Source organism: Balaenoptera borealis (genome assembly GCF_965194805.1).
Source record: "Balaenoptera borealis genome assembly, chromosome: 10".
Classification (NCBI taxonomy): Eukaryota; Metazoa; Chordata; class Mammalia; order Artiodactyla; family Balaenopteridae; genus Balaenoptera; species Balaenoptera borealis.
Window position 1 is genome coordinate 25,911,452 of NC_138874.1, and position 72,089 is coordinate 25,983,540.

The window sequence follows — 72,089 nt, forward strand, 5'->3', positions numbered from 1 at the left end:
GATCACCGTCAGTATGGGAACTGCCACCATGAGCACTGTCACCATGGACACTGCCACCATGAGCACTGTCACCGTGAGCACTGTCACCATGATCATTGTCACCAGGAGCATTGTCATCATGGGAAGTGTCACCATGAGTACTGTCACCATGGGCACTGTCACCATGGGCACTCTCAACATGGGCACTCTCACCATGGGCACTCTTGACCATGGACACTGTCACCATGGGCACTGTCACCATGGTAACTCTTACCATGAACACTGTCACCATGGGAAATGTCACTATGGGCACTGTCAGCATGGGCACTGTTACCATGGACACAGTCAACATGAGCACTATCATCATGGGCAGTGCCACCATGAGGAATTTCACCATGGCAACTCCAACCATGTACACCGCCAGCATGAGCACAGTCACCATGGGCAGTGTCACCGTGAGCACTATCACCATGGGCACTTTCAACATGGGCACTGTCACCATGCGAACTGTCACCATGAACACTATCACTATGAGCACTATCACCATGAGCACTCTCCCAAAGGGCACTGTCACCGTGAGCTCTGTCACCATGAGCACTGTCACTGTGGGCAATGTCACCATGAGCACTGTCACCGTGGGCACTCTCACCATGGGAACTGTCACCATGAGCACTATCACCGTGAGCACTAACACCATTTGCAGTGTCACCGTGAGCAATATCACCATGGGAAATGTCAGAGTGAGCACTATTACCATGGGCACTATCACCATGAGCACTCTCACCATGAGCACTGTCACCGTGGGCACTGTCACCATGTGCACTGTCACCATGGGCAGTGTCACCATGAGCACTGTCACCCTGGGCTCTGTCATCATGGACACTGTCATCTTAGGAACTGCCACCACGGACACTGCCACCATGAGCACTGTAACCATTGGCACTGCCACAGTGAGCACTCTCACCATGAGCACTCTCACCATGGGAAATGTCACCATGAGCACGGTCACCAGGGACACTGTCACCATGGGCACTATCCACCAGGGCACTGTCACCGTGAGCACTATCACTGTGAGCACTATCACCGTGAAAAGTATCACCAAGGGCACTGTCACCATGAGCACTGTCATCGTGGGCACTGTCACCATGAGCACTGTCATCATGGGCACTGTCACCATGGGAACTCTCACCATTAGCACTGTCACTGTGGGCACTATCACCGTGAGCACTATCACAATGGACCCTGTCACCATAGGCACTGTCTCCATGGACACTGTCACTATGAACACTATCATCATGGGCAGTGCCACCATAAGGAATTTCACCATAGAAACTCCAACCATGGACAATGCCAGCATGAGCACATTCACTATGGGCAGTGACACCATGAGCACTGCCACCATGGGCACTTTCAACATGGGCACTGTCACCATGCGAACCGTCACCATGATCACTATTACCATGAGCACTATCACCAAGGGCACTGTCAGCGTGAGCACTATTACCGTGAGCACTATCACCGTGAGCACGGTCACCATGAGCATTTTCACCGTGGGCACTGTCACCATGAGCATAGTCACCATGAGCATTGTCACCATGGGAACTCTCACCATGAGCACTGTCACCATGGGAAATGTCACCATGGGCACTGTCACCATAGGCACTGTCACCATGGACACTCTCAGCATGAGCACTATCATCATGTGCATTACCACCATAAAGAATTTCACCATGGGATCTCCAACCATGTACACCCCAGCATGAGCACATTCACCATGGGCAGTGTCACCATGAGCACTATCACCATGAGCACTATCACCATGAGCATTATCACCAAGGGAACTGTCACCATGGACACTGTCAAGGTGAGCACTGTGACCGTTGGAATTCTCACCATGAGCATTGTCACCGTGGGCACAGTCACCATGAGCACTGTCACCATGGGCACTGTCACCATGGAAAATGTCACCTTGGAAACTGTCACCATGGGCACTGTAACCATGGACACTGTCACCAGGAGCACTATCACCATGGACACTGTTTCCATGAGCTTTGTCCCCAAGTACACTGTCAACATTGGAACTGTCATCATGGGCACTGTCACCATGGGCACTGTCACCATGATCACCGTCAATATGGGAACTGCCACCATGAGCACTGTCACCATGGACACTGCCACCATGAGCACTGTCACCGTGAGCACTGTCACCATGATCATTGTCACCAGGAGCATTGTCATCATGGGAAGTGTCACCATGAGTACTGTCACCATGGGCACTGTCACCATGGGCACTCTCAACATGGGCACTCTCACCATGGGCACTCTTGACCATGGACACTGTCACCATGGGCACTGTGAACATGAGCACTGTCACCATGGTAACTCTTACCATGAACACTGTCACCATGGGAAATGTCACTATGGGCACTGTCAGCATGGGCACTGTTACCATGGACACAGTCAACATGAGCACTATCATCATGGGCAGTGCCACCATGAGGAATTTCACCATGGCAACTCCAACCATGTACACCGCCAGCATGAGCACAGTCACCATGGGCAGTGTCACCGTGAGCACTATCACCATGGGCACTTTCAACATGGGCACTGTCACCATGCGAACTGTCACCATGAACACTATCACTATGAGCACTATCACCATGAGCACTCTCACAAAGGGCACTGTCACCGTGAGCTCTGTCACCATGAGCACTGTCACTGTGGGCAATGTCACCATGAGCACTGTCACCGTGGGCACTCTCACCATGGGAACTGTCACCATGAGCACTATCACCGTGAGCACTAACACCATTTGCAGTGTCACCGTGAGCAATATCACCATGGGAAATGTCAGAGTGAGCACTATTACCATGGGCACTATCACCATGAGCACTCTCACCATGAGCACTGTCACCGTGGGCACTGTCACCATGTGCACTGTCACCATGGGCAGTGTCACCATGAGCACTGTCACCCTGGGCTCTGTCATCATGGACACTGTCATCTTAGGAACTGCCACCACGGACACTGCCACCATGAGCACTGTAACCATTGGCACTGCCACAGTGAGCACTCTCACCATGAGCACTCTCACCATGGGAAATGTCACCATGAGCACGGTCACCAGGGACACTGTCACCATGGGCACTATCCACCAGGGCACTGTCACCGTGAGCACTATCACTGTGAGCACTATCACCGTGAGAAGTATCACCAAGGGCACTGTCACCATGAGCACTGTCATCGTGGGCACTGTCACCATGAGCACTGTCATCATGGGCACTGTCACCATGGGAACTCTCACCATTAGCACTGTCACTGTGGGCACTATCACCGTGAGCACTATCACAATGGACCCTGTCACCATAGGCACTGTCACCATGGACACTGTCACTATGAACACTATCATCATGGGCAGTGCCACCATAAGGAATTTCACCATAGAAACTCCAACCATGGACAATGCCAGCATGAGCACATTCACTATGGGCAGTGACACCATGAGCACTGCCACCATGGGCACTTTCAACATGGGCACTGTCACCATGCGAACCGTCACCATGATCACTATTACCATGAGCACTATCACCAAGGGCACTGTCAGCGTGAGCACTATTACCGTGAGCACTATCACCGTGAGCACGGTCACCATGAGCATTTTCACCGTGGGCACTGTCACTATGAGCATAGTCACCATGAGCATTGTCACCATGGGAACTCTCACCATGAGCACTGTCACCATGGGAAATGTCACCATGGGCACTGTCACCATAGGCACTGTCACCATGGACACTCTCAGCATGAGCACTATCATCATGTGCATTACCACCATAAAGAATTTCACCATGGGATCTCCAACCATGTACACTGCCAGCATGAGCACATTCACCATGGGCAGTGTCACCATGAGCACTATCACCATGAGCACTATCACCATGAGCATTATCACCAAGGGAACTGTCACCATGGACACTGTCAAGGTGAGCACTGTCACCGTTGGAATTCTCACCATGAGCATTGTCACCGTGGGCACAGTCAACATGAGCACTGTCACCTTGGACACTGTCACCATGGGCACTCTCACCATGGGCACTGTCACCATGGACACTGTCACCATGGGCACTGTCAAGATGAGCACTGTCACCGTGAGCACTGTCACCATGAGCACTGTCACCATGGGCACTGTCACCATGAGCACTGTCATCATCGGCACTGTCACCATGGGAACTGTCACCAGGGGAACTGTCACCATGAGCACTATCATCGTGAGGACTATAACCATGGGCACTGTCACCGTGAACACTGTCACCATTAGAACTGTCACTGTGGGCACTATCACCGTGAGCACTATCACGATGGGCACTGTCACCATAGGCACTGTCACCATGGACACTGTCACCATGAACACTATCATCATGGGCAGTGCCACCATGAGGAATTTCACCATGGGAACTCCAACCATGTACATCGGCAGGTTTAGAACAGTCACCATGGGCTGTGTCACCATGAGCACTGTCACCATGGGCACTATCACCATGCGAACTCTCACCATGAGCACTGTCACCGTGGGCAATGTCACCATGAGCACTGTCACCGTGGGCACTGTCACCATGGGAACTGTCACCATGAGCACTATCACCGTGAGGACTATAACCATGGGCACTGTCACTGTGAGCAATATCACCATGAACACTGTCACCATGGGAAATGTGACCGTGGGCACTGTCACCGTGTGCACTGTCAACATAAGCACTGTCACCATGGGAAATGTCATCATGGGCATTGTCACCATGGGCAGTGTCACCATGAGCCCTGTCACCGTGGGCCATGTCACCATGAGCACTGTCACCGTGGGCACTGTCACCATGGGAACTGTCACCATGAGCACTATCACCGTGAGGACTATAACCATGGGCACTGTCACCGTGAGCAATATCACGATGAACACTGTCACCATAGGAAATGTCACCGTGGGCACGGTCATCGTCTGCACTGTCAACATAAGCACTGTCACCATGGGAAATGTCACCATGGGCCCTGTCACCATGGGCAGTGTCACCATGAGCACTGTCACCATGGGAACTCTCACGATGGTCACTGTCACCATGAGCACTATCATCATGGGCAGTGCCACCATGAGGAATTTCACCATGGGAATTCCAAACATGTACACCGCCAGAATGAGCACAGTCACCATGGGCAGTGTCACCATGAGCAATGTCACCATGGGCACTTTCAACATGGGCACTGTCACCATGGACACTGTCATCATGAGCTCTGTTACCATGGGAAATGTCACCATGGGCACTGTCACCATAGGCACTGTCACCATGATCTCTGTCACCATGAGCACTATCACCATTAGCACTATCACCATGGGCACTATCACCAAGGGCGCTGTCACCAAGAGAACTATCACTGTGAGCACTGTCACCATGAGCACTGTCACCGTGAGCACTGTCACCATGAGCACTGTCACCATGGGCACTGTAACCATGGGAATTGTCACCATGAGCACTATCACTGTGAGCACTATCAACATGGGCAGTGTCACCGTGAGCACTGTCACCATGAGCACTGTCATCATGAGCACTGTCACCATGTGAATTGTCACCATGAGCACTTTCACCATGAGCACTATCACCATGAGCAGTATCACCAAGGGAACTGTCACCGTGAGCACTATCACCATGAGCACTATCACCATGGGCACTGTCACCATGGACACTGTCACCATGGGCACTGTCAAGATGAGCACTGTCACCATGGGAAATATCACCATGGGCACTGTCACGATGGGCACTGTCACCATGGGCACTGTCACCATGGACACTGTCACCATGAGCACTATCGTCATGGGCAGTGCCACCATAAGGAATTTCACCATGGGAACTCCAACCATATACACCACCAGCATGAGCACAGTCACCATGGGCAGTGTCACCATGAGCACTGTCACCATGGGCACTTTCAACATACACAGTGTCACCATGCGAACTGTCACCATGAGCACTATCACCGTGAGCACTATCACCATGGGCAGTGTCACCGTGAGCAATATCACCATGGGCACAGTTACCGTGAGCACTATTACAATGGGTACTATCACCAAGGGCACTGTCACCGTGAGCACTGTCACCATGAGCACTGTCACCATGGGCACTGTCACCATGAGCACTGTCATCATCGGCACTGTCACCATGGGAACTGTCACCATGGGAACTGTCACCATGAGCACTATCATCGTGAGGACTATAACCATGGGCACTGTCACCGTGAGCCCTGTCACCATTAGAACTGTCACTGTGGGCACTATCACCGTGAGCACTATCACAATGTGCACTGTCACCATAGGCACTGTCACCATGGACACTGTCACCATGAACACTATCATCATGGGCAGTGCCACCATGAGGAATTTCACCATGGGAACTCCAACCATGTACATCGGCAGGTTTAGAACAGTCACCATGGGCTGTGTCACCATGAGCACTGTCACCATGGGCACTATCACCATGCGAACTCTCACCATGAGCACTGTCACCGTGGGCAATGTCACCATGAGCACTGTCACCGTGGGCACTGTCACCATGGGAACTCTCACCATGAGCACTATCACCGTGAGCACTATCACCATGGGCAGTCTCACCATGAGCAATATCACCATGGGCATTATCACCGTGAGCAATGTCATCGTGTGCGCTGTCCCCATGAGCACTGTCACCATGAGCACTGTCACCATGGGCACTGTCACCATGGAAAATGTCACCTTGGAAACTGTCACCATGGGCACTGTAACCATGGACACTGTCACCAGGAGCACTATCACCATGGACACTGTTTCCATGAGCTTTGTCCCCAAGTACACTGTCAACATTGGAACTGTCATCATGGGCACTGTCACCATGGGCACTGTCACCATGATCACCGTCAATATGGGAACTGCCACCATGAGCACTGTCACCATGGACACTGCCACCATGAGCACTGTCACCGTGAGCACTGTCACCATGATCATTGTCACCAGGAGCATTGTCATCATGGGAAGTGTCACCATGAGTACTGTCACCATGGGCACTGTCACCATGGGCACTCTCAACATGGGCACTCTCACCATGGGCACTCTTGACCATGGACACTGTCACCATGGGCACTGTCACCATGGTAACTCTTACCATGAACACTGTCACCATGGGAAATGTCACTATGGGCACTGTCAGCATGGGCACTGTTACCATGGACACAGTCAACATGAGCACTATCATCATGGGCAGTGCCACCATGAGGAATTTCACCATGGCAACTCCAACCATGTACACCGCCAGCATGAGCACAGTCACCATGGGCAGTGTCACCGTGAGCACTATCACCATGGGCACTTTCAACATGGGCACTGTCACCATGCGAACTGTCACCATGAACACTATCACTATGAGCACTATCACCATGAGCACTCTCCCAAAGGGCACTGTCACCGTGAGCTCTGTCACCATGAGCACTGTCACTGTGGGCAATGTCACCATGAGCACTGTCACCGTGGGCACTCTCACCATGGGAACTGTCACCATGAGCACTATCACCGTGAGCACTAACACCATTTGCAGTGTCACCGTGAGCAATATCACCATGGGAAATGTCAGAGTGAGCACTATTACCATGGGCACTATCACCATGAGCACTCTCACCATGAGCACTGTCACCGTGGGCACTGTCACCATGTGCACTGTCACCATGGGCAGTGTCACCATGAGCACTGTCACCCTGGGCTCTGTCATCATGGACACTGTCATCTTAGGAACTGCCACCACGGACACTGCCACCATGAGCACTGTAACCATTGGCACTGCCACAGTGAGCACTCTCACCATGAGCACTCTCACCATGGGAAATGTCACCATGAGCACGGTCACCAGGGACACTGTCACCATGGGCACTATCCACCAGGGCACTGTCACCGTGAGCACTATCACTGTGAGCACTATCACCGTGAGAAGTATCACCAAGGGCACTGTCACCATGAGCACTCTCATCGTGGGCACAGTCACCATGAGCACTGTCACCATGGGCACTGTCACCATGGAAAATGTCACCTTGGAAACTGTCACCATGGGCACTGTAACCATGGACACTGTCACCAGGAGCACTATCACCATGGACACTGTTTCCATGAGCTTTGTCCCCAAGTACACTGTCAACATTGGAACTGTCATCATGGGCACTGTCACCATGGGCACTGTCACCATGATCACCGTCAATATGGGAACTGCCACCATGAGCACTGTCACCATGGACACTGCCACCATGAGCACTGTCACCGTGAGCACTGTCACCATGATCATTGTCACCAGGAGCATTGTCATCATGGGAAGTGTCACCATGAGTACTGTCACCATGGGCACTGTCACCATGGGCACTCTCAACATGGGCACTCTCACCATGGGCACTCTTGACCATGGACACTGTCACCATGGGCACTGTGAACATGAGCACTGTCACCATGGTAACTCTTACCATGAACACTGTCACCATGGGAAATGTCACTATGGGCACTGTCAGCATGGGCACTGTTACCATGGACACAGTCAACATGAGCACTATCATCATGGGCAGTGCCACCATGAGGAATTTCACCATGGCAACTCCAACCATGTACACCGCCAGCATGAGCACAGTCACCATGGGCAGTGTCACCGTGAGCACTATCACCATGGGCACTTTCAACATGGGCACTGTCACCATGCGAACTGTCACCATGAACACTATCACTATGAGCACTATCACCATGAGCACTCTCACAAAGGGCACTGTCACCGTGAGCTCTGTCACCATGAGCACTGTCACTGTGGGCAATGTCACCATGAGCACTGTCACCGTGGGCACTCTCACCATGGGAACTGTCACCATGAGCACTATCACCGTGAGCACTAACACCATTTGCAGTGTCACCGTGAGCAATATCACCATGGGAAATGTCAGAGTGAGCACTATTACCATGGGCACTATCACCATGAGCACTCTCACCATGAGCACTGTCACCGTGGGCACTGTCACCATGTGCACTGTCACCATGGGCAGTGTCACCATGAGCACTGTCACCCTGGGCTCTGTCATCATGGACACTGTCATCTTAGGAACTGCCACCACGGACACTGCCACCATGAGCACTGTAACCATTGGCACTGCCACAGTGAGCACTCTCACCATGAGCACTCTCACCATGGGAAATGTCACCATGAGCACGGTCACCAGGGACACTGTCACCATGGGCACTATCCACCAGGGCACTGTCACCGTGAGCACTATCACTGTGAGCACTATCACCGTGAGAAGTATCACCAAGGGCACTGTCACCATGAGCACTCTCATCGTGGGCACTGTCACCATGAGCACTGTCATCATGGGCACTGTCACCATGGGAACTCTCACCATTAGCACTGTCACTGTGGGCACTATCACCGTGAGCACTATCACAATGGACCCTGTCACCATAGGCACTGTCACCATGGACACTGTCACTATGAACACTATCATCATGGGCAGTGCCACCATAAGGAATTTCACCATAGAAACTCCAACCATGGACAATGCCAGCATGAGCACATTCACTATGGGCAGTGACACCATGAGCACTGCCACCATGGGCACTTTCAACATGGGCACTGTCACCATGCGAACCGTCACCATGATCACTATTACCATGAGCACTATCACCAAGGGCACTGTCAGCGTGAGCACTATTACCGTGAGCACTATCACCGTGAGCACGGTCACCATGAGCATTTTCACCGTGGGCACTGTCACCATGAGCATAGTCACCATGAGCATTGTCACCATGGGAACTCTCACCATGAGCATTGTCACAATGTGAAATGTCACCATGGGCACTGTCACCATAGGCACTGTCACCATGGACACTCTCAGGATGAGCACTATCATCATGTGCATTACCACCATAAAGAATTTCACCATGGGATCTCCAACCATGTACACCGCCAGCATGAGCACATTCACCATGGGCAGTGTCACCATGAGCACTATCACCATGAGCACTATCACCATGAGCATTATCACCAAGGGAACTGTCACCATGGACACTGTCAAGGTGAGCACTGTCACCGTTGGAATTCTCACCATGAGCATTGTCACCGTGGGCACAGTCACCATGAGCACTGTCACCATGGGCACTGTCACCATGGAAAATGTCACCTTGGAAACTGTCACCATGGGCACTGTAACCATGGACACTGTCACCAGGAGCACTATCACTGTGAGCACTATCAACATGGGCAGTGTCACCATGAGCACTGTCATCATGAGCACTGTCACCATGTGAATTGTCACCATGAGCACTTTCACCATGAGCACTATCACCATGAGCAGTATCACCAAGGGAACTGTCACTGTGAGCACTATCACCATGAGCACTATCACCATGGGCACTGTCACCATGGACACTGTCACCATGGGCACTGTCAAGATGAGCACTGTCACCATGGGAACTCTCACCATAAGCACTGTCACCATGGGAAATGTCACCATGGGCACTGTCACCATGGGCACTGTCACCATGGACACTGTCACCATGAGCACTATCGTCATGGGCAGTGCCACCATAAGGAATTTCACCATGGGAACTCCAACCATGTACACCACCAGCATGAGCACAGTCATCATGGGCAGTGTCACCATGAGCACTGTCACCATGGGCACTTTCAACATACACAGTGTCACCATGCGAACTGTCACCATGAGCACTATCACCGTGAGCACTATCACCATGGGCAGTGTCACCGTGAGCAATATCACCAAGGGCACAGTTACCGTGAGCACTATTACAATGGGTACTATCACCAAGGGCATTGTCACCGTGAGCACTGTCACCATGAGCACTGTCACCATGGGCACTGTCACCATGAGCACTGTCATCATCAGCACTGTCACCATGGGAACTGTCACCATGGGAACTGTCACCATGAGCACTATCATCGTGAGGACTATAACCATGGTCACTGTCACCGTGAGCCCTGTCACCATTAGAACTGTCACTGTGGGCACTATCACCGTGAGCACTATCACAATGGGCACTGTCACCATAGGCACTGTCACCATGGACACTGTCACCATGAACACTATCATCATGGGCAGTGCCACCATGAGGAATTTCACCATGGGAACTCCAACCATGTACATCGGCAGGTTTAGAACAGTCACCATGGGCTGTGTCACCATGAGCACTGTCACCATGGGCACTATCACCATGCGAACTCTCACCATGAGCACTGTCACCGTGGGCAATGTCACCATGAGCACTGTCACCGTGGGCACTGTCACCATGGGAACTCTCACCATGAGCACTATCACCGTGAGCACTATCACCATGGGCTGTCTCACCATGAGCAATATCACCATGGGCATTATCACCGTGAGCACTGTCACCGTGTGCACTGTCCCCATGAGCACTGTCACCATGAGGACTATCACCATGGGAACTGTCAACATGGGAACGGTCACCATGGGCACTGTCCATATGAGCACTGTCACCATGGGAACTCTCACCATGAGCACTGTCACCATGGCCAATGTCACCATGGTCACTGTCACCGTAAGCACTGTCACCAAGGGAAATGTCACCATGGGCACTCTCACCATTTTCACTGTCACCGTGGGCACTGTCACCATAAGCACTGTCACCATGAGCACTGTTCAACATGAGCACTGTCACCGAGAGCACTGCCACTGTGGGCACTATCACCGTGAGCACTGTCACCATGGGCACTGTCACCATGGGCACTGTCACCATGAGCACTGTCACCATGGACACTGTCACCATGAGCATTGTCACCATGAGCATTGTCACCGTGGGCACAGTCACCATGTGCACTGTCACCATGGGCACTGTCACCATGGAAAATGTCACCTTGGAAACTGTCACCATGGGCACTGTAACCATGGACACTGTCACCAGGAGCACTATCACCATGGACACTGTTTCCATGAGCTTTGTCCCCAAGTACACTGTCAACATTGGAACTGTCATCATGGGCACTGTCACCATGGGCACTGTCACCATGATCACCGTCAATATGGGAACTGCCACCATGAGCACTGTCACCATGGACACTGCCACCATGAGCACTGTCACCGTGAGCACTGTCACCATGATCATTGTCACCAGGAGCATTGTCATCATGGGAAGTGTCACCATGAGTACTGTCACCATGGGCACTGTCACCATGGGCACTCTCAACATGGGCACTCTCACCATGGGCACTCTTGACCATGGACACTGTCACCATGGGCACTGTGAACATGAGCACTGTCAGCATGGTAACTCTTACCATGAACACTGTCACCATGGGAAATGTCACTATGGGCACTGTCAGCATGGGCACTGTTACCATGGACACAGTCAACATGAGCACTATCATCATGGGCAGTGCCACCATGAGGAATTTCACCATGGCAACTCCAACCATGTACACCGCCAGCATGAGCACAGTCACCATGGGCAGTGTCACCGTGAGCACTATCACCATGGGCACTTTCAACATGGGCACTGTCACCATGCGAACTGTCACCATGAACACTATCACTATGAGCACTATCACCATGAGCACTCTCCCAAAGGGCACTGTCACCGTGAGCTCTGTCACCATGAGCACTGTCACTGTGGGCAATGTCACCATGAGCACTGTCACCGTGGGCACTCTCACCATGGGAACTGTCACCATGAGCACTATCACCGTGAGCACTAACACCATTTGCAGTGTCACCGTGAGCAATATCACCATGGGAAATGTCAGAGTGAGCACTATTACCATGGGCACTATCACCATGAGCACTCTCACCATGAGCACTGTCACCGTGGGCACTGTCACCATGTGCACTGTCACCATGGGCAGTGTCACCATGAGCACTGTCACCCTGGGCTCTGTCATCATGGACACTGTCATCTTAGGAACTGCCACCACGGACACTGCCACCATGAGCACTGTAACCATTGGCACTGCCACAGTGAGCACTCTCACCATGAGCACTCTCACCATGGGAAATGTCACCATGAGCACGGTCACCAGGGACACTGTCACCATGGGCACTATCCATCAGGGCACTGTCACCGTGAGCACTATCACTGTGAGCACTATCACCGTGAGAAGTATCACCAAGGGCACTGTCACCATGAGCACTGTCATCGTGGGCACTGTCACCATGAGCACTGTCATCATGGGCACTGTCACCATGGGAACTCTCACCATTAGCACTGTCACTGTGGGCACTATCACCGTGAGCACTATCACAATGGACCCTGTCACCATAGGCACTGTCACCATGGACACTGTCACTATGAACACTATCATCATGGGCAGTGCCACCATAAGGAATTTCACCATAGAAACTCCAACCATGGACAATGCCAGCATGAGCACATTGACTATGGGCAGTGACACCATGAGCACTGCCACCATGGGCACTTTCAACATGGGCACTGTCACCATGCGAACCGTCACCATGATCACTATTACCATGAGCACTATCACCAAGGGCACTGTCAGCGTGAGCACTATTACCGTGAGCACTATCACCGTGAGCACGGTCACCATGAGCATTTTCACCGTGGGCACTGTCACCATGAGCATAGTCACCATGAGCATTGTCACCATGGGAACTCTCACCATGAGCACTGTCACCATGGGAAATGTCACCATGGGCACTGTCACCATAGGCACTGTCACCATGGACACTCTCAGCATGAGCACTATCATCATGTGCATTACCACCATAAAGAATTTCACCATGGGATCTCCAACCATGTACACCGCCAGCATGAGCACATTCACCATGGGCAGTGTCACCATGAGCACTATCACCATGAGCACTATCACCATGAGCATTATCACCAAGGGAACTGTCACCATGGACACTGTCAAGGTGAGCACTGTCACCGTTGGAATTCTCACCATGAGCATTGTCACCGTGGGCACAGTCAACATGAGCACTGTCACCTTGGACACTGTCACCATGGGCACTCTCACCATGGGCACTGTCACCATGGGCACTGTCAAGATGAGCACTGTCACCATGGGAAATGTCACCATGGGCACTGTCACGATGGGCACTGTCACCATGGGCACTGTCACCATGGACACTGTCACCATGAGCACTATCGTCATGGGCAGTGCCACCATAAGGAATTTCACCATGGGAACTCCAACCATATACACCACCAGCATGAGCACAGTCACCATGGGCAGTGTCACCATGAGCACTGTCACCATGGGCACTTTCAACATACACAGTGTCACCATGCGAACTGCCACCATGAGCACTATCACCGTGAGCACTATCACCATGGGCAGTGTCACTGTGAGCAATATCACCATGGGCACAGTTACCGTGAGCACTATTACAATGGGTACTATCACCAAGGGCACTGTCACCGTGAGCACTGTCACCATGAGCACTGTCACCATGGGCACTGTCACCATGAGCACTGTCATCATCGGCACTGTCACCATGGGAACTGTCACCATGGGAACTGTCACCATGAGCACTATCATCGTGAGGACTATAACCATGGGCACTGTCACCGTGAACACTGTCACCATTAGAACTGTCACTGTGGGCACTATCACCGTGAGCACTATCACAATGGGCACTGTCACCATAGGCACTGTCACCATGGACACTGTCACCATGAACACTATCATCATGGGCAGTGCCACCATGAGGAATTTCACCATGGAAACTCCAACCATGTACATCGGCAGGTTTAGAACAGTCACCATGGGCTATGTCACAAAGAGCACTGCCACCATGGGCACTATCACCATGCGAACTCTCACCATGAGCACTGTCACCGTGGGCAATGTCACTATGAGCACTGTCACCGTGGGCACTGTCACCATGGGAACTGTCACCATGAGCACTATCACCGTGAGGACTATAACCATGGGCACTGTCACTGTGAGCAATATCACCATGAACACTGTCACCATGGGAAATGTGACCGTGGGCACTGTCACCGTGTGCACTGTCAACATAAGCACTGTCACCATGGGAAATGTCATCATGTGCACTGTCACCATGGGCAGTGTCACCATGAGCCCTGTCACAGTGGGCCATGTCACCATGAGCACTGTCACCGTGGGCACTGTCACCATGGGAACTGTCACCATGAGCACTATCACCGTGAGGACTATAACCATGGGCACTGTCACCGTGAGCAATATCACGATGAACACTGTCACCATAGGAAATGTCACCGTGGGCACGGTCATCGTCTGCACTGTCAACATAAGCACTGTCACCATGGGAAATGTCACCATGGGCCCTGTCACCATGGGCAGTGTCACCATGAGCACTGTCACCATGGGAACTCTCACGATGGTCACTGTCACCATGAGCACTATCATCATGGGCAGTGCCACCATGAGGAATTTCACCATGGGAATTCCAAACATGTACACCGCCAGAATGAGCACAGTCACCATGGGCAGTGTCACCATGAGCAATGTCACCATGGGCACTTTCAACATGGGCACTGTCACCATGGACACTGTCATCATGAGCTCTGTTACCATGGGAAATGTCACCATGGGCACTGTCACCATAGGCACTGTCACCATGATCTCTGTCACCATGAGCACTATCACCATTAGCACTATCACCATGGGCACTATCACCAAGGGCGCTGTCACCAAGAGAACTATCACTGTGAGCACTGTCACCATGAGCACTGTCACCGTGAGCACTGTCACCATGAGCACTGTCACCATGGGCACTGTAACCATGGGAATTGTCACCATGAGCACTATCACTGTGAGCACTATCAACATGGGCAGTGTCACCATGAGCACTGTCATCATGAGCACTGTCACCATGTGAATTGTCACCATGAGCACTTTCACCATAAGCACTATCACCATGAGCAGTATCACCAAGGGAACTGTCACCGTGAGCACTATCACCATGAGCACTCTCACCATGGGCACTGTCACCATGGACACTGTCACCATGGGCACTGTCAAGATGAGCACTGTCACCATGGGAACTCTCACCATAAGCACTGTCACCATGGGAAATGTCACCATGCGCACTGTCACCATGGGCACTGTCACCATGGGCACTGTCACCATGGACACTGTCACCATGAGCACTATCGTCATGGGCAGTGCCACCATAAGGAATTTCACCATGGGAACTCCAACCATATACACCACCAGCATGAGCACAGTCACCATGGGCAGTGTCACCATGAGCACTGTCACCATGGGCACTTTCAACATACACAGTGTCACCATGCGAACTGTCACCATGAGCACTATCACCATGAGCACTATCACCATGGGCAGTGTCACCGTGAGCAATATCACCATGGGCACAGTTACCGTGAGCACTATTACAATGGGTACTATCACCAAGGGCACTGTCACCGTGAGCACTGTCACCATGAGCACTGTCACCATGGGCACTGTCACCATGAGCACTGTCATCATCGGCACTGTCACCATGGGAACTGTCACCATGGGAACTGTCACCATGAGCACTATCATCGTGAGGACTATAACCATGGGCACTGTCACCGTGAGCCCTGTCACCATTAGAACTGTCACTGTGGGCACTATCACCGTGAGCACTATCACAATGGGCACTGTCACCATAGGCACTGTCACCATGGACACTGTCACCATGAACACTATCATCATGGGCAGTGCCACCATGAGGAATTTCACCATGGGAACTCCAACTATGTACATCGGCAGGTTTAGAACAGTCACCATGGGCTGTGTCACCATGAGCACTGTCACCATGGGCACTATCACCATGCGAACTCTCACCATGAGCACTGTCACCATGGGCAATGTCACCATGAGCACTGTCACCGTGGGCACTGTCACCATGGGAACTCTCACCATGAGCACTATCACCGTGAGCACTATCACCATGGGCAGTCTCACCATGAGCAATATCACCATGGGCATTATCACCGTGAGCACTGTCACCGTGTGCACTGTCCCCATGAGCACTGTCACCATGAGGACTATCACCATGGGAACTGTCAACATGGGAACGGTCACCATGGGCACTGTCAATATGAGCACTGTCACCATGGGAACTCTCACCATGAGCACTGTCACCATGGCCAGTGTCACCATGGTCACTGTCACCATAAGCACTGTCACCAAGGGAAATGTCACCATGGGCACTCTCACCATTTTCACTGTCACCGTGGGCACTGTCACCATAAGCACTGTCCCCATGAGCACTGTTCAACATGAGCACTGTCACCGAGAGCACTGCCACTGTGGGCACTATCACCGTGAGCACTGTCACCATGGGCACTGTCACCATGGGCACTGTCACCATGGACACTGTCACCATGAGCATTGTCACCTTGAGCACTGTCACCATGGGAACATTCACCATGGGCACTGTCACCATGGGCACTGTCACCATGGAAAATGTCACCTTGGAAACTGTCACCATGGGCACTGTAACCATGGACACTGTCACCAGGAGCACTATCACCATGGACACTGTTTCCATGAGCATTATCCCCAAGTACACTGTCAACATTGGAACTGTCATCATGGGCACTGTCACCATGGGCACTGTCACCATGATCACCGTCAATATGGGAACTGCCACCATGAGCACTGTCACCATGGACACTGCCACCATGAGCACTGTCACCGTGAGCACTGTCACCATGATCATTGTCACCAGGAGCATTGTCATTATGGGAAGTGTCACCATGAGTACTGTCACCATGGGCACTGTCACCATGGGCACTCTCAACATGGGCACTCTCACCATGGGCACTGTTGACCATGGACACTGTCACCATGGGCACTGTGAACATGAGCACTGTCACCATGGTATCTCTTACCATGAACACTGTCACCATGGGAAATGTCACTATGGGCACTGTCAGCATGGGCACTGTTACCATGGACACAGTCAACATGAGCACTATCATCATGGGCAGTGCCACCATGAGGAATTTCACCATGGCAACTCCAACCATGTACACCGCCAGCATGAGCACAGTCACCATGGGCAGTGTCACCGTGAGCACTGTCACCATGGGCACTTTCAACATGGGCACTGTCACCATGCGAACTGTCACCATGAACACTATCACTATGAGCACTATCACCATGAGCACTCTCACAAAGGGCACTGTCACCGTGAGCTCTGTCACCATGAGCACTGTCACTGTGGGCAATGTCACCATGAGCACTGTCACCGTGGGCACTCTCACCATGGGAACTGTCACCATGAGCACTATCACCGTGAGCACTAACACCATTTGCAGTGTCACCGTGAGCAATATCACCATGGGAAATGTCAGAGTGAGCACTATTACCATGGGCACTATCACCATGAGCACTCTCACCATGAGCACTGTCACCGTGGTCACTGTCACCGTGTGCACTGTCACCATGGGCAGTGTCACCATGAGCACTGTCACCCTGGGCTCTGTCATCATGGACACTGTCATCTTAGGAACTGCCACCACGGACACTGCCACCATGAGCACTGTAACCATTGGCACTGCCACAGTGAGCACTCTCACCATGAGCACTCTCACCATGGGAAATGTCACCATGAGCACGGTCACCAGGGACACTGTCACCATGGGCACTATCCACCAGGGCACTGTCACCGTGAGCACTATCACTGTCAGCACTATCACCGTGAGCACTATCACCATGGGCACTGTCACCGTGAGCCCTATTACCATGGGCACTATCACCAAGGGCACTGTCACTGTGAGCACTATCACCATGAGCACTATCAACGTGAGCACTGTCACCATGATCACTGTCACCGTGGGCAATGTCACCATGAGCACTGTCACCATGGACACTTTCAACCTGGCTACTGTCACCATGGGCACTGTCACCATGGACACTGTCATCATGAGCTCTGTTACCATGGGAAATGTCACCATGAGCACTGTCATCTTGGGAACTGCCACCATGGACACAGCCACCATGAGCAATGTAACCATTGGCACTGCCACAGTGAGCACTGTCACCGTGAGCACTGTCACCATGGGAACTGTCACCATGTGCCCTGTCACCATGGGAACTCTCACCATGAGCACTATCACCATGAGCACTATCACCATGGGCACTGTCACCATGGGCACTGTCACCGTGAGCATTATTACCATGGGTACTATCACCAAGGGCACTGTCACCGTGAGCACTGTCACCAAGGGCACTGTCACCGTGAGCACTGTTACCATGAGCACTGTCACCGTGGGCACTGTCACCCTGAGCACTGTCATCATCGGCACTGTCACCATGGGAACTCTCACCATGAGCACTGTCACCATGGGAAATGTCACCATGGGCACTATCACTATGGGCACTATCACCATGGGCAGTGTCACTATGAGCACAGTCAACGTGGCCACTGTCACCATGGGAACTGTCACAATGAGCACTAACTCCGTGAGCACTATCACCATGGGCAGTGTCAGCGTGAGCAATATCAACATGGGCAGTGTCACCATTAGCGCTATTACCATGGGCACTATCGCGTTGAGCACTATCACCATGAGCACTGTCACCGTGGGCACTGTCACCATGGTCACTGTCAACATGAGCACAGTCAGCATAGGAACTCTCACCATGAGCACTGTCACCATGGGAAATGTCACCATGGGCACTATCACTATGGGCACTATCACCATGGGCTGTGTCACCATGAGCACTGTCACCATGGGCACTGTCACCATGCGAACTCTCACCATGAGCACTGTCACCGTGGGCAATGTCACAATGAGCACTGTCACCATGAGCACTATCACCGTGAGCATTCTAACCATGGGCAGTGTCACCGTAAGCAATATCACCGTAAACACTGTCACCGTGTGCACTGTCATCGTGAGCACTGTCACCATAGGAAATGTCACCATGGGCACTATCACCGTGAGCACTATTAACATGGGTACTATCACCAAGGGCATTGTTACCATGAGCAGTGTCACCATGAGCACTGTCACCGTGGGCACTGTCACCATGAGCACTGTCATCATGGGCACTGTCACCATGGGAACTGTCACCATTAGAACTGTCACTGTGGGTACTATCACCGTGAGCACTATCACAATGGGCACTGTCACCATGAGCACTATCATCTTGGGCAGTGCAACCATGAGCACTGTAACCATTGGCACTGTCACCATGGACACTGTCGCCATGGGTACTGTCACTATGGGTACTGTCCTCATGGGAACTCTTAGCAAGAGCACAGTCACCATGGGCACTGTCACCATGGACAATGTCACCATGAGCAATGTCAACATGAGCACTCTCACCATGGAAAATGTCACCATGAGCACTATCACCGTGGGCAGTGTCACCATGAGCAATATCACCATGGGCAGTGTCACCATGAGCACTATCACCATGGACACTGTCACCATGGGCACTCTCACCATGGGAAATGTCATCATGGACACTCTCACCATGAACACTGTCAACATGGGAAATGTCACCATGGTCACTGTCACCATGGGCACTTTCAACATGGGCACTGTCACCGTGCGAAATGTCACCATGGGCAGTTTCACCATGAGCACTGTCACCATTGGCACTGTCACCATGAACAGTATCATCATGGGCTGTGCCACCATGAGGAATTTCAACATGGGAACACCAACCCTGTACACCACCAGCATGAGCATAGTCACCATGGGCATTGTCACCATGAGCACTGTCACCACAGGATCTTTCAACATGGGCAGTATCAGCATGCGAACTGTCACCATGGGCAGTGTCACCATGAGCACTATCACCAAAGGCACTGTCAACGTGAGCACTCTCACCATGAGCACTATTACCATGGGCAGTGTCACCGTGAGCAATATCACCATGGGCAGTGTCACCATGGGCACTATCACCATGAGCACTATCACCAAGGGAACTGTCATCGTGAGCACTATCATCGTGAGCACTATCACCCTGAGCACTGTCACCGTCGGTACTGTCACCATGAGCACTGTCACTATGGGCACTGTCATCATGGGAACTGTCACCATGAGCACTATCACCGTGCGCACTATCACCATGGGCAGTGTCACCATGAGCAATATCACCATGGGCACTGTCAACATGAGCACTATTACCATGGGCAATATCACCATGAGCACTATAACCGTGAGCACTGTCACCGTGGGCACTGTCACCGCGTGCACTGTCCCCATGAGCACTGTCACCATGAGCACTATCACCATGAGCACTGTCACCATGGGCACTGTCACCATGGGAACTCTCACTATGAGCACTGTCACCATGGCCAGTGTCACTATGGCCACTGTCACCTTAAGCACTGTCACCAAGGGAAATGTCAGCATGGGAACTCTCACCATTTGCACTGTCACCGTGGGCACTGTCACCATAAGCACTGTCACCATGAGCACTGTTCAACATGGGCACTGTCACCTAGAGCACTGCCACTGTAGGCACTTTCACCGTGAGCACTGTTCACCATGGGCACTGTAACCATGAGCACTGTCACCATGGACACTGTCACCAGGAACACTATCATCATGGGCAGTGCCACCATGAGGAATTTCAACATGGGAACACCAACCCTGTACACCGCCAGCATGAGCACAGTCACCATGGGCATTATCACCATGAGCACTGTCACCATGGGAACTTTCAACATGGGCACTATCAGCATGCGAACTGTCACCATGGGCAGTGTCACCATGAGCACTATCACCAAAGACACTGTCAACGTGAGCACTATCACCATGAGCACTATTACCATGGGCAGTGTCACCGTGAGCAATATCACCATGGGCAGTGTCACCATGGGCACTATCACCATGAGCACTATCACCAAGGGAACTGTCACCGTGAGCACTATCATCGTGAGCACTATCACCCTGAGAATTGTCACCATGAGCACTGTCACCGTCGGTACTGTCACCATGAGCACTGTCACTATGGGCACTGTCACCATGGGAACTCTCACCATGAGCACTATCACCGTGAGCACTATCACCATGGACAGTCTCACCATGAGCAATATCACCATGGGCATTATCACCGTGAGCAATGTCATCGTGTGCGCTGTCCCCATGAGCACTGTCACCATGGGCACTGTCACCATGGAAAATGTCACCTTGGAAACTGTCACCATGGGCACTGTAACCATGGACACTGTCACCAGGAGCACTATCACCATGGACACTGTTTCCATGAGCTTTGTCCCCAAGTACACTGTCAACATTGGAACTGTCATCATGGGCACTGTCACCATGGGCACTGTCACCATGATCACCGTCAATATGGGAACTGCCACCATGAGCACTGTCACCATGGACACTGCCACCATGAGCACTGTCACCGTGAGCACTGTCACCATGATCATGGTCACCAGGAGCATTGTCATCATGGGAAGTGTCACCATGAGTACTGTCACCATGGGCACTGTCACCATGGGCACTCTCAACATGGGCACTCTCACCATGGGCACTCTTGACCATGGACACTGTCACCATGGGCACTGTGAACATGAGCACTGTCACCATGGTAACTCTTACCATGAACACTGTCACCATGGGAAATGTCACTATGGGCACTGTCAGCATGGGCACTGTTACCATGGACACAGTCAACATGAGCACTATCATCATGGGCAGTGCCACCATGAGGAATTTCACCATGGCAACTCCAACCATGTACACCGCCAGCATGAGCACAGTCACCATGGGCAGTGTCACCGTGAGCACTATCACCATGGGCACTTTCAACATGGGCACTGTCACCATGCGAACTGTCACCATGAACACTATCACTATGAGCACTATCACCATGAGCACTCTCACAAAGGGCACTGTCACCGTGAGCTCTGTCACCATGAGCACTGTCACTGTGGGCAATGTCACCATGAGCACTGTCACCGTGGGCACTCTCACCATGGGAACTGTCACCATGAGCACTATCACCGTGAGCACTAACACCATTTGCAGTGTCACCGTGAGCAATATCACCATGGGAAATGTCAGAGTGAGCACTATTACCATGGGCACTATCACCATGAGCACTCTCACCATGAGCACTGTCACCGTGGGCACTGTCACCATGTGCACTGTCACCATGGGCAGTGTCACCATGAGCACTGTCACCCTGGGTTCTGTCATCATGGACACTGTCATCTTAGGAACTGCCACCACGGACACTGCCACCATGAGCACTGTAACCATTGGCACTGCCACAGTGAGCACTCTCACCATGAGCACTCTCACCATGGGAAATGTCACCATGAGCACGGTCACCAGGGACACTGTCACCATGGGCACTATCCACCAGGGCACTGTCACCGTGAGCACTATCACTGTGAGCACTATCACCGTGAGAAGTATCACCAAGGGCACTGTCACCATGAGCACTGTCATCGTGGGCACTGTCACCATGAGCACTGTCATCATGGGCACTGTCACCATGGGAACTCTCACCATTAGCACTGTCACTGTGGGCACTATCACCGTGAGCACTATCACAATGGACCCTGTCACCATAGGCACTGTCACCATGGACACTGTCACTATGAACACTATCATCATGGGCAGTGCCACCATAAGGAATTTCACCATAGAAACTCCAACCATGGACAATGCCAGCATGAGCACATTGACTATGGGCAGTGACACCATGAGCACTGCCACCATGGGCACTTTCAACATGGGCACTGTCACCATGCGAACCGTCACCATGATCACTATTACCATGAGCACTATCACCAAGGGCACTGTCAGCGTGAGCACTATTACCGTGAGCACTATCACCGTGAGCACGGTCACCATGAGCATTTTCACCGTGGGCACTGTCACCATGAGCATAGTCACCATGAGCATTGTCACCATGGGAACTCTCACCATGAGCACTGTCACCATGGGAAATGTCACCATGGGCACTGTCACCATAGGCACTGTCACCATGGACACTCTCAGCATGAGCACTATCATCATGTGCATTACCACCATAAAGAATTTCACCATGGGATCTCCAACCATGTACACCGCCAGCATGAGCACATTCACCATGGGCAGTGTCACCATGAGCACTATCACCATGAGCACTATCACCATGAGCATTATCACCAAGGGAACTGTCACCATGGACACTGTCAAGGTGAGCACTGTCACCGTTGGAATTCTCACCATGAGCATTGTCACCGTGGGCACAGTCAACATGAGCACTGTCACCTTGGACACTGTCACCATGGGCACTCTCACCATGGGCACTGTCACCATGGACACTGTCACCATGGGCACTGTCAAGATGAGCACTGTCACCGTGAGCACTGTCACCATGAGCACTGTCACCATGGGCACTGTCACCATGAGCACTGTCATCATCGGCACTGTCACCATGGGAACTGTCACCAGGGGAACTGTCACCATGAACACTATCATCGTGAGGACTATAACCATGGGCACTGTCACCGTGAACACTGTCACCATTAGAACTGTCACTGTGGGCACTATCACCGTGAGCACTATCACGATGGGCACTGTCACCATAGGCACTGTCACCATGGACACTGTCACCATGAACACTATCATCATGGGCAGTGCCACCATGAGGAATTTCACCATGGGAACTCCAACCATGTACATCGGCAGGTTTAGAACAGTCACCATGGGCTGTGTCACCATGAGCACTGTCACCATGGGCACTATCACCATGCGAACTCTCACCATGAGCACTGTCACCGTGGGCAATGTCACCATGAGCACTGTCACCGTGGGCACTGTCACCATGGGAACTGTCACCATGAGCACTATCACCGTGAGGACTATAACCATGGGCACTGTCACTGTGAGCAATATCACCATGAACACTGTCACCATGGGAAATGTGACCGTGGGCACTGTCACCGTGTGCACTGTCAACATAAGCACTGTCACCATGGGAAATGTCATCATGGCCACTGTCACCATGGGCAGTGTCACCATGAGCCCTGTCACCGTGGGCCATGTCACCATGAGCACTGTCACCGTGGGCACTGTCACCATGGGAACTGTCACCATGAGCACTATCACCGTGAGGACTATAACCATGGGCACTGTCACCGTGAGCAATATCACGATGAACACTGTCACCATAGGAAATGTCACCGTGGGCACGGTCATCGTCTGCACTGTCAACATAAGCACTGTCACCATGGGAAATGTCACCATGGGCCCTGTCACCATGGGCAGTGTCACCATGAGCACTGTCACCATGGGAACTCTCACGATGGTCACTGTCACCATGAGCACTATCATCATGGGCAGTGCCACCATGAGGAATTTCACCATGGGAATTCCAAACATGTACACCGCCAGAATGAGCACAGTCACCATGGGCAGTGTCACCATGAGCAATGTCACCATGGGCACTTTCAACATGGGCACTGTCACCATGGACACTGTCATCATGAGCTCTGTTACCATGGGAAATGTCACCATGGGCACTGTCACCATAGGCACTGTCACCATGATCTCTGTCACCATGAGCACTATCACCATTAGCACTATCACCATGGGCACTATCACCAAGGGCGCTGTCACCAAGAGAACTATCACTGTGAGCACTGTCACCATGAGCACTGTCACCGTGAGCACTGTCACCATGAGCACTGTCACCATGGGCACTGTAACCATGGGAATTGTCACCATGAGCACTATCACTGTGAGCACTATCAACATGGGCAGTGTCACCGTGAGCACTGTCACCATGAGCACTGTCATCATGAGCACTGTCACCATGTGAATTGTCACCATGAGCACTTTCACCATGAGCACTATCACCATGAGCAGTATCACCAAGGGAACTGTCACCGTGAGCACTATCACCATGAGCACTATCACCATGGGCACTGTCACCATGGACACTGTCACCATGGGCACTGTCAAGATGAGCACTGTCACCATGGGAAATGTCACCATGGGCACTGTCACGATGGGCACTGTCACCATGGGCACTGTCACCATGGACACTGTCACCATGAGCACTATCGTCATGGGCAGTGCCACCATAAGGAATTTCACCATGGGAAATCCAACCATATACACCACCAGCATGAGCACAGTCACCATGGGCAGTGTCACCATGAGCACTGTCACCATGGGCACTTTCAACATACACAGTGTCACCATGCGAACTGTCACCATGAGCACTATCACCGTGAGCACTATCACCATTGGCAGTGTCACCGTGAGCAATATCACCATGGGCACAGTTACCGTGAGCACTATTACAATGGGTACTATCACCAAGGGCACTGTCACCGTGAGCACTGTCACCATGAGCACTGTCACCATGGGCACTGTCACCATGAGCACTGTCATCATCAGCACTGTCACCATGGGAACTGTCACCATGAGCACTATCATCGTGAGGACTATAACCATGGGCACTGTCACCGTGAGCCCTGTCACCATTAGAACTGTCACTGTGGGCACTATCACCGTGAGCACTATCACAATTGGCACTGTCACCATAGGCACTGTCACCATGGACACTGTCACCATGAACACTATCATCATGGGCAGTGCCACCATGAGGAATTTCACCATGGGAACTCCAACCATGTACATCGGCAGGTTTAGAACAGTCACCATGGGCTGTGTCACCATGAGCACTGTCACCATGGGCACTATCACCATGCGAACTCTCACCATGAGCACTGTCACCGTGGGCAATGTCACCATGAGCACTGTCACCGTGGGCACTGTCACCATGGGAACTCTCACCATGAGCACTATCACCGTGAGCACTATCACCATGGGCAGTCTCACCATGAGCAATATCACCATGGGCATTATCACCGTGAGCAATGTCATCGTGTGCGCTGTCCCCATGAGCACTGTCACCATGAGCACTGTCACCATGGGCACTGTCACCATGGAAAATGTCACCTTGGAAACTGTCACCATGGGCACTGTAACCATGGACACTGTCACCAGGAGCACTATCACCATGGACACTGTTTCCATGAGCTTTGTCCCCAAGTACACTGTCAACATTGGAACTGTCATCATGGGCACTGTCACCATGGGCACTGTCACCATGATCACCGTCAATATGGGAACTGCCACCATGAGCACTGTCACCATGGACACTGCCACCATGAGCACTGTCACCGTGAGCACTGTCACCATGATCATTGTCACCAGGAGCATTGTCATCATGGGAAGTGTCACCATGAGTACTGTCACCATGGGCACTGTCACCATGGGCACTCTCAACATGGGCACTCTCACCATGGGCACTCTTGACCATGGACACTGTCACCATGGGCACTGTGAACATGAGCACTGTCACCATGGTAACTCTTACCATGAACACTGTCACCATGGGAAATGTCACTATGGGCACTGTCAGCATGGGCACTGTTACCATGGACACAGTCAACATGAGCACTATCATCATGGGCAGTGCCACCATGAGGAATTTCACCATGGCAACTCCAACCATGTACACCGCCAGCATGAGCACAGTCACCATGGGCAGTGTCACCGTGAGCACTATCACCATGGGCACTTTCAACATGGGCACTGTCACCATGCGAACTGTCACCATGAACACTATCACTATGAGCACTATCACCATGAGCACTCTCCCAAAGGGCACTGTCACCGTGAGCTCTGTCACCATGAGCACTGTCACTGTGGGCAATGTCACCATGAGCACTGTCACCGTGGGCACTCTCACCATGGGAACTGTCACCATGAGCACTATCACCGTGAGCACTAACACCATTTGCAGTGTCACCGTGAGCAATATCACCATGGGAAATGTCAGAGTGAGCACTATTACCATGGGCACTATCACCATGAGCACTCTCACCATGAGCACTGTCACCGTGGGCACTGTCACCATGTGCACTGTCACCATGGGCAGTGTCACCATGAGCACTGTCACCCTGGGCTCTGTCATCATGGACACTGTCATCTTAGGAACTGCCACCACGGACACTGCCACCATGAGCACTGTAACCATTGGCACTGCCACAGTGAGCACTCTCACCATGAGCACTCTCACCATGGGAAATGTCACCATGAGCACGGTCACCAGGGACACTGTCACCATGGGCACTATCCACCAGGGCACTGTCACCGTGAGCACTATCACTGTGAGCACTATCACCGTGAGAAGTATCACCAAGGGCACTGTCACCATGAGCACTCTCATCGTGGGCACTGTCACCATGAGCACTGTCATCATGGGCACTGTCACCATGGGAACTCTCACCATTAGCACTGTCACTGTGGGCACTATCACCGTGAGCACTATCACAATGGACCCTGTCACCATAGGCACTGTCACCATGGACACTGTCACTATGAACACTATCATCATGGGCAGTGCCACCATAAGGAATTTCACCATAGAAACTCCAACCATGGACAATGCCAGCATGAGCACATTGACTATGGGCAGTGACACCATGAGCACTGCCACCATGGGCACTTTCAACATGGGCACTGTCACCATGCGAACCGTCACCATGATCACTATTACCATGAGCACTATCACCAAGGGCACTGTCAGCGTGAGCACTATTACCGTGAGCACTATCACCGTGAGCACGGTCACCATGAGCATTTTCACCGTGGGCACTGTCACCATGAGCATAGTCACCATGAGCATTGTCACCATGGGAACTCTCACCATGAGCATTGTCACCATGGGAAATGTCACCATGGGCACTGTCACCATAGGCACTGTCACCATGGACACTCTCAGCATGAGCACTATCATCATGTGCATTACCACCATAAAGAATTTCACCATGGGATCTCCAACCATGTACACCGCCAGCATGAGCACATTCACCATGGGCAGTGTCACCATGAGCACTATCACCATGAGCACTATCACCATGAGCATTATCACCAAGGGAACTGTCACCATGGACACTGTCAAGGTGAGCACTGTCACCGTTGGAATTCTCACCATGAGCATTGTCACCGTGGGCACAGTCACCATGAGCACTGTCACCATGGGCACTGTCACCATGGAAAATGTCACCTTGGAAACTGTCACCATGGGCACTGTAACCATGGACACTGTCACCAGGAGCACTATCACCATGGACACTGTTTCCATGAGCTTTGTCCCCAAGTACACTGTCAACATTGGAACTGTCATCATGGGCACTGTCACCATGGGCACTGTCACCATGATCACCGTCAATATGGGAACTGCCACCATGAGCACTGTCACCATGGACACTGCCACCATGAGCACTGTCACCGTGAGCACTGTCACCATGATCATTGTCACCAGGAGCATTGTCATCATGGGAAGTGTCACCATGAGTACTGTCACCATGGGCACTGTCACCATGGGCACTCTCAACATGGGCACTCTCACCATGGGCACTCTTGACCATGGACACTGTCACCATGGGCACTGTGAACATGAGCACTGTCACCATGGTAACTCTTACCATGAACAGTGTCACCATGGGAAATGTCACTATGGGCACTGTCAGCATGGGCACTGTTACCATGGACACAGTCAACATGAGCACTATCATCATGGACAGTGCCACCATGAGGAATTTCACCATGGCAACTCCAACCATGTACACCGCCAGCATGAGCACAGTCACCATGGGCAGTGTCACCGTGAGCACTATCACCATGGGCACTTTCAACATGGGCACTGTCACCATGCGAACTGTCACCATGAACACTATCACTATGAGCACTATCACCATGAGCACTCTCACAAAGGGCACTGTCACCGTGAGCTCTGTCACCATGAGCACTGTCACTGTGGGCAATGTCACCATGAGCACTGTCACCGTGGGCACTCTCACCATGGGAACTGTCACCATGAGCACTATCACCGTGAGCACTAACACCATTTGCAGTGTCACCGTGAGCAATATCACCATGGGAAATGTCAGAGTGAGCACTATTACCATGGGCACTATCACCATGAGCACTCTCACCATGAGCACTGTCACCGTGGGCACTGTCACCATGTGCACTGTCACCATGGGCAGTGTCACCATGAGCACTGTCACCCTGGGCTCTGTCATCATGGACACTGTCATCTTAGGAACTGCCACCACGGACACTGCCACCATGAGCACTGTAACCATTGGCACTGCCACAGTGAGCACTCTCACCATGAGCACTCTCACCATGGGAAATGTCACCATGAGCACGGTCACCAGGGACACTGTCACCATGGGCACTATCCATCAGGGCACTGTCACCGTGAGCACTATCACTGTGAGCACTATCACCGTGAGAAGTATCACCAAGGGCACTGTCACCATGAGCACTGTCATCGTGGGCACTGTCACCATGAGCACTGTCATCATGGGCACTGTCACCATGGGAACTCTCACCATTAGCACTGTCACTGTGGGCACTATCACCGTGAGCACTATCACAATGGACCCTGTCACCATAGGCACTGTCACCATGGACACTGTCACTATGAACACTATCATCATGGGCAGTGCCACCATAAGGAATTTCACCATAGAAACTCCAACCATGGACAATGCCAGCATGAGCACATTCACTATGGGCAGTGACACCATGAGCACTGCCACCATGGGCACTTTCAACATGGGCACTGTCACCATGCGAACCGTCACCATGAGCACTATCACCAAGGGCACTGTCAGCGTGAGCACTATTACCGTGAGCACTATCACCGTGAGCACGGTCACCATGAGCATTTTCACCGTGGGCACTGTCACCATGAGCATAGTCACCATGAGCATTGTCACCATGGGAACTCTCACCATGAGCACTGTCACCATGGGAAATGTCACCATGGGCACTGTCACCATAGGCACTGTCACCATGGACACTCTCAGCATGAGCACTATCATCATGTGCATTACCACCATAAAGAATTTCACCATGGGATCTCCAACCATGTACACCGCCAGCATGAGCACATTCACCATGGGCAGTGTCACCATGAGCACTATCACCATGAGCACTATCACCATGAGCATTATCACCAAGGGAACTGTCACCATGGACACTGTCAAGGTGAGCACTGTCACCGTTGGAATTCTCACCATGAGCATTGTCACCGTGGGCACAGTCGACATGAGCACTGTCACCTTGGACACTGTCACCATGGGCACTCTCACCATGGGCACTGTCACCATGGACACTGTCACCATGGGCACTGTCAAGATGAGCACTGTCACCATGGGAAATGTCACCATGGGCACTGTCACGATGGGCACTGTCACCATGGGCACTGTCACCATGGACACTGTCACCATGAGCACTATCGTCATGGGCAGTGCCACCATAAGGAATTTCACCATGGGAACTCCAACCATATACACCACCAGCATGAGCACAGTCACCATGGGCAGTGTCACCATGAGCACTGTCACCATGGGCACTTTCAACATACGCAGTGTCACCATGCGAACTGTCACCATGAGCACTATCACCGTGAGCACTATCACCATGGGCAGTGTCACTGTGAGCAATATCACCATGGGCACAGTTACCGTGAGCACTATTACAATGGGTACTATCACCAAGGGCACTGTCACCGTGAGCACTGTCACCATGAGCACTGTCACCATGGGCACTGTCACCATGAGCACTGTCATCATCGGCACTGTCACCATGGGAACTGTCACCAGGGGAACTGTCACCATGAGCACTATCATCGTGAGGACTATAACCATGGGCACTGTCACCGTGAACACTGTCACCATTAGAACTGTCACTGTGGGCACTATCACCGTGAGCACTATCACAATGGGCACTGTCACCATGGACACTGTCACCATGAACACTATCATCATGGGCAGTGCCACCATGAGGAATTTCACCATGGGAACTCCAACCATGTACATCGGCAGGTTTAGAACAGTCACCATGGGCTGTGTCACCATGAGCACTGTCACCATGGGCACTATCACCATGCGAACTCTCACCATGAGCACTGTCACCGTGGGCAATGTCACCATGAGCACTATCACCGTGAGGACTATAACCATGGGCACTGTCACTGTGAGCAATATCACCATGAACACTGTCACCATGGGAAATGTGACCGTGGGCACTGTCACCGTGTGCACTGTCAACATAAGCACTGTCACCATGGGAAATGTCATCATGGGCACTGTCACCATGGGCAGTGTCACCATGAGCCCTGTCACCGTGGGCCATGTCACCATGAGCACTGTCACCGTGGGCACTGTCACCATGGGAACTGTCACCATGAGCACTATCACCGTGAGGACTATAACCATGGGCACTGTCACTGTGAGCAATATCACCATGAACACTGTCACCATGGGAAATGTGACCGTGGGCACTGTCACCGTGTGCACTGTCAACATAAGCACTGTCACCATGGGAAATGTCATCATGGGCACTGTCACCATGGGCAGTGTCACCATGAGCCCTGTCACCGTGGGCCATGTCACCATGAGCACTGTCACCGTGGGCACTGTCACCATGGGAACTGTCACCATGAGCACTATCACCGTGAGGACTATAACCATGGGCACTGTCACCGTGAGCAATATCACGATGAACACTGTCACCATAGGAAATGTCACCGTGGGCACGGTCATCGTCTGCACTGTCAACATAAGCACTGTCACCATGGGAAATGTCACCATGGGCCCTGTCACCATGGGCAGTGTCACCATGAGCACTGTCACCATGGGAACTCTCACGATGGTCACTGTCACCATGAGCACTATCATCATGGGCAGTGCCACCATGAGGAATTTCACCATGGGAATTCCAAACATGTACACCGCCAGAATGAGCACAGTCACCATGGGCAGTGTCACCATGAGCAATGTCACCATGGGCACTTTCAACATGGGCACTGTCACCATGGACACTGTCATCATGAGCTCTGTTACCATGGGAAATGTCACCATGGGCACTGTCACCATAGGCACTGTCACCATGATCTCTGTCACCATGAGCACTATCACCATTAGCACTATCACCATGGGCACTATCACCAAGGGCGCTGTCACCAAGAGAACTATCACTGTGAGCACTGTCACCATGAGCACTGTCACCGTGAGCACTGTCACCATGAGCACTGTCACCATGGGCACTGTAACCATGGGAATTGTCACCATGAGCACTATCACTGTGAGCACTATCAACATGGGCAGTGTCACCGTGAGCACTGTCACCATGAGCACTGTCATCATGAGCACTGTCACCATGTGAATTGTCACCATGAGCACTTTCACCATGAGCACTATCACCATGAGCAGTATCACCAAGGGAACTGTCACCGTGAGCACTATCACCATGAGCACTATCACCATGGGCACTGTCACCATGGACACTGTCACCATGGGCACTGTCAAGATGAGCACTGTCACCATGGGAACTCTCACCATAAGCACTGTCACCATGGGAAATGTCACCATGGGCACTCTCACCATGGGCACTGTCACCATGGGCACTGTCACCATGGACACTGTCACCATGAGCACTATCGTCATGGGCAGTGCCCCCATAAGGAATTTCACCATGGGAACTCCAACCATATACACCACCAGCATGAGCACAGTCACCATGGTCAGTGTCACCATGAGCACTGTCACCATGGGCACTTTCAACATACACAGTGTCACCATGCGAACTGTCACCATGAGCACTATCACCGTGAGCACTATCACCATGGGCAGTGTCACTGTGAGCAATATCACCATGGGCACAGTTACCGTGAGCACTATTACAATGGGTACTATCACCAAGGGCACTGTCACCATGAGCACTGTCACCATGAGCACTGTCACCATGGGCACTGTCACCATGAGCACTGTCATCATCGGCACTGTCACCATGGGAACTGTCACCATGGGAACTGTCACCATGAGCACTATCATCGTGAGGACTATAACCATGGGCACTGTCACCGTGAACACTGTCACCATTAGAACTGTCACTGTGGGCACTATCACCGTGAGCACTATCACAATGGGCACTGTCACCATAGGCACTGTCACCATGGACACTGTCACCATGAACACTATCATCATGGGCAGTGCCACCATGAGGAATTTCACCATGGGAACTCCAACCATGTACATCGGCAGGTTTAGAACAGTCACCATGGGCTGTGTCACCATGAGCACTGTCACCATGGGCACTATCACCATGCGAACTCTCACCATGAGCACTGTCACCGTGGGCAATGTCACTATGAGCACTGTCACCGTGGGCACTGTCACCATGGGAACTGTCACCATGAGCACTATCACCGTGAGGACTATAACCTTGGGCACTGTCACTGTGAGCAATATCACCATGAACACTGTCACCATGGGAAATGTGACCGTGGGCACTGTCACCGTGTGCACTGTCAACATAAGCACTGTCACCATGGGAAATGTCATCATGGGCACTGTCACCATGGGCAGTGTCACCATGAGACCTGTCACAGTGGGCCATGTCACCATGAGCACTGTCACCGTGGGCACTGTCACCATGGGAACTGTCACCATGAGCACTATCACCGTGAGGACTATAACCATGGGCACTGTCACCGTGAGCAATATCACGATGAACACTGTCACCATAGGAAATGTCACCGTGGGCACGGTCATCGTCTGCACTGTCAACATAAGCACTGTCACCATGGGAAATGTCACCATGGGCCCTGTCACCATGGGCAGTGTCACCATGAGCACTGTCACCATGGGAACTCTCACGATGGTCACTGTCACCATGAGCACTATCATCATGGGCAGTGCCACCATGAGGAATTTCACCATGGGAATTCCAATCATGTACACCGCCAGAATGAGCACAGTCACCATGAGCAGTGTCACCATGAGCAATGTCACCATGGGCACTTTCAACATGGGCACTGTCACCATGGACACTGTCATCATGAGCTCTGTTACCATGGGAAATGTCACCATGGGCACTATCACCATAGGCACTGTCACCATGATCTCTGTCACCATGAGCACTATCACCATTAGCACTATCACCATGGGCACTATCACCAAGGGCGCTGTCACCAAGAGAACTATCACTGTGAGCACTGTCACCATGAGCACTGTCACCGTGAGCACTGTCACCATGAGCACTGTCACCATGGGCACTGTAACCATGGGAATTGTCACCATGAGCACTATCACTGTGAGCACTATCAACATGGGCAGTGTCACCGTGAGCACTGTCATCATGAGCACTGTCACCATGTGAATTGTCACCATGAGCACTTTCACCATGAGCACTATCACCATGAGCAGTATCACCAAGGGAACTGTCACCGTGAGCACTATCACCATGAGCACTATCACCATGGGCACTGTCACCATGGACACTGTCACCATGGGCACTGTCAAGATGAGCACTGTCACCATGGGAAATGTCACCATGGGCACTGTCACGATGGGCACTGTCACCATGGGCACTGTCACCATGGACACTGTCACCATGAGCACTATCGTCATGGGCAGTGCCACCAAAAGGAATTTCACCATGGGAAATCCAACCATATACACCACCAGCATGAGCACAGTCACCATGGGCAGTGTCACCATGAGCACTGTCACCATGGGCACTTTCAACATACACAGTGTCACCATGCGAACTGTCATCATGAGCACTATCACCGTGAGCACTATCACCATGGGCAGTGTCACCGTGAGCAATATCACCATGGGCACAGTTACCGTGAGCACTATTACAATGGGTACTATCACCAAGGGCACTGTCACCGTGAGCACTGTCACCATGAGCACTGTCACCATGGGCACTGTCACCATGAGCACTGTCATCATCAGCACTGTCACCATGGGAACTGTCACCATGGGAACTGTCACCATGAGCACTATCATCGTGAGGACTATAACCATGGGCACTGTCACCGTGAGCCCTGTCACCATTAGAACTGTCACTGTGGGCACTATCACCGTGAGCACTATCACAATGGGCACTGTCACCATAGGCACTGTCACCATGGACACTGTCACCATGAACACTATCATCATGGGCAGTGCCACCATGAGGAATTTCACCATGGGAACTCCAACCATGTACATCGGCAGGTTTAGAACAGTCACCATGGGCTGTGTCACCATGAGCACTGTCACCATGGGCACTATCACCATGCGAACTCTCACCATGAGCACTGTCACCGTGGGCAATGTCACCATGAGCACTGTCACCGTGGGCACTGTCACCATGGGAACTCTCACCATGAGCACTATCACCGTGAGCACTATCACCATGGGCAGTCTCACCATGAGCAATATCACCATGGGCATTATCACCGTGAGCACTGTCACCGTGTGCACTGTCCCCATGAGCACTGTCACCATGAGGACTATCACCATGGGAACTGTCAACATGGGAACGTTCACCATGGGCACTGTCAATATGAGCACTGTCACCATGGGAACTCTCACCATGAGCACTGTCACCATGGCCAGTGTCACCATGGTCACTGTCACCATAAGCACTGTCACCAAGGGAAATGTCACCATGGGCACTCTCACCATTTTCACTGTCACCGTGGGCACTGTCACCATAAGCACTGTCACCATGAGCACTGTTCAACATGAGCACTGTCACCGAGAGCACTGCCACTGTGGGCACTATCACCGTGAGCACTGTCACCATGGGCACTGTCACCATGGGCACTGTCACCATGAGCACTGTCACCATGGACACTGTCACCATGAGCATTGTCACCATGAGCATTGTCACCGTGGGCACAGTCACCATGAGCACTGTCACCATGGGCACTGTCACCATGGAAAATGTCACCTTGGAAACTGTCACCATGGGCACTGTAACCATGGACACTGTCACCAGGAGCACTATCACCATGGACACTGTTTCCATGAGCTTTGTCCCCAAGTACACTGTCAACATTGGAACTGTCATCATGGGCACTGTCACCATGGGCACTGTCACCATGATCACCGTCAATATGGGAACTGCCACCATGAGCACTGTCACCATGGACACTGCCACCATGAGCACTGTCACCGTGAGCACTGTCACCATGATCATTGTCACCAGGAGCATTGTCATCATGGGAAGTGTCACCATGAGTACTGTCACCATGGGCACTGTCACCATGGGCACTCTCAACATGGGCACTCTCACCATGGGCACTCTTGACCATGGACACTGTCACCATGGGCACTGTGAACATGAGCACTGTCACCATGGTAACTCTTACCATGAACACTGTCACCATGGGAAATGTCACTATGGGCACTGTCAGCATGGGCACTGTTACCATGGACACAGTCAACATGAGCACTATCATCATGGGCAGTGCCACCATGAGGAATTTCACCATGGCAACTCCAACCATGTACACCGCCAGCATGAGCACAGTCACCATGGGCAGTGTCACCGTGAGCACTATCACCATGGGCACTTTCAACATGGGCACTGTCACCATGCGAACTGTCACCATGAACACTATCACTATGAGCACTATCACCATGAGCACTCTCCCAAAGGGCACTGTCACCGTGAGCTCTGTCACCATGAGCACTGTCACTGTGGGCAATGTCACCATGAGCACTGTCACCGTGGGCACTCTCACCATGGGAACTGTCACCATGAGCACTATCACCGTGAGCACTAACACCATTTGCAGTGTCACCGTGAGCAATATCACCATGGGAAATGTCAGAGTGAGCACTATTACCATGGGCACTATCACCATGAGCACTCTCACCATGAGCACTGTCACCGTGGGCACTGTCACCATGTGCACTGTCACCATGGGCAGTGTCACCATGAGCACTGTCACCCTGGGCTCTGTCATCATGGACACTGTCATCTTAGGAACTGCCACCACGGACACTGCCACCATGAGCACTGTAACCATTGGCACTGCCACAGTGAGCACTCTCACCATGAGCACTCTCACCATGGGAAATGTCACCATGAGCACGGTCACCAGGGACACTGTCACCATGGGCACTATCCATCAGGGCACTGTCACCGTGAGCACTATCACTGTGAGCACTATCACCGTGAGAAGTATCACCAAGGGCACTGTCACCATGAGCACTGTCATCGTGGGCACTGTCACCATGAGCACTGTCATCATGGGCACTGTCACCATGGGAACTCTCACCATTAGCACTGTCACTGTGGGCACTATCACCGTGAGCACTATCACAATGGACCCTGTCACCATAGGCACTGTCACCATGGACACTGTCACTATGAACACTATCATCATGGGCAGTGCCACCATAAGGAATTTCACCATAGAAACTCCAACCATGGACAATGCCAGCATGAGCACATTCACTATGGGCAGTGACACCATGAGCACTGCCACCATGGGCACTTTCAACATGGGCACTGTCACCATGCGAACCGTCACCATGATCACTATTACCATGAGCACTATCACCAAGGGCACTGTCAGCGTGAGCACTATTACCGTGAGCACTATCACCGTGAGCACGGTCACCATGAGCATTTTCACCGTGGGCACTGTCACCATGAGCATAGTCACCATGAGCATTGTCACCATGGGAACTCTCACCATGAGCACTGTCACCATGGGAAATGTCACCATGGGCACTGTCACCATAGGCACTGTCACCATGGACACTCTCAGCATGAGCACTATCATCATGTGCATTACCACCATAAAGAATTTCACCATGGGATCTCCAACCATGTACACCGCCAGCATGAGCACATTCACCATGGGCAGTGTCACCATGAGCACTATCACCATGAGCACTATCACCATGAGCATTATCACCAAGGGAACTGTCACCATGGACACTGTCAAGGTGAGCACTGTCACCGTTGGAATTCTCACCATGAGCATTGTCACCGTGGGCACAGTCAACATGAGCACTGTCACCTTGGACACTGTCACCATGGGCACTCTCACCATGGGCACTGTCACCATGGACACTGTCACCATGGGCACTGTCAAGATGAGCACTGTCACCATGGGAAATGTCACCATGGGCACTGTCACGATGGGCACTGTCACCATGGGCACTGTCACCATGGACACTGTCACCATGAGCACTATCGTCATGGGCAGTGCCACCATAAGGAATTTCACCATGGGAACTCCAACCATATACACCACCAGCATGAGCACAGTCACCATGGGCAGTGTCACCATGAGCACTGTCACCATGGGCACTTTCAACATACACAGTGTCACCATGCGAACTGCCACCATGAGCACTATCACCGTGAGCACTATCACCATGGGCAGTGTCACTGTGAGCAATATCACCATGGGCACAGTTACCGTGAGCACTATTACAATGGGTACTATCACCAAGGGCACTGTCACCGTGAGCACTGTCACCATGAGCACTGTCACCATGGGCACTGTCACCATGAGCACTGTCATCATCGGCACTGTCACCATGGGAACTGTCACCATGGGAACTGTCACCATGAGCACTATCATCGTGAGGACTATAACCATGGGCACTGTCACCGTGAACACTGTCACCATTAGAACTGTCACTGTGGGCACTATCACCGTGAGCACTATCACAATGGGCACTGTCACCATAGGCACTGTCACCATGGACACTGTCACCATGAACACTATCATCATGGGCAGTGCCACCATGAGGAATTTCACCATGGGAACTCCAACCATGTACATCGGCAGGTTTAGAACAGTCACCATGGGCTGTGTCACCAAGAGCACTGTCACCATGGGCACTATCACCATGCGAACTCTCACCATGAGCACTGTCACCGTGGGCAATGTCACTATGAGCACTGTCACCGTGGGCACTGTCACCATGGGAACTGTCACCATGAGCACTATCACCGTGAGGACTATAACCATGGGCACTGTCACTGTGAGCAATATCACCATGAACACTGTCACCATGGGAAATGTGACCGTGGGCACTGTCACCGTGTGCACTGTCAACATAAGCACTGTCACCATGGGAAATGTCATCATGGGCACTGTCACCATGGGCAGTGTCACCATGAGCCCTGTCACAGTGGGCCATGTCACCATGAGCACTGTCACCGTGGGCACTGTCACCATGGGAACTGTCACCATGAGCACTATCACCGTGAGGACTATAACCATGGGCACTGTCACCGTGAGCAATATCACGATGAACACTGTCACCATAGGAAATGTCACCGTGGGCACGGTCATCGTCTGCACTGTCAACATAAGCACTGTCACCATGGGAAATGTCACCATGGGCCCTGTCACCATGGGCAGTGTCACCATGAGCACTGTCACCATGGGAACTCTCACGATGGTCACTGTCACCATGAGCACTATCATCATGGGCAGTGCCACCATGAGGAATTTCACCATGGGAATTCCAAACATGTACACCGCCAGAATGAGCACAGTCACCATGGGCAGTGTCACCATGAGCAATGTCACCATGGGCACTTTCAACATGGGCACTGTCACCATGGACACTGTCATCATGAGCTCTGTTACCATGGGAAATGTCACCATGGGCACTGTCACCATAGGCACTGTCACCATGATCTCTGTCACCATGAGCACTATCACCATTAGCACTATCACCATGGGCACTATCACGAAGGGCGCTGTCACCAAGAGAACTATCACTGTGAGCACTGTCACCATGAGCACTGTCACCGTGAGCACTGTCACCATGAGCACTGTCACCATGGGCACTGTAACCATGGGAATTGTCACCATGAGCACTATCACTGTGAGCACTATCAACATGGGCAGTGTCACCGTGAGCACTGTCACCATGAGCACTGTCATCATGAGCACTGTCACCAGGTGAATTGTCACCATGAGCACTTTCACCATGAGCACTATCACCATGAGCAGTATCACCAAGGGAACTGTCACCGTGAGCACTATCACCATGAGCACTCTCACCATGGGCACTGTCACCATGGACACTGTCACCATGGGCACTGTCAAGATGAGCACTGTCACCATGGGAACTCTCACCATAAGCACTGTCACCATGGGAAATGTCACCATGGGCACTGTCACCATGGGCACTGTCACCATGGGCACTGTCACCATGGACACTGTCACCATGAGCACTATCGTCATGGGCAGTGCCACCATAAGGAATTTCACCATGGGAAATCCAACCATATACACCACCAGCATGAGCACAGTCACCATGGGCAGTGTCACCATGAGCACTGTCACCATGGGCACTTTCAACATACACAGTGTCACCATGCGAACTGTCACCATGAGCACTATCACCGTGAGCACTATCACCATGGGCAGTGTCACCGTGAGCAATATCACCATGGGCACAGTTACCGTGAGCACTATTACAATGGGTACTATCACCAAGGGCACTGTCACCGTGAGCACTGTCACCATGAGCACTGTCACCATGGGCACTGTCACCATGAGCACTGTCATCATCGGCACTGTCACCATGGGAACTGTCACCATGGGAACTGTCACCATGAGCACTATCATCGTGAGGACTATAACCATGGGCACTGTCACCGTGAGCCCTGTCACCATTAGAACTGTCACTGTGGGCACTATCACCGTGAGCACTATCACAATGGGCACTGTCACCATAGGCACTGTCACCATGGACACTGTCACCATGAACACTATCATCATGGGCAGTGCCACCATGAGGAATTTCACCATGGGAACTCCAACCATGTACATCGGCAGGTTTAGAACAGTCACCATGGGCTGTGTCACCATGAGCACTGTCACCATGGGCACTATCACCATGCGAACTCTCACCATGAGCACTGTCACCGTGGGCAATGTCACCATGAGCACTGTCACCGTGGGCACTGTCACCATGGGAACTCTCACCATGAGCACTATCACCGTGAGCACTATCACCATGGGCAGTCTCACCATGAGCAATATCACCATGGGCATTATCACCGTGAGCACTGTCACCGTGTGCACTGTCCCCATGAGCACTGTCACCATGAGGACTATCACCATGGGAACTGTCAACATGGGAATGGTCACCATGGGCACTGTCAATATGAGCACTGTCACCATGGGAACTCTCACCATGAGCACTGTCACCATGGCCAGTGTCACCATGGTCACTGTCACCATAAGCACTGTCACCAAGGGAAATGTCACCATGGGCACTCTCACCATTTTCACTGTCACCGTGGGCACTGTCACCATAAGCACTGTCCCCATGAGCACTGTTCAACATGAGCACTGTCACCGAGAGCACTGCCACTGTGGGCACTATCACCGTGAGCACTGTCACCATGGGCACTGTCACCATGGGCACTGTCACCATGGACACTGTCACCATGAGCATTGTCACCTTGAGCACTGTCACCATGGGAACCTTCACCATGGGCACTGTCACCATGGGCACTGTCACCATGGAAAATGTCACCTTGGAAACTGTCACCATGGGCACTGTAACCATGGACACTGTCACCAGGAGCACTATCACCATGGACACTGTTTCCATGAGCATTATCCCCAAGTACACTGTCAACATTGGAACTGTCATCATGGGCACTGTCACCATGGGCACTGTCACCATGATCACCGTCAATATGGGAACTGCCACCATGAGCACTGTCACCATGGACACTGCCACCATGAGCACTGTCACCGTGAGCACTCTCACCATGATCATTGTCACCAGGAGCATTGTCATTATGGGAAGTGTCACCATGAGTACTGTCACCATGGGCACTGTCACCATGGGCACTCTCAACATGGGCACTCTCACCATGGGCACTCTTGACCATGGACACTGTCACCATGGGCACTGTGAACATGAGCACTGTCACCATGGTATCTCTTACCATGAACACTGTCACCATGGGAAATGTCACTATGGGCACTGTCAGCATGGGCACTGTTACCATGGACACAGTCAACATGAGCACTATCATCATGGGCAGTGCCACCATGAGGAATTTCACCATGGCAACTCCAACCATGTACACCGCCAGCATGAGCACAGTCACCATGGGCAGTGTCACCGTGAGCACTATCACCATGGGCACTTTCAACATGGGCACTGTCACCATGCGAACTGTCACCATGAACACTATCACTATGAGCACTATCACCATGAGCACTCTCACAAAGGGCACTGTCACCGTGAGCTCTGTCACCATGAGCACTGTCACTGTGGGCAATGTCACCATGAGCACTGTCACCGTGGGCACTCTCACCATGGGAACTGTCACCATGAGCACTATCACCGTGAGCACTAACACCATTTGCAGTGTCACCGTGAGCAATATCACCATGGGAAATGTCAGAGTGAGCACTATTACCATGGGCACTATCACCATGAGCACTCTCACCATGAGCACTGTCACCGTGGGCACTGTCACCGTGTGCACTGTCACCATGGGCAGTGTCACCATGAGCACTGTCACCCTGGGCTCTGTCATCATGGACACTGTCATCTTAGGAACTGCCACCACGGACACTGCCACCATGAGCACTGTAACCATTGGCACTGCCACAGTGAGCACTCTCACCATGAGCACTCTCACCATGGGAAATGTCACCATGAGCACGGTCACCAGGGACACTGTCACCATGGGCACTATCCACCAGGGCACTGTCACCGTGAGCACTATCACTGTCAGCACTATCACCGTGAGCGCTATCACCATGGGCACTGTCACCGTGAGCCCTATTACCATGGGCACTATCACCAAGGGCACTGTCACTGTGAGCACTATCACCATGAGCACTATCAACGTGAGCACTGTCACCATTATCACTGTCACCGTGGGCAATGTCACCATGAGCACTGTCACCATGGACACTTTCAACATGGCTACTGTCACCATGGGCACTGTCACCATGGACACTGTCATCATGAGCTCTGTTACCATGGGAAATGTCAACATGAGCACTGTCATCTTGGGAACTGCCACCATGGACACAGCCACCATGAGCAATGTAACCATTGGCACTGCCACAGTGAGCACTGTCACCGTGAGCACTGTCACCATGGGAACTGTCACCATGTGCCCTGTCACCATGGGAACTCTCACCATGAGCACTATCACCATGAGCACTATCACCATGGGCACTGTCACCATGGGCACTGTCACCATGAGCATTATTACCATGGGTACTATCACCAAGGGCACTGTCACCGTGAGCACTGTCACCAAGGACACTGTCACCGTGAGCACTGTTACCATGAGCACTGTCACCGTGGGCACTGTCACCCTGAGCACTGTCATCATCGGCACTGTCACCATGGGAACTCTCACCATGAGCACTGTCACCATGGGAAATATCACCATGGGCACTATCACTATGGGCACTATCACCATGGGCAGTGTCACTATGAGCACAGTCAACGTGGCCACTGTCACCATGGGAACTGTCACAATGAGCACTAACTCCGTGAGCACTATCACCATGGGCAGTGTCAGCGTGAGCAATATCAACATGGGCAGTGTCACCATTAGCGCTATTACCATGGGCACTATCGCGTTGAGCACTATCACCATGAGCACTGTCACCGTGGGCACTGTCACCATGGTCACTGTCAACATGAGCACAGTCAGCATAGGAACTCTCACCATGAGCACTGTCACCATGGGAAATGTCACCATGGGCACTATCACTATGGGCACTATCACCATGGGCTGTGTCACCATGAGCACTGTCACCATGGGCACTGTCACCATGCGAACTCTCACCATGAGCACTGCCACCGTGGGCAATGTCACAATGAGCACTGTCACCATGAGCACTATCACCGTGAGCATTCTAACCATGGGCAGTGTCACCGTGAGCAATATCACCATAAACACTGTCACCGTGTGCACTGTCATCGTGAGCACTGTCACCATAGGAAATGTCACCATGGGCACTATCACCGTGAGCACTATTAACATGGGTACTATCACCAAGGGCATTGTTACCATGAGCAGTGTCACCATGAGCACTGTCACTGTGGGCACTGTCACCATGAGCACTGTCATCATGGGCACTGTCACCATGGGAACTGTCACCATTAGAACTGTCACTGTGGGTACTATCACCGTGAGCACTATCACAATGGGCACTGTCACCATGAGCACTATCATCTTGGGCAGTGCAACCATGAGCATTGTAACCATTGGCACTGTCACCATGGACACTGTCGCCATGGGTACTGTCACTATGGGTACTGTCCTCATGGGAACTCTTAGCAAGAGCACAGTCACCATGGGCACTGTCACCATGGACAATGTCACCATGAGCAATGTCAACATGAGCACTCTCACCATGGAAAATGTCACCATGAGCACTATCACCGTGGGCAGTGTCACCATGAGCAATATCACCATGGGCAGTGTCACCATGAGCACAATCACCATGGACACTGTCACCATGGGCACTCTCACCATGGGAAATGTCATCATGGACACTCTCACTATGAACACTGTCAACATGGGAAATGTCACCATGGTCACTGTCACCATGGGCACTTTCAACATGGGCACTGTCACCGTGCGAAATGTCACCATGGGCAGTTTCACCATGAGCACTGTCACCATTGGCACTGTCACCATGAACAGTATCATCATGGGCTGTGCCACCGTGAGGAATTTCAACATGGGAACACCAACCCTGTACACCACCAGCATGAGCATAGTCACCATGGGCATTGTCACCATGAGCACTGTCACCACAGGATCTTTCAACATGGGCAGTATCAGCATGCGAACTGTCACCATGGGCAGTGTCACCATGAGCACTATCACCAAAGGCACTGTCAACGTGAGCACTCTCACCATGAGCACTATTACCATGGGCAGTGTCACCGTGAGCAATATCACCATGGGCAGTGTCACCATGGGCACTATCACCATGAGCACTATCACCAAGGGAACTGTCATCGTGAGCACTATCATCGTGAGCACTATCACCCTGAGCACTGTCACCGTCGGTACTGTCACCATGAGCACTGTCACTATGGGCACTGTCATCATGGGAACTGTCACCATGAGCACTATCACCGTGCGCACTATCACCATGGGCAGTGTCACCATGAGCAATATCACCATGGGCACTGTCAACATGAGCACTATTACCATGGGCAATATCACCATGAGCACTATAACCGTGAGCACTGTCACCGTGGGCACTGTCACCGCGTGCACTGTCCCCATGAGCACTGTCACCATGAGCACTATCACCATGAGCACTGTCACCATGGGCACTGTCACCATGGGAACTCTCACTATGAGCACTGTCACCATGGCCAGTGTCACTATGGCCACTGTCACCTTAAGCACTGTCACCAAGGGAAATGTCAGCATGGGAACTCTCACCATTTGCACTGTCACCGTGGGCACTGTCACCATAAGCACTGTCACCATGAGCACTGTTCAACATGGGCACTGTCACCTAGAGCACTGCCACTGTAGGCACTTTCACCGTGAGCACTGTTCACCATGGGCACTGTAACCATGAGCACTGTCACCATGGACACTGTCACCAGGAACACTATCATCATGGGCAGTGCCACCATGAGGAATTTCAACATGGGAACACCAACCCTGTACACCGCCAGCATGAGCACAGTCACCATGGGCATTATCACCATGAGCACTGTCACCATGGGAACTTTCAACATGGGCACTATCAGCATGCGAACTGTCACCATGGGCAGTGTCACCATGAGCACTATCACCAAAGACACTGTCAACGTGAGCACTATCACCATGAGCACTATTACCATGGGCAGTGTCACCGTGAGCAATATCACCATGGGCAGTGTCACCATGGGCACTATCACCATGAGCACTATCACCAAGGGAACTGTCACCGTGAGCACTATCATCGTGAGCACTATCACCCTGAGAATTGTCACCATGAGCACTGTCACTATGGGCACTGTCACCATGGGAACTCTCACCATGAGCACTATCACCGTGAGCACTATCACCATGGGCAGTCTCACCATGAGCAATATCACCATGGGCATTATCACCGTGAGCAATGTCATCGTGTGCGCTGTCCCCATGAGCACTGTCACCATGAGCACTGTCACCATGGGCACTGTCACCATGGAAAATGTCACCTTGGAAACTGTCACCATGGGCACTGTAACCATGGACACTGTCACCAGGAGCACTATCACCATGGACACTGTTTCCATGAGCTTTGTCCCCAAGTACACTGTCAACATTGGAACTGTCATCATGGGCACTGTCACCATGGGCACTGTCACCATGATCACCGTCAGTATGGGAACTGCCACCATGAGCACTGTCACCATGGACACTGCCACCATGAGCACTGTCACCGTGAGCACTGTCACCATGATCATTGTCACCAGGAGCATTGTCATCATGGGAAGTGTCACCATGAGTACTGTCACCATGGGCACTGTCACCATGGGCACTCTCAACATGGGCACTCTCACCATGGGCACTCTTGACCATGGACACTGTCACCATGGGCACTGTCACCATGGTAACTCTTACCATGAACACTGTCACCATGGGAAATGTCACTATGGGCACTGTCAGCATGGGCACTGTTACCATGGACACAGTCAACATGAGCACTATCATCATGGGCAGTGCCACCATGAGGAATTTCACCATGGCAACTCCAACCATGTACACCGCCAGCATGAGCACAGTCACCATGGGCAGTGTCACCGTGAGCACTATCACCATGGGCACTTTCAACATGGGCACTGTCACCATGCGAACTGTCACCATGAACACTATCACTATGAGCACTATCACCATGAGCACTCTCCCAAAGGGCACTGTCACCGTGAGCTCTGTCACCATGAGCACTGTCACTGTGGGCAATGTCACCATGAGCACTGTCACCGTGGGCACTCTCACCATGGGAACTGTCACCATGAGCACTATCACCGTGAGCACTAACACCATTTGCAGTGTCACCGTGAGCAATATCACCATGGGAAATGTCAGAGTGAGCACTATTACCATGGGCACTATCACCATGAGCACTCTCACCATGAGCACTGTCACCGTGGGCACTGTCACCATGTGCACTGTCACCATGGGCAGTGTCACCATGAGCACTGTCACCCTGGGCTCTGTCATCATGGACACTGTCATCTTAGGAACTGCCACCACGGACACTGCCACCATGAGCACTGTAACCATTGGCACTGCCACAGTGAGCACTCTCACCATGAGCACTCTCACCATGGGAAATGTCACCATGAGCACGGTCACCAGGGACACTGTCACCATGGGCACTATCCACCAGGGCACTGTCACCGTGAGCACTATCACTGTGAGCACTATCACCGTGAAAAGTATCACCAAGGGCACTGTCACCATGAGCACTGTCATCGTGGGCACTGTCACCATGAGCACTGTCATCATGGGCACTGTCACCATGGGAACTCTCACCATTAGCACTGTCACTGTGGGCACTATCACCGTGAGCACTATCACAATGGACCCTGTCACCATAGGCACTGTCTCCATGGACACTGTCACTATGAACACTATCATCATGGGCAGTGCCACCATAAGGAATTTCACCATAGAAACTCCAACCATGGACAATGCCAGCATGAGCACATTCACTATGGGCAGTGACACCATGAGCACTGCCACCATGGGCACTTTCAACATGGGCACTGTCACCATGCGAACCGTCACCATGATCACTATTACCATGAGCACTATCACCAAGGGCACTGTCAGCGTGAGCACTATTACCGTGAGCACTATCACCGTGAGCACGGTCACCATGAGCATTTTCACCGTGGGCACTGTCACCATGAGCATAGTCACCATGAGCATTGTCACCATGGGAACTCTCACCATGAGCACTGTCACCATGGGAAATGTCACCATGGGCACTGTCACCATAGGCACTGTCACCATGGACACTCTCAGCATGAGCACTATCATCATGTGCATTACCACCATAAAGAATTTCACCATGGGATCTCCAACCATGTACACCCCAGCATGAGCACATTCACCATGGGCAGTGTCACCATGAGCACTATCACCATGAGCACTATCACCATGAGCATTATCACCAAGGGAACTGTCACCATGGACACTGTCAAGGTGAGCACTGTGACCGTTGGAATTCTCACCATGAGCATTGTCACCGTGGGCACAGTCACCATGAGCACTGTCACCATGGGCACTGTCACCATGGAAAATGTCACCTTGGAAACTGTCACCATGGGCACTGTAACCATGGACACTGTCACCAGGAGCACTATCACCATGGACACTGTTTCCATGAGCTTTGTCCCCAAGTACACTGTCAACATTGGAACTGTCATCATGGGCACTGTCACCATGGGCACTGTCACCATGATCACCGTCAATATGGGAACTGCCACCATGAGCACTGTCACCATGGACACTGCCACCATGAGCACTGTCACCGTGAGCACTGTCACCATGATCATTGTCACCAGGAGCATTGTCATCATGGGAAGTGTCACCATGAGTACTGTCACCATGGGCACTGTCACCATGGGCACTCTCAACATGGGCACTCTCACCATGGGCACTCTTGACCATGGACACTGTCACCATGGGCACTGTGAACATGAGCACTGTCACCATGGTAACTCTTACCATGAACACTGTCACCATGGGAAATGTCACTATGGGCACTGTCAGCATGGGCACTGTTACCATGGACACAGTCAACATGAGCACTATCATCATGGGCAGTGCCACCATGAGGAATTTCACCATGGCAACTCCAACCATGTACACCGCCAGCATGAGCACAGTCACCATGGGCAGTGTCACCGTGAGCACTATCACCATGGGCACTTTCAACATGGGCACTGTCACCATGCGAACTGTCACCATGAACACTATCACTATGAGCACTATCACCATGAGCACTCTCACAAAGGGCACTGTCACCGTGAGCTCTGTCACCATGAGCACTGTCACTGTGGGCAATGTCACCATGAGCACTGTCACCGTGGGCACTCTCACCATGGGAACTGTCACCATGAGCACTATCACCGTGAGCACTAACACCATTTGCAGTGTCACCGTGAGCAATATCACCATGGGAAATGTCAGAGTGAGCACTATTACCATGGGCACTATCACCATGAGCACTCTCACCATGAGCACTGTCACCGTGGGCACTGTCACCATGTGCACTGTCACCATGGGCAGTGTCACCATGAGCACTGTCACCCTGGGCTCTGTCATCATGGACACTGTCATCTTAGGAACTGCCACCACGGACACTGCCACCATGAGCACTGTAACCATTGGCACTGCCACAGTGAGCACTCTCACCATGAGCACTCTCACCATGGGAAATGTCACCATGAGCACGGTCACCAGGGACACTGTCACCATGGGCACTATCCACCAGGGCACTGTCACCGTGAGCACTATCACTGTGAGCACTATCACCGTGAGAAGTATCACCAAGGGCACTGTCACCATGAGCACTGTCATCGTGGGCACTGTCACCATGAGCACTGTCATCATGGGCACTGTCACCATGGGAACTCTCACCATTAGCACTGTCACTGTGGGCACTATCACCGTGAGCACTATCACAATGGACCCTGTCACCATAGGCACTGTCACCATGGACACTGTCACTATGAACACTATCATCATGGGCAGTGCCACCATAAGGAATTTCACCATAGAAACTCCAACCATGGACAATGCCAGCATGAGCACATTCACTATGGGCAGTGACACCATGAGCACTGCCACCATGGGCACTTTCAACATGGGCACTGTCACCATGCGAACCGTCACCATGATCACTATTACCATGAGCACTATCACCAAGGGCACTGTCAGCGTGAGCACTATTACCGTGAGCACTATCACCGTGAGCACGGTCACCATGAGCATTTTCACCGTGGGCACTGTCACTATGAGCATAGTCACCATGAGCATTGTCACCATGGGAACTCTCACCATGAGCACTGTCACCATGGGAAATGTCACCATGGGCACTGTCACCATAGGCACTGTCACCATGGACACTCTCAGCATGAGCACTATCATCATGTGCATTACCACCATAAAGAATTTCACCATGGGATCTCCAACCATGTACACCGCCAGCATGAGCACATTCACCATGGGCAGTGTCACCATGAGCACTATCACCATGAGCACTATCACCATGAGCATTATCACCAAGGGAACTGTCACCATGGACACTGTCAAGGTGAGCACTGTCACCGTTGGAATTCTCACCATGAGCATTGTCACCGTGGGCACAGTCAACATGAGCACTGTCACCTTGGACACTGTCACCATGGGCACTCTCACCATGGGCACTGTCACCATGGACACTGTCACCATGGGCACTGTCAAGATGAGCACTGTCACCGTGAGCACTGTCACCATGAGCACTGTCACCATGGGCACTGTCACCATGAGCACTGTCATCATCGGCACTGTCACCATGGGAACTGTCACCAGGGGAACTGTCACCATGAGCACTATCATCGTGAGGACTATAACCATGGGCACTGTCACCGTGAACACTGTCACCATTAGAACTGTCACTGTGGGCACTATCACCGTGAGCACTATCACGATGGGCACTGTCACCATAGGCACTGTCACCATGGACACTGTCACCATGAACACTATCATCATGGGCAGTGCCACCATGAGGAATTTCACCATGGGAACTCCAACCATGTACATCGGCAGGTTTAGAACAGTCACCATGGGCTGTGTCACCATGAGCACTGTCACCATGGGCACTATCACCATGCGAACTCTCACCATGAGCACTGTCACCGTGGGCAATGTCACCATGAGCACTGTCACCGTGGGCACTGTCACCATGGGAACTGTCACCATGAGCACTATCACCGTGAGGACTATAACCATGGGCACTGTCACTGTGAGCAATATCACCATGAACACTGTCACCATGGGAAATGTGACCGTGGGCACTGTCACCGTGTGCACTGTCAACATAAGCACTGTCACCATGGGAAATGTCATCATGGGCATTGTCACCATGGGCAGTGTCACCATGAGCCCTGTCACCGTGGGCCATGTCACCATGAGCACTGTCACCGTGGGCACTGTCACCATGGGAACTGTCACCATGAGCACTATCACCGTGAGGACTATAACCATGGGCACTGTCACCGTGAGCAATATCACGATGAACACTGTCACCATAGGAAATGTCACCGTGGGCACGGTCATCGTCTGCACTGTCAACATAAGCACTGTCACCATGGGAAATGTCACCATGGGCCCTGTCACCATGGGCAGTGTCACCATGAGCACTGTCACCATGGGAACTCTCACGATGGTCACTGTCACCATGAGCACTATCATCATGGGCAGTGCCACCATGAGGAATTTCACCATGGGAATTCCAAACATGTACACCGCCAGAATGAGCACAGTCACCATGGGCAGTGTCACCATGAGCAATGTCACCATGGGCACTTTCAACATGGGCACTGTCACCATGGACACTGTCATCATGAGCTCTGTTACCATGGGAAATGTCACCATGGGCACTGTCACCATAGGCACTGTCACCATGATCTCTGTCACCATGAGCACTATCACCATTAGCACTATCACCATGGGCACTATCACCAAGGGCGCTGTCACCAAGAGAACTATCACTGTGAGCACTGTCACCATGAGCACTGTCACCGTGAGCACTGTCACCATGAGCACTGTCACCATGGGCACTGTAACCATGGGAATTGTCACCATGAGCACTATCACTGTGAGCACTATCAACATGGGCAGTGTCACCGTGAGCACTGTCACCATGAGCACTGTCATCATGAGCACTGTCACCATGTGAATTGTCACCATGAGCACTTTCACCATGAGCACTATCACCATGAGCAGTATCACCAAGGGAACTGTCACCGTGAGCACTATCACCATGAGCACTATCACCATGGGCACTGTCACCATGGACACTGTCACCATGGGCACTGTCAAGATGAGCACTGTCACCATGGGAAATATCACCATGGGCACTGTCACGATGGGCACTGTCACCATGGGCACTGTCACCATGGACACTGTCACCATGAGCACTATCGTCATGGGCAGTGCCACCATAAGGAATTTCACCATGGGAACTCCAACCATATACACCACCAGCATGAGCACAGTCACCATGGGCAGTGTCACCATGAGCACTGTCACCATGGGCACTTTCAACATACACAGTGTCACCATGCGAACTGTCACCATGAGCACTATCACCGTGAGCACTATCACCATGGGCAGTGTCACCGTGAGCAATATCACCATGGGCACAGTTACCGTGAGCACTATTACAATGGGTACTATCACCAAGGGCACTGTCACCGTGAGCACTGTCACCATGAGCACTGTCACCATGGGCACTGTCACCATGAGCACTGTCATCATCGGCACTGTCACCATGGGAACTGTCACCATGGGAACTGTCACCATGAGCACTATCATCGTGAGGACTATAACCATGGGCACTGTCACCGTGAGCCCTGTCACCATTAGAACTGTCACTGTGGGCACTATCACCGTGAGCACTATCACAATGTGCACTGTCACCATAGGCACTGTCACCATGGACACTGTCACCATGAACACTATCATCATGGGCAGTGCCACCATGAGGAATTTCACCATGGGAACTCCAACCATGTACATCGGCAGGTTTAGAACAGTCACCATGGGCTGTGTCACCATGAGCACTGTCACCATGGGCACTATCACCATGCGAACTCTCACCATGAGCACTGTCACCGTGGGCAATGTCACCATGAGCACTGTCACCGTGGGCACTGTCACCATGGGAACTCTCACCATGAGCACTATCACCGTGAGCACTATCACCATGGGCAGTCTCACCATGAGCAATATCACCATGGGCATTATCACCGTGAGCAATGTCATCGTGTGCGCTGTCCCCATGAGCACTGTCACCATGAGCACTGTCACCATGGGCACTGTCACCATGGAAAATGTCACCTTGGAAACTGTCACCATGGGCACTGTAACCATGGACACTGTCACCAGGAGCACTATCACCATGGACACTGTTTCCATGAGCTTTGTCCCCAAGTACACTGTCAACATTGGAACTGTCATCATGGGCACTGTCACCATGGGCACTGTCACCATGATCACCGTCAATATGGGAACTGCCACCATGAGCACTGTCACCATGGACACTGCCACCATGAGCACTGTCACCGTGAGCACTGTCACCATGATCATTGTCACCAGGAGCATTGTCATCATGGGAAGTGTCACCATGAGTACTGTCACCATGGGCACTGTCACCATGGGCACTCTCAACATGGGCACTCTCACCATGGGCACTCTTGACCATGGACACTGTCACCATGGGCACTGTCACCATGGTAACTCTTACCATGAACACTGTCACCATGGGAAATGTCACTATGGGCACTGTCAGCATGGGCACTGTTACCATGGACACAGTCAACATGAGCACTATCATCATGGGCAGTGCCACCATGAGGAATTTCACCATGGCAACTCCAACCATGTACACCGCCAGCATGAGCACAGTCACCATGGGCAGTGTCACCGTGAGCACTATCACCATGGGCACTTTCAACATGGGCACTGTCACCATGCGAACTGTCACCATGAACACTATCACTATGAGCACTATCACCATGAGCACTCTCCCAAAGGGCACTGTCACCGTGAGCTCTGTCACCATGAGCACTGTCACTGTGGGCAATGTCACCATGAGCACTGTCACCGTGGGCACTCTCACCATGGGAACTGTCACCATGAGCACTATCACCGTGAGCACTAACACCATTTGCAGTGTCACCGTGAGCAATATCACCATGGGAAATGTCAGAGTGAGCACTATTACCATGGGCACTATCACCATGAGCACTCTCACCATGAGCACTGTCACCGTGGGCACTGTCACCATGTGCACTGTCACCATGGGCAGTGTCACCATGAGCACTGTCACCCTGGGCTCTGTCATCATGGACACTGTCATCTTAGGAACTGCCACCACGGACACTGCCACCATGAGCACTGTAACCATTGGCACTGCCACAGTGAGCACTCTCACCATGAGCACTCTCACCATGGGAAATGTCACCATGAGCACGGTCACCAGGGACACTGTCACCATGGGCACTATCCATCAGGGCACTGTCACCGTGAGCACTATCACTGTGAGCACTATCACCGTGAGAAGTATCACCAAGGGCACTGTCACCATGAGCACTGTCATCGTGGGCACTGTCACCATGAGCACTGTCATCATGGGCACTGTCACCATGGGAACTCTCACCATTAGCACTGTCACTGTGGGCACTATCACCGTGAGCACTATCACAATGGACCCTGTCACCATAGGCACTGTCACCATGGACACTGTCACTATGAACACTATCATCATGGGCAGTGCCACCATAAGGAATTTCACCATAGAAACTCCAACCATGGACAATGCCAGCATGAGCACATTCACTATGGGCAGTGACACCATGAGCACTGCCACCATGGGCACTTTCAACATGGGCACTGTCACCATGCGAACCGTCACCATGATCACTATTACCATGAGCACTATCACCAAGGGCACTGTCAGCGTGAGCACTATTACCGTGAGCACTATCACCGTGAGCACGGTCACCATGAGCATTTTCACCGTGGGCACTGTCACCATGAGCATAGTCACCATGAGCATTGTCACCATGGGAACTCTCACCATGAGCACTGTCACCATGGGAAATGTCACCATGGGCACTGTCACCATAGGCACTGTCACCATGGACACTCTCAGCATGAGCACTATCATCATGTGCATTACCACCATAAAGAATTTCACCATGGGATCTCCAACCATGTACACCGCCAGCATGAGCACATTCACCATGGGCAGTGTCACCATGAGCACTATCACCATGAGCATTATCACCAAGGGAACTGTCACCATGGACACTGTCAAGGTGAGCACTGTCACCGTTGGAATTCTCACCATGAGCATTGTCACCGTGGGCACAGTCAACATGAGCACTGTCACCTTGGACACTGTCACCATGGGCACTCTCACCATGGGCACTGTCACCATGGACACTGTCACCATGGGCACTGTCAAGATGAGCACTCTCACCGTGAGCACTGTCACCATGAGCACTGTCACCATGGGCACTGTCACCATGAGCACTGTCATCATCGGCACTGTCACCATGGGAACTGTCACCAGGGGAACTGTCACCATGAGCACTATCATCGTGAGGACTATAACCATGGGCACTGTCACCGTGAACACTGTCACCATTAGAACTGTCACTGTGGGCACTATCACCGTGAGCACTATCACAATGGGCACTGTCACCATAGGCACTGTCACCATGGACACTGTCACCATGGGCACTGTCAAGATGAGCACTGTCACCATGGGAAATGTCACCATGGGCACTGTCACGATGGGCACTGTCACCATGGGCACTGTCACCATGGACACTGTCACCATGAGCACTATCGTCATGGGCAGTGCCACCATAAGGAATTTCACCATGGGAACTCCAACCATATACACCACCAGCATGAGCACAGTCACCATGGGCAGTGTCACCATGAGCACTGTCACCATGGGCACTTTCAACATACACAGTGTCACCATGCGAACTGCCACCATGAGCACTATCACCGTGAGCACTATCACCATGGGCAGTGTCACTGTGAGCAATATCACCATGGGCACAGTTACCGTGAGCACTATTACAATGGGTACTATCACCAAGGGCACTGTCACCGTGAGCACTGTCACCATGAGCACTGTCACCATGGGCACTGTCACCATGAGCACTGTCATCATCGGCACTGTCACCATGGGAACTGTCACCATGGGAACTGTCACCATGAGCACTATCATCGTGAGGACTATAACCATGGGCACTGTCACCGTGAACACTGTCACCATTAGAACTGTCACTGTGGGCACTATCACCGTGAGCACTATCACAATGGGCACTGTCACCATAGGCACTGTCACCATGGACACTGTCACCATGAACACTATCATCATGGGCAGTGCCACCATGAGGAATTTCACCATGGGAACTCCAACCATGTACATCGGCAGGTTTAGAACAGTCACCATGGGCTGTGTCACCAAGAGCACTGTCACCATGGGCACTATCACCATGCGAACTCTCACCATGAGCACTGTCACCGTGGGCAATGTCACTATGAGCACTGTCACCGTGGGCACTGTCACCATGGGAACTGTCACCATGAGCACTATCACCGTGAGGACTATAACCATGGGCACTGTCACTGTGAGCAATATCACCATGAACACTGTCACCATGGGAAATGTGACCGTGGGCACTGTCACCGTGTGCACTGTCAACATAAGCACTGTCACCATGGGAAATGTCATCATGGGCACTGTCACCATGGGCAGTGTCACCATGAGCCCTGTCACAGTGGGCCATGTCACCATGAGCACTGTCACCGTGGGCACTGTCACCATGGGAACTGTCACCATGAGCACTATCACCGTGAGGACTATAACCATGGGCACTGTCACCGTGAGCAATATCACGATGAACACTGTCACCATAGGAAATGTCACCGTGGGCACGGTCATCGTCTGCACTGTCAACATAAGCACTGTCACCATGGGAAATGTCACCATGGGCCCTGTCACCATGGGCAGTGTCACCATGAGCACTGTCACCATGGGAACTCTCACGATGGTCACTGTCACCATGAGCACTATCATCATGGGCAGTGCCACCATGAGGAATTTCACCATGGGAATTCCAAACATGTACACCGCCAGAATGAGCACAGTCACCATGGGCAGTGTCACCATGAGCAATGTCACCATGGGCACTTTCAACATGGGCACTGTCACCATGGACACTGTCATCATGAGCTCTGTTACCATGGGAAATGTCACCATGGGCACTGTCACCATAGGCACTGTCACCATGATCTCTGTCACCATGAGCACTATCACCATTAGCACTATCACCATGGGCACTATCACGAAGGGCGCTGTCACCAAGAGAACTATCACTGTGAGCACTGTCACCATGAGCACTGTCACCGTGAGCACTGTCACCATGAGCACTGTCACCATGGGCACTGTAACCATGGGAATTGTCACCATGAGCACTATCACTGTGAGCACTATCAACATGGGCAGTGTCACCGTGAGCACTGTCACCATGAGCACTGTCATCATGAGCACTGTCACCAGGTGAATTGTCACCATGAGCACTTTCACCATGAGCACTATCACCATGAGCAGTATCACCAAGGGAACTGTCACCGTGAGCACTATCACCATGAGCACTCTCAGCATGGGCACGGTCACCATGGACACTGTCACCATGGGCACTGTCAAGATGAGCACTGTCACCATGGGAACTCTCACCATAAGCACTGTCACCATGGGAAATGTCACCATGGGCACTGTCACCATGGGCACTGTCACCATGGGCACTGTCACCATGGACACTGTCACCATGAGCACTATCGTCATGGGCAGTGCCACCATAAGGAATTTCACCATGGGAACTCCAACCATATACACCACCAGCATGAGCACAGTCACCATGGGCAGTGTCACCATGAGCACTGTCACCATGGGCACTTTCAACATACACAGTGTCACCATGCGAACTGTCACCATGAGCACTATCACCGTGAGCACTATCACCATGGGCAGTGTCACCGTGAGCAATATCACCATGGGCACAGTTACCGTGAGCACTATTACAATGGGTACTATCACCAAGGGCACTGTCACCGTGAGCACTGTCACCATGAGCACTGTCACCATGGGCACTGTCACCATGAGCACTGTCATCATCGGCACTGTCACCATGGGAACTGTCACCATGGGAACTGTCACCATGAGCACTATCATCGTGAGGACTATAACCATGGGCACTGTCACCGTGAGCCCTGTCACCATTAGAACTGTCACTGTGGGCACTATCACCGTGAGCACTATCACAATGGGCACTGTCACCATGGACACTGTCACCATGAACACTATCATCATGGGCAGTGCCACCATGAGGAATTTCACCATGGGAACTCCAACCATGTACATCGGCAGGTTTAGAACAGTCACCATGGGCTGTGTCACCATGAGCACTGTCACCATGGGCACTATCACCATGCGAACTCTCACCATGAGCACTGTCACCGTGGGCAATGTCACCATGAGCACTGTCACCGTGGGCACTGTCACCATGGGAACTCTCACCATGAGCACTATCACCGTGAGCACTATCACCATGGGCAGTCTCACCATGAGCAATATCACCATGGGCATTATCACCGTGAGCACTGTCACCGTGTGCACTGTCCCCATGAGCACTGTCACCATGAGGACTATCACCATGGGAACTGTCAACATGGGAATGGTCACCATGGGCACTGTCAATATGAGCACTGTCACCATGGGAACTCTCACCATGAGCACTGTCACCATGGCCAGTGTCACCATGGTCACTGTCACCATAAGCACTGTCACCAAGGGAAATGTCACCATGGCTACTCTCACCATTTTCACTGTCACCGTGGGCACTGTCACCATAAGCACTGTCCCCATGAGCACTGTTCAACATGAGCACTGTCACCGAGAGCACTGCCACTGTGGGCACTATCACCGTGAGCACTGTCACCATGGGCACTGTCACCATGGGCACTGTCACCATGGACACTGTCACCATGAGCATTGTCACCTTGAGCACTGTCACCATGGGAACATTCACCATGGGCACTGTCACCATGGGCACTGTCACCATGGAAAATGTCACCTTGGAAACTGTCACCATGGGCACTGTAACCATGGACACTGTCACCAGGAGCACTATCACCATGGACACTGTTTCCATGAGCATTATCCCCAAGTACACTGTCAACATTGGAACTGTCATCATGGGCACTGTCACCATGGGCACTGTCACCATGATCACCGTCAATATGGGAACTGCCACCATGAGCACTGTCACCATGGACACTGCCACCATGAGCACTGTCACCGTGAGCACTGTCACCATGATCATTGTCACCAGGAGCATTGTCATTATGGGAAGTGTCACCATGAGTACTGTCACCATGGGCACTGTCACCATGGGCACTCTCAACATGGGCACTCTCACCATGGGCACTCTTGACCATGGACACTGTCACCATGGGCACTGTGAACATGAGCACTGTCACCATGGTATCTCTTACCATGAACACTGTCACCATGGGAAATGTCACTATGGGCACTGTCAGCATGGGCACTGTTACCATGGACACAGTCAACATGAGCACTATCATCATGGGCAGTGCCACCATGAGGAATTTCACCATGGCAACTCCAACCATGTACACCGCCAGCATGAGCACAGTCACCATGGGCAGTGTCACCGTGAGCACTATCACCATGGGCACTTTCAACATGGGCACTGTCACCATGCGAACTGTCACCATGAACACTATCACTATGAGCACTATCACCATGAGCACTCTCACAAAGGGCACTGTCACCGTGAGCTCTGTCACCATGAGCACTGTCACTGTGGGCAATGTCACCATGAGCACTGTCACCGTGGGCACTCTCACCATGGGAACTGTCACCATGAGCACTATCACCGTGAGCACTAACACCATTTGCAGTGTCACCGTGAGCAATATCACCATGGGAAATGTCAGAGTGAGCACTATTACCATGGGCACTATCACCATGAGCACTCTCACCATGAGCACTGTCACCGTGGGCACTGTCACCGTGTGCACTGTCACCATGGGCAGTGTCACCATGAGCACTGTCACCCTGGGCTCTGTCATCATGGACACTGTCATCTTAGGAACTGCCACCACGGACACTGCCACCATGAGCACTGTAACCATTGGCACTGCCACAGTGAGCACTCTCACCATGAGCACTCTCACCATGGGAAATGTCACCATGAGCACGGTCACCAGGGACACTGTCACCATGGGCACTATCCACCAGGGCACTGTCACCGTGAGCACTATCACTGTCAGCACTATCACCGTGAGCACTATCACCATGGGCACTGTCACCGTGAGCCCTATTACCATGGGCACTATCACCAAGGGCACTGTCACTGTGAGCACTATCACCATGAGCACTATCAACGTGAGCACTGTCACCATTATCACTGTCACCGTGGGCAATGTCACCATGAGCACTGTCACCATGGACACTTTCAACATGGCTACTGTCACCATGGGCACTGTCACCATGGACACTGTCATCATGAGCTCTGTTACCATGGGAAATGTCACCATGAGCACTGTCATCTTGGGAACTGCCACCATGGACACAGCCACCATGAGCAATGTAACCATTGGCACTGCCACAGTGAGCACTGTCACCGTGAGCACTGTCACCATGGGAACTGTCACCATGTGCCCTGTCACCATGGGAACTCTCACCATGAGCACTATCACCATGAGCACTATCACCATGGGCACTGTCACCATGGGCACTGTCACCATGAGCATTATTACCATGGGTACTATCACCAAGGGCACTGTCACCGTGAGCACTGTCACCAAGGACACTGTCACCGTGAGCACTGTTACCATGAGCACTGTCACCGTGGGCACTGTCACCCTGAGCACTGTCATCATCGGCACTGTCACCATGGGAACTCTCACCATGAGCACTGTCACCATGGGAAATATCACCATGGGCACTATCACTATGGGCACTATCACCATGGGCAGTGTCACTATGAGCACAGTCAACGTGGCCACTGTCACCATGGGAACTGTCACAATGAGCACTAACTCCGTGAGCACTATCACCATGGGCAGTGTCAGCGTGAGCAATATCAACATGGGCAGTGTCACCATTAGCGCTATTACCATGGGCACTATCGCGTTGAGCACTATCACCATGAGCACTGTCACCGTGGGCACTGTCACCATGGTCACTGTCAACATGAGCACAGTCAGCATAGGAACTCTCACCATGAGCACTGTCACCATGGGAAATGTCACCATGGGCACTATCACTATGGGCACTATCACCATGGGCTGTGTCACCATGAGCACTGTCACCATGGGCACTGTCACCATGCGAACTCTCACCATGAGCACTGTCACCGTGGGCAATGTCACAATGAGCACTGTCACCATGAGCACTATCACCGTGAGCATTCTAACCATGGGCAGTGTCACCGTGAGCAATATCACCATAAACACTGTCACCGTGTGCACTGTCATCGTGAGCACTGTCACCATAGGAAATGTCACCATGGGCACTATCACCGTGAGCACTATTAACATGGGTACTATCACCAAGGGCATTGTTACCATGAGCAGTGTCACCATGAGCACTGTCACCGTGGGCACTGTCACCATGAGCACTGTCATCATGGGCACTGTCACCATGGGAACTGTCACCATTAGAACTGTCACTGTGGGTACTATCACCGTGAGCACTATCACAATGGGCACTGTCACCATGAGCACTATCATCTTGGGCAGTGCAACCATGAGCACTGTAACCATTGGCACTGTCACCATGGACACTGTCGCCATGGGTACTGTCACTATGGGTACTGTCCTCATGGGAACTCTTAGCAAGAGCACAGTCACCATGGGCACTGTCACCATGGACAATGTCACCATGAGCAATGTCAACATGAGCACTCTCACCATGGAAAATGTCACCATGAGCACTATCACCGTGGGCAGTGTCACCATGAGCAATATCACCATGGGCAGTGTCACCATGAGCACAATCACCATGGACACTGTCACCATGGGCACTCTCACCATGGGAAATGTCATCATGGACACTCTCACTATGAACACTGTCAACATGGGAAATGTCACCATGGTCACTGTCACCATGGGCACTTTCAACATGGGCACTGTCACCGTGCGAAATGTCACCATGGGCAGTTTCACCATGAGCACTGTCACCATTGGCACTGTCACCATGAACAGTATCATCATGGGCTGTGCCACCGTGAGGAATTTCAACATGGGAACACCAACCCTGTACACCACCAGCATGAGCATAGTCACCATGGGCATTGTCACCATGAGCACTGTCACCACAGGATCTTTCAACATGGGCAGTATCAGCATGCGAACTGTCACCATGGGCAGTGTCACCATGAGCACTATCACCAAAGGCACTGTCAACGTGAGCACTCTCACCATGAGCACTATTACCATGGGCAGTGTCACCGTGAGCAATATCACCATGGGCAGTGTCACCATGGGCACTATCACCATGAGCACTATCACCAAGGGAACTGTCATCGTGAGCACTATCATCGTGAGCACTATCACCCTGAGCACTGTCACCGTCGGTACTGTCACCATGAGCACTGTCACTATGGGCACTGTCATCATGGGAACTGTCACCATGAGCACTATCACCGTGCGCACTATCACCATGGGCAGTGTCACCATGAGCAATATCACCATGGGCACTGTCAACATGAGCACTATTACCATGGGCAATATCACCATGAGCACTATAACCGTGAGCACTGTCACCGTGGGCACTGTCACCGCGTGCACTGTCCCCATGAGCACTGTCACCATGAGCACTATCACCATGAGCACTGTCACCATGGGCACTGTCACCATGGGAACTCTCACTATGAGCACTGTCACCATGGCCAGTGTCACTATGGCCACTGTCACCTTAAGCACTGTCACCAAGGGAAATGTCAGCATGGGAACTCTCACCATTTGCACTGTCACCGTGGGCACTGTCACCATAAGCACTGTCACCATGAGCACTGTTCAACATGGGCACTGTCACCTAGAGCACTGCCACTGTAGGCACTTTCACCGTGAGCACTGTTCACCATGGGCACTGTAACCATGAGCACTGTCACCATGGACACTGTCACCAGGAACACTATCATCATGGGCAGTGCCACCATGAGGAATTTCAACATGGGAACACCAACCCTGTACACCGCCAGCATGAGCACAGTCACCATGGGCATTATCACCATGAGCACTGTCACCATGGGAACTTTCAACATGGGCACTATCAGCATGCGAACTGTCACCATGGGCAGTGTCACCATGAGCACTATCACCAAAGACACTGTCAACGTGAGCACTATCACCATGAGCACTATTACCATGGGCAGTGTCACCGTGAGCAATATCACCATGGGCAGTGTCACCATGGGCACTATCACCATGAGCACTATCACCAAGGGAACTGTCACCGTGAGCACTATCATCGTGAGCACTATCACCCTGAGAATTGTCACCATGAGCACTGTCACCGTTGGTACTGTCACCATGAGCACTGTCACTATGGGCACTGTCACCATGGGAACTCTCACCATGAGCACTATCACCGTGAGCACTATCACCATGGGCAGTCTCACCATGAGCAATATCACCATGGGCATTATCACCGTGAGCAATGTCATCATGTGCGCTGTCCCCATGAGCACTGTCACCATGAGCACTGTCACCATGGGCACTGTCACCATGGAAAATGTCACCTTGGAAACTGTCACCATGGGCACTGTAACCATGGACACTGTCACCAGGAGCACTATCACCATGGACACTGTTTCCATGAGCTTTGTCCCCAAGTACACTGTCAACATTGGAACTGTCATCATGGGCACTGTCACCATGGGCACTGTCACCATGATCACCGTCAATATGGGAACTGCCACCATGAGCACTGTCACCATGGACACTGCCACCATGAGCACTGTCACCGTGAGCACTGTCACCATGATCATTGTCACCAGGAGCATTGTCATCATGGGAAGTGTCACCATGAGTACTGTCACCATGGGCACTGTCACCATGGGCACTCTCAACATGGGCACTCTCACCATGGGCACTCTTGACCATGGACACTGTCACCATGGGCACTGTCACCATGGTAACTCTTACCATGAACACTGTCACCATGGGAAATGTCACTATGGGCACTGTCAGCATGGGCACTGTTACCATGGACACAGTCAACATGAGCACTATCATCATGGGCAGTGCCACCATGAGGAATTTCACCATGGCAACTCCAACCATGTACACCGCCAGCATGAGCACAGTCACCATGGGCAGTGTCACCGTGAGCACTATCACCATGGGCACTTTCAACATGGGCACTGTCACCATGCGAACTGTCACCATGAACACTATCACTATGAGCACTATCACCATGAGCACTCTCACAAAGGGCACTGTCACCGTGAGCTCTGTCACCATGAGCACTGTCACTGTGGGCAATGTCACCATGAGCACTGTCACCGTGGGCACTCTCACCATGGGAACTGTCACCATGAGCACTATCACCGTGAGCACTAACACCATTTGCAGTGTCACCGTGAGCAATATCACCATGGGAAATGTCAGAGTGAGCACTATTACCATGGGCACTATCACCATGAGCACTCTCACCATGAGCACTGTCACCGTGGGCACTGTCACCATGTGCACTGTCACCATGGGCAGTGTCACCATGAGCACTGTCACCCTGGGCTCTGTCATCATGGACACTGTCATCTTAGGAACTGCCACCACGGACACTGCCACCATGAGCACTGTAACCATTGGCACTGCCACAGTGAGCACTCTCACCATGAGCACTCTCACCATGGGAAATGTCACCATGAGCACGGTCACCAGGGACACTGTCACCATGGGCACTATCCACCAGGGCACTGTCACCGTGAGCACTATCACTGTGAGCACTATCACCGTGAAAAGTATCACCAAGGGCACTGTCACCATGAGCACTGTCATCGTGGGCACTGTCACCATGAGCACTGTCATCATGGGCACTGTCACCATGGGAACTCTCACCATTAGCACTGTCACTGTGGGCACTATCACCGTGAGCACTATCACAATGGACCCTGTCACCATAGGCACTGTCACCATGGACACTGTCACTATGAACACTATCATCATGGGCAGTGCCACCATAAGGAATTTCACCATAGAAACTCCAACCATGGACAATGCCAGCATGAGCACATTCACTATGGGCAGTGACACCATGAGCACTGCCACCATGGGCACTTTCAACATGGGCACTGTCACCATGCGAACCGTCACCATGAGCACTATCACCAAGGGCACTGTCAGCGTGAGCACTATTACCGTGAGCACTATCACCGTGAGCACGGTCACCATGAGCATTTTCACCGTGGGCACTGTCACCATGAGCATAGTCACCATGAGCATTGTCACCATGGGAACTCTCACCATGAGCACTGTCACCATGGGAAATGTCACCATGGGCACTGTCACCATAGGCACTGTCACCATGGACACTCTCAGCATGAGCACTATCATCATGTGCATTACCACCATAAAGAATTTCACCATGGGATCTCCAACCATGTACACCGCCAGCATGAGCACATTCACCATGGGCAGTGTCACCATGAGCACTATCACCATGAGCACTATCACCATGAGCATTATCACCAAGGGAACTGTCACCATGGACACTGTCAAGGTGAGCACTGTGACCGTTGGAATTCTCACCATGAGCATTGTCACCGTGGGCACAGTCACCATGAGCACTGTCACCATGGACACTGCCACCATGAGCACTGTCACCGTGAGCACTGTCACCATGATCATTGTCACCAGGAGCATTGTCATCATGGGAAGTGTCACCATGAGTACTGTCACCATGGGCACTGTCACCATGGGCACTCTCAACATGGGCACTCTCACCATGGGCACTCTTGACCATGGACACTGTCACCATGGGCACTGTGAACATGAGCACTGTCACCATGGTAACTCTTACCATGAACAGTGTCACCATGGGAAATGTCACTATGGGCACTGTCAGCATGGGCACTGTTACCATGGACACAGTCAACATGAGCACTATCATCATGGGCAGTGCCACCATGAGGAATTTCACCATGGCAACTCCAACCATGTACACCGCCAGCATGAGCACAGTCACCATGGGCAGTGTCACCGTGAGCACTATCACCATGGGCACTTTCAACATGGGCACTGTCACCATGCGAACTGTCACCATGAACACTATCACTATGAGCACTATCACCATGAGCACTCTCACAAAGGGCACTGTCACCGTGAGCTCTGTCACCATGAGCACTGTCACTGTGGGCAATGTCACCATGAGCACTGTCACCGTGGGCACTCTCACCATGGGAACTGTCACCATGAGCACTATCACCGTGAGCACTAACACCATTTGCAGTGTCACCGTGAGCAATATCACCATGGGAAATGTCAGAGTGAGCACTATTACCATGGGCACTATCACCATGAGCACTCTCACCATGAGCACTGTCACCGTGGGCACTGTCACCATGTGCACTGTCACCATGGGCAGTGTCACCATGAGCACTGTCACCCTGGGCTCTGTCATCATGGACACTGTCATCTTAGGAACTGCCACCACGGACACTGCCACCATGAGCACTGTAACCATTGGCACTGCCACAGTGAGCACTCTCACCATGAGCACTCTCACCATGGGAAATGTCACCATGAGCACGGTCACCAGGGACACTGTCACCATGGGCACTATCCATCAGGGCACTGTCACCGTGAGCACTATCACTGTGAGCACTATCACCGTGAGAAGTATCACCAAGGGCACTGTCACCATGAGCACTGTCATCGTGGGCACTGTCACCATGAGCACTGTCATCATGGGCACTGTCACCATGGGAACTCTCACCATTAGCACTGTCACTGTGGGCACTATCACCGTGAGCACTATCACAATGGACCCTGTCACCATAGGCACTGTCACCATGGACACTGTCACTATGAACACTATCATCATGGGCAGTGCCACCATAAGGAATTTCACCATAGAAACTCCAACCATGGACAATGCCAGCATGAGCACATTCACTATGGGCAGTGACACCATGAGCACTGCCACCATGGGCACTTTCAACATGGGCACTGTCACCATGCGAACCGTCACCATGAGCACTATCACCAAGGGCACTGTCAGCGTGAGCACTATTACCGTGAGCACTATCACCGTGAGCACGGTCACCATGAGCATTTTCACCGTGGGCACTGTCACCATGAGCATAGTCACCATGAGCATTGTCACCATGGGAACTCTCACCATGAGCACTGTCACCATGGGAAATGTCACCATGGGCACTGTCACCATAGGCACTGTCACCATGGACACTCTCAGCATGAGCACTATCATCATGTGCATTACCACCATAAAGAATTTCACCATGGGATCTCCAACCATGTACACCGCCAGCATGAGCACATTCACCATGGGCAGTGTCACCATGAGCACTATCACCATGAGCACTATCACCATGAGCATTATCACCAAGGGAACTGTCACCATGGACACTGTCAAGGTGAGCACTGTGACCGTTGGAATTCTCACCATGAGCATTGTCACCGTGGGCACAGTCACCATGAGCACTGTCACCATGGGCACTGTCACCATGGAAAATGTCACCTTGGAAACTGTCACCATGGGCACTGTAACCATGGACACTGTCACCAGGAGCACTATCACCATGGACACTGTTTCCATGAGCTTTGTCCCCAAGTACACTGTCAACATTGGAACTGTCATCATGGGCACTGTCACCATGGGCACTGTCACCATGATCACCGTCAATATGGGAACTGCCACCATGAGCACTGTCACCATGGACACTGCCACCATGAGCACTGTCACCGTGAGCACTGTCACCATGATCATTGTCACCAGGAGCATTGTCATCATGGGAAGTGTCACCATGAGTACTGTCACCATGGGCACTGTCACCATGGGCACTCTCAACATGGGCACTCTCACCATGGGCACTCTTGACCATGGACACTGTCACCATGGGCACTGTGAACATGAGCACTGTCAGCATGGTAACTCTTACCATGAACACTGTCACCATGGGAAATGTCACTATGGGCACTGTCAGCATGGGCACTGTTACCATGGACACAGTCAACATGAGCACTATCATCATGGGCAGTGCCACCATGAGGAATTTCACCATGGCAACTCCAACCATGTACACCGCCAGCATGAGCACAGTCACCATGGGCAGTGTCACCGTGAGCACTATCACCATGGGCACTTTCAACATGGGCACTGTCACCATGCGAACTGTCACCATGAACACTATCACTATGAGCACTATCACCATGAGCACTCTCACAAAGGGCACTGTCACCGTGAGCTCTGTCACCATGAGCACTGTCACTGTGGGCAATGTCACCATGAGCACTGTCACCGTGGGCACTCTCACCATGGGAACTGTCACCATGAGCACTATCACCGTGAGCACTAACACCATTTGCAGTGTCACCGTGAGCAATATCACCATGGGAAATGTCAGAGTGAGCACTATTACCATGGGCACTATCACCATGAGCACTCTCACCATGAGCACTGTCACCGTGGGCACTGTCACCATGTGCACTGTCACCATGGGCAGTGTCACCATGAGCACTGTCACCCTGGGCTCTGTCATCATGGACACTGTCATCTTAGGAACTGCCACCACGGACACTGCCACCATGAGCACTGTAACCATTGGCACTGCCACAGTGAGCACTCTCACCATGAGCACTCTCACCATGGGAAATGTCACCATGAGCACGGTCACCAGGGACACTGTCACCATGGGCACTATCCATCAGGGCACTGTCACCGTGAGCACTATCACTGTGAGCACTATCACCGTGAGAAGTATCACCAAGGGCACTGTCACCATGAGCACTGTCATCGTGGGCACTGTCACCATGAGCACTGTCATCATGGGCACTGTCACCATGGGAACTCTCACCATTAGCACTGTCACTGTGGGCACTATCACCGTGAGCACTATCACAATGGACCCTGTCACCATAGGCACTGTCACCATGGACACTGTCACTATGAACACTATCATCATGGGCAGTGCCACCATAAGGAATTTCACCATAGAAACTCCAACCATGGACAATGCCAGCATGAGCACATTCACTATGGGCAGTGACACCATGAGCACTGCCACCATGGGCACTTTCAACATGGGCACTGTCACCATGCGAACCGTCACCATGAGCACTATCACCAAGGGCACTGTCAGCGTGAGCACTATTACCGTGAGCACTATCACCGTGAGCACGGTCACCATGAGCATTTTCACCGTGGGCACTGTCACCATGAGCATAGTCACCATGAGCATTGTCACCATGGGAACTCTCACCATGAGCACTGTCACCATGGGAAATGTCACCATGGGCACTGTCACCATAGGCACTGTCACCATGGACACTCTCAGCATGAGCACTATCATCATGTGCATTACCACCATAAAGAATTTCACCATGGGATCTCCAACCATGTACACCGCCAGCATGAGCACATTCACCATGGGCAGTGTCACCATGAGCACTATCACCATGAGCACTATCACCATGAGCATTATCACCAAGGGAACTGTCACCATGGACACTGTCAAGGTGAGCACTGTCACCGTTGGAATTCTCACCATGAGCATTGTCACCGTGGGCACAGTCACCATGAGCACTGTCACCATGGGCACTGTCACCATGGAAAATGTCACCTTGGAAACTGTCACCATGGGCACTGTAACCATGGACACTGTCACCAGGAGCACTATCACCATGGACACTGTTTCCATGAGCTTTGTCCCCAAGTACACTGTCAACATTGGAACTGTCATCATGGGCACTGTCACCATGGGCACTGTCACCATGATCACCGTCAATATGGGAACTGCCACCATGAGCACTGTCACCATGGACACTGCCACCATGAGCACTGTCACCGTGAGCACTGTCACCATGATCATTGTCACCAGGAGCATTGTCATCATGGGAAGTGTCACCATGAGTACTGTCACCATGGGCACTGTCACCATGGGCACTCTCAACATGGGCACTCTCACCATGGGCACTCTTGACCATGGACACTGTCACCATGGGCACTGTGAACATGAGCACTGTCAGCATGGTAACTCTTACCATGAACACTGTCACCATGGGAAATGTCACTATGGGCACTGTCAGCATGGGCACTGTTACCATGGACACAGTCAACATGAGCACTATCATCATGGGCAGTGCCACCATGAGGAATTTCACCATGGCAACTCCAACCATGTACACCGCCAGCATGAGCACAGTCACCATGGGCAGTGTCACCGTGAGCACTATCACCATGGGCACTTTCAACATGGGCACTGTCACCATGCGAACTGTCACCATGAACACTATCACTATGAGCACTATCACCATGAGCACTCTCCCAAAGGGCACTGTCACCGTGAGCTCTGTCACCATGAGCACTGTCACTGTGGGCAATGTCACCATGAGCACTGTCACCGTGGGCACTCTCACCATGGGAACTGTCACCATGAGCACTATCACCGTGAGCACTAACACCATTTGCAGTGTCACCGTGAGCAATATCACCATGGGAAATGTCAGAGTGAGCACTATTACCATGGGCACTATCACCATGAGCACTCTCACCATGAGCACTGTCACCGTGGGCACTGTCACCATGTGCACTGTCACCATGGGCAGTGTCACCATGAGCACTGTCACCCTGGGCTCTGTCATCATGGACACTGTCATCTTAGGAACTGCCACCACGGACACTGCCACCATGAGCACTGTAACCATTGGCACTGCCACAGTGAGCACTCTCACCATGAGCACTCTCACCATGGGAAATGTCACCATGAGCACGGTCACCAGGGACACTGTCACCATGGGCACTATCCACCAGGGCACTGTCACCGTGAGCACTATCACTGTGAGCACTATCACCGTGAGAAGTATCACCAAGGGCACTGTCACCATGAGCACTGTCATCGTGGGCACTGTCACCATGAGCACTGTCATCATGGGCACTGTCACCATGGGAACTCTCACCATTAGCACTGTCACTGTGGGCACTATCACCGTGAGCACTATCACAATGGACCCTGTCACCATAGGCACTGTCACCATGGACACTGTCACTATGAACACTATCATCATGGGCAGTGCCACCATAAGGAATTTCACCATAGAAACTCCAACCATGGACAATGCCAGCATGAGCACATTCACTATGGGCAGTGACACCATGAGCACTGCCACCATGGGCACTTTCAACATGGGCACTGTCACCATG